The sequence below is a fragment of the Thermobia domestica genome, chromosome 11, assembly GCF_964235325.1.
Source record: "Thermobia domestica chromosome 11, izTheDome1.hap1.1, whole genome shotgun sequence".
NCBI classification, from domain to species: domain Eukaryota; kingdom Metazoa; phylum Arthropoda; class Insecta; order Zygentoma; family Lepismatidae; genus Thermobia; species Thermobia domestica.
In genome coordinates, this window is record NC_137464.1 from 262053496 (window position 1) to 262125584 (window position 72089).

General features: G+C 35.6%; 3 protein-coding genes across 5 annotated transcripts; all 3 read right to left on the bottom strand.

Annotated features, from left to right (window-relative positions):
- Positions 1-8403: 8403 nt before the first annotated feature.
- LOC145665019 (uncharacterized) lies at positions 8404-25389 on the bottom strand. 3 transcript variants are annotated; one of them, XM_081732216.1, is made up of 4 exons: positions 25252-25389; positions 19507-19617; positions 14317-14504; positions 8404-8897 (listed from the first exon to the last, which is right to left on the bottom strand). In XM_081732216.1, the coding sequence occupies exons 2-4, from the start codon at positions 19589-19591 to the stop codon at positions 8679-8681; spliced, it is 492 nt and encodes a 163-aa protein (XP_081588342.1). In that variant the 5' UTR covers positions 19592-19617; positions 25252-25389; the 3' UTR covers positions 8404-8678. The 3 variants fall into 3 exon arrangements, with proteins under 3 accessions (XP_081588342.1, XP_081588344.1, XP_081588343.1); XM_081732218.1 differs by having other exon boundaries at positions 25243-25379; XM_081732217.1 differs by lacking the exon at positions 25252-25389 and adding an exon at positions 22043-22173.
- On the bottom strand, positions 25252-53375 carry LOC145665016 (uncharacterized). Its single transcript, XM_081732214.1, has 2 exons — positions 53316-53375; positions 25252-26786 (listed from the first exon to the last, which is right to left on the bottom strand). Exon 2 carries the CDS (start codon positions 26662-26664, stop codon positions 25465-25467), a length of 1200 nt encoding a protein of 399 aa, XP_081588340.1. The 5' UTR covers positions 26665-26786; positions 53316-53375; the 3' UTR covers positions 25252-25464.
- Nse1 (SMC5-SMC6 complex component Non-SMC element 1) lies at positions 48721-53372 on the bottom strand. Its single transcript, XM_081732215.1, has one exon. The coding sequence runs from the start codon at positions 53193-53195 to the stop codon at positions 52446-52448; it is 750 nt and encodes a 249-aa protein (XP_081588341.1). The 5' UTR covers positions 53196-53372; the 3' UTR covers positions 48721-52445.
- Positions 53376-72089: the final 18714 nt, after the last annotated feature.

Below are 72089 nucleotides of genomic sequence, written 5' to 3' on the forward strand. Positions count from 1 at the left end.
CCGATACAAATATCCACGTATCAGCAATAAGTAACGACTCAAGTGCAAATGCAAAAAATAAAGATTCATGTGCAAAGGTTATAAGCGACCCAAGTGCAAACTTTGGGGAAGGAGAAAGAGAGAAACCAATGAGAAACAAAAAGCTTCCAAAAAACTTATCAGATGATTTTTTAGTCATGATAAGCACAAACAAAGCAAACCAAACATAATACCAATAAAAGTCTATCACCAAAATGTGCAGAGGTGGAACACTCAAAAAAGGCTTATGTTAGAAATAGCGATGTTAGATGATTTACGTGATGTAGATATTATATGCTTAATTGAACACTGGCACAAGGTAAATGAAATAGAGTACCTACATGTAAAAGGTTTCAAATTACTAGCAAATTCAAGTAGATGTAACATAAACAGAGGGGGTCGTGCATATTGGTTAAAGCAGGCTTGGATGCAAACGAAAATACGAAATTTGAAAATTTTAATGTAGATAAACATTTTGAAAGTAGCATAGTAGAATTATTGCAATTAAATTTAGCTATAGTATGTGTATATAGAACACCTGACGGTAACTTAGACTTTTTCACAAACAAACTGGAAACAATTGTTAGATATTACCAAGAAAGAAGAAAAAACGTAGCAGTAATAGGGGATATAAATGTTGATTTTATGAAAACCGAAAAGATTGATTTTAAATTTAATGCTATGTTAGAAACGTATGGCCTGAAAACAATCGTACGAACACCTACTAGAATAACCGAAAATAGCAAAACAGCAATAGATCAACTTCTGATAAATGACTTAATATTAAATAGTCATGCTAGGGTAGTAAACACTGGGTTTTCTGACCATCTCGGTCAACTCTTCACTATTAATGTACCAATAAATAAAAGTACGTCTTTAAAACGGGAACAAGAAAAAATACACGCATATAGGCGGAATTTTAATACAAATAACATTATGCACTTTAAAATGTTAATTAAAGATGAAAATTGGGAAGAAGTACTTTTGCACAATGACGTATGAGGGCCATCCGGAAAGTGGTACCCGTTTGTGCAATAAAGACACAGTAGTACATATTAACAAATATACACATTTTTATTGGAAAGAGCATACTTTACACTACTTCTCCACATAATCACCAAGCAAATTGAGGCACTTGTCATACCGTGTGACGAGTTTTTGTATTCCAGCGTCACAGTCCTCCGCCGCCAGCGTATTGAGATACGTAGTCACGCCTCGTTTAAGTTCTTCATCGCTGTCAAATCTTTTTCCCGCCAGAAAGTCTTTAATCTTCGTAAAGAGATGAAAATTCGAAGGGGCCAAGTCCGGGCTATACGGTGGATGGTCGAAGGTTTCCCACTTGAATTGCTGCAGAAGTTGTGTTTTCGCTCGGGGGGCCTGGTATTGTCATGAAGGAGAATGACGCCTGTAGACAACAGACCTCGCCGTCGATTTTGTATTGTCCGCCGTAATTTCTTTAATGTTTCACAATACGCATTAGCATATTATCTCTCCACGGGCCATAAAATCAATGAGCAGTACACCTCGTCGATCCCAGAATATGGTTGCCATGAGTTTCCTGGTGGACGGAACTTTCTTGAATTTTTTTGGTTTGGTTGGTGAATGAGCGTGATGCCACTCCATGGACTGCCATTTACTCTCAGGTGATGCATAACAAACCCATGTTTCGTCCCCTGTAATGATGCGATTCAGGAAAGAGTCTCTTTCATCGGAATAACGTCCCAGAAACGTCAGTGCTGCAGCCATACGCTTTCTTTTGTGCTCATCTGTGAGCATGCGAGGGACCCACCTTGCACAGATTTTTGAATAATGCAGATGGTCTTTGACAATTTCATGAACAATTTTTCGAGACACATTAGGAAAATGTTCACAGAGTTCATCAATTGTGACGCGCCGATCGTTCCTCACGCATTCGTCTACTGACCTCATTAGTTCGTCTGTAATGACATATGGTCCTCCTGAACGCTCCTCGTCGTGTGTACTCCCCCTCCCCAGGTTGAAGTTGCGACATCAGCGCCGAACAGACGACTTGTCCATCACATTGTCTCCATACACCTCCTTTAATTGGCGATGAATTTCACAAGGTCGAATGTTTCGTGCATTAAGAAATTTAATCACGGCCCTCACTTCACAACTGGCGGGGTTCTCAATTCGTTTAATCATTATAAACGAGTACAGACACAACACAGGCACTGCTAGCGTCACGCAACCTCGCACAGAGCAGGCAGACAAGCCACTGACACGGTCTGACCTTGCCCAGCAGCTCCCCGAGTCGTCAGCGCTTCATGCGGCGCAAACGGGCACCACTTTCCGGATGGCCCTCGTAAATGAAGCCTGGAACGTTTTTCTTGATAACTTTAGTTACTATTTCAATGTAGCTTTTCCCAAAAAGAGTGTTACTTTACAAACAAAACCTTCCAAACAATGGTGTACTCAGGGTATTAAAATTTCCAGTCAAAAAATGAAAACACTAAACTTGTTAAGGAAGGAAGGAAATACTGCAGCATTCGAAAAATATTACAAGAAATATAAAAATATATATAAACATGTAATTATAGCAGCAAAACAAATGCACAGCGAAACTATAGTACAGCATTCGTCTAATAAGACCAAAGCGTTGTGGTCATTAGTAAATAATGAACTAAAAATAAATCAAACAAGAGAAAATATTACTGAAATAAAACGCAATGATGAAGTAATTCATAACCCACAAATGATTTCAGACACATTCAATTCTTATTACACAAATTTAAGTAGAATATATGACAAACACAAAAATAGCAACCAATTTGGGAAAGTTAACATAAGAAATAATCTAAATTCAATGTATATATATCCTGTAAATGTGACCGACGTAATTAAAATTATCAATCAAATGAAAAATAAATGGTCAGCAGGCTTTGATGAAGTACCGCCTGCGCTTATCAAAAAAAGTTGTAAACAGTTCTCTAGCTGAAGTTTTATGCTATTTAATAAACCTTTCTTTCCAAACAGGAGTATTTCCTGATAAAATAAAAGTTACCAAAGTTAAACCAATTTATAAAAAGGGGGATAAAGTGCATATCAGGAACTATAGACCGATTTCGATTTCTCTTATTACAACATTTGCGAAAATATTAGAATTAGCAATGAACAAACAGGTTACACTATATTTACAAAGTACTGGAACAATTTCAAAAGATCAACATGGATTTATTCAGGAAAAATCAACGAAAACCGCTATTTATTAATATCTGAATTACGTAAGCGAACTACTAGATAAAAGAAATAAGTGCATAGGATTGTTTTTAGACCTTACTAAAGCGTTTGACTTAGTGCCTCATAGAGAACTTTAGAGAAATGTGGAATAAGAGGAGTAATAAGAAACTGGTTTCGTTCATATTTGACAGATAGAATGCAGGTGGTGGAAATAACCAAGAGTAGATGGGAGAAACTCAAAAGTAACTACTTTCACATCTACTGTACAATGAATAAAATAAAATGCGGCGTACCACAAAGATCAATTCTTGGGCCATTACTGTTTTTGATATATATAAACAATCTTCCGGATAATTTAAACTTTGCAAAAGCCACATTAAAAACCTTGTCAATAAGCTTTAAATTAACAAACAACAATCTAGATAAAGGAAGTATAAAAATAGGAGAAAACGAAATAAAACTAGTTAGTTCCGTAAAATTTTTAGGTGTACATATATATCAGCAAATTTAAAATGGGATTATCATATAGAAAAATTGCGAATAGGTTAAGAAAAATGTGTTTCGCCGTACAAACCATTAAAAATACTATACACCGAAATGCAGCAAAAATATGATATTACTGATGATATAATCTATATTAAGATATGGATTAATATTTTGGGGAAATACTGTAAAAAGTAAAGATATTTTTGTTCTTCAAAAAAGAATTGTACGAATCCTAGCTGGTGTAGGACCCCGAGAGTCCTGTAGGAAATATTTTAAAGAACTAGCTATACTACCTTTACCATGTTTGTATATATATTGCTTAATAGAATTTGTAAGATCCAATATAAATGAGTACACAACAAACCGTGACGTCCATGGTTATAACACAAGAAAAAAGACTAATTTTCATCCACCAAACCATAGAACAGCAATGTACGAAAAGGGAGTAAAGTATGATGGTATTATGCTATACAATAAGTTACCAAACAAATTGAAGGTAATCAAGTGTAATGTTACATTCAAAAGAAAATTAAAAGAATACCTATTGTCACACTGCTTCTATACAATAGATGAATATAATCAGTTAGTCACAATGTAAATAGTAGTAACAAAGTAACAAGATAGGTCCATTTATATATAAGGTATGCTGTAGTATTGGTATAATGATATTTCAAATTACTATAATGTATAAATTATGTTTAACAAATGTGTCTAATATATGTACTGCTTCAATTAACCATGACGAATCCCATGTACTATCGGAAAATTATTTCCAAGTTTGTACAGAATGGAGGATAAATAAAATGAAATGAAATACCCTTACCCAGTATTGATCCACGGGCAAGTATCTGACATCATCACACTCAGTTTTTTCCATAAACCAAGAATCTTCGATAAGTGGCTCCACAAAAGAGAGTTTCCTGTCGTTCACGAAAACATCGATGTTCTTGCAATCTGCAAATACATGCTTCAATTCTTTTGCCTAATACCGTAAAAAGGATAAACGAGTAATCTCCTTTCTGAATAGTGGATGTAGACACTGCACGTACTTCAACAATGATTACGATGTTGATAATTTCTTAAGCAGTTGTGAAACTACACAAATGTAAAATCGCTTTACATTCTCCCTGAATTCCCTGTATATTGTTTGGTGTAATTATCTTTAGACAATAAGCAGGAAAGGATGAAACACAGTAAAGCCTTCATTCAACCACCCTACTGTGGAGACAAAAGGCGTTCCAACTACTCACACCTTATTTCCTTACGTTATTTTCACAAGTGGAAGTAGCAATGCCACAAAAATATAGGAGGTTTCGTTAAAATATAGGAAATATAGGAGTTTATAGGAAGAGTCGCAAATATATAGGAAAAATAGGAAATATAGGAGCATTAGAAAGCCTGCCACATGTTCTTACTTTATACGGAAGCCTAACCGCACTCTTTTTACATTAATTCAATATTCGAAATCAAGACGGAACTCGTCTTACTGATTAATGTACGTGTACCATTTATCAAGTTTTAATCAAAAGTTTCCGTGTAATTGTTCTAAATAATGAAGTCAATTCAATGTTGTAGGGTGAGCTTCCCATATATCTTGTTTTACTGATTAATATGGGAAGTATTCTGAGACACTAGGCCAAGGAGCACGAGAGCGCTATCACTTGAGAGTTTTAGTGTCCCCTAGAGAACAGGTATTTGGCATCATTCACTTCGTTATAAAGCTATACTAGTGTGAAGGGCCTATCAGGTTTGCCATAAGGACCAGACTGTGTCCCGTGATCAGGTCAAAAGTGACGTTGCGTGCTAAATCGAGTCCGGAGATTCCAAATCCAGATGTGAGATATTTCAACAGGATGTCCACACAATTTGGCGAAAAAAAAATCCTAACTTTCCATGACGGAAGTTCCAGATTTCCCTGACTACTGAATAATTTAAAAATATAGAAAAAAGAAAGAAACCCTAGCCCCTACCCTCCCCATAGTTGGCCTTGTTCTATCTCCGCTTCTGTTTCTTTCTTTTTTCAATTTTCTTTAATCTAAAAGAATGTAAATTTACAAATATATGCATTACGCCGATATTGCTTACATATTACACAAAATGTAGTTACAAACGAAAGTACGTAAGTATGCAGAGTACTTAAGATATGAAAAAAAAACTACACATTATAATATTAATTACACAGTATTATAATATTGTTTATATTAATAAAGTTGTACATGATTTTACTGATCACAAACAAAGACATTATGTAACACATACCTTTGCCGGTGCAGTTGTTAAATGCACCCCATTTAACAACTTGTTTTCCTTTCTCGCATAGTTTTCTTCTCATTTATCTGAATATCCTTCTTGTTCTCTCCGCAGTTTAATTTTCTTCTTCCTCCAGCTCCTTTAGTTGTTGCTGAATCTTCAATTTCTCTCTCCTCTTCTCCTCTCCAGCATTCATTTCTCTTTTCTTTTCCAAATACACCTGATATTGTCTCATTGAACTTCTCACTGAATTTATCATACCTCTTGTAATTATTAATCCTGATGATCCACCTATTCTAATCACAAAATCATATATGATCCGTTGAGCCACCAGAGATTCTTCTTGTAAGTTCTCAACAATGAGATTTTTGTTTATTGAAAAATCACTTTCAACAAATGCGTTTCCGTGAGAGAAGATAAAATACAGCTTCATAATAGACCATATGTTAATGAGATCTTTCTCATTTCCTAAGAGTAAGTAAAAAAAATCATCAAATCCAATACCATCTCCGTACTTGGCTATGAAATCGTTGGAATGTTCTTTAAATCTTTCAATCTGAACTTTCACTGTGAGCTGGAGATGGTATTGTTCTCGTGTTCTCAGCCACTTGTCCAGATATCCTCTTGGCACCATGCAATTCTTCTAGAACAGCGTCTACTCTGAGCAACTATGCCAGAACGCAGTTAGATGTGTTTTTTCTCGCAGAAAATTAGTTTTAACAACTATTTCAGAGAACACTGTCTCCCTCAATATCATCATTGGGAACACCATATTTTGCATCCAGTAATCCAGTAACAATAAAGAAATTAACACTATTTCATAAATTCAATAACTAAACAATGGACCTAAATCGATTTTTCCCTGACCAATCTGCCATTTCCCTGAAACATTTTTACTTTCCTGACCTTTTCCTGATTTTCCAGAATGTGGACACTCTGTTCAAGCACGTAACCTCCGCGTGGAGCGCACTGGGTAATTCGCAGAAGATGCATATACTTTATCATTATTATTGATTTTACTGAAACAACTCGACTTTTGATAATATTCTATTCACATTTACCTTACGTGCTATACATCGTTTTTAAACTCTTCATTATGTCTTTGCAATAAGCTTTTAATTAGCGATCTCCTTATTATACCTTCTGAGATATGTAGACGAATTCATATATCATTGATTTTCCATTGACTCTAATGTTAATGTTTCGTGCTTTTTGACTATGTTCCATCGATTTTAGAACAATTTGCATTTGGAATATAGACTCTAGTAGTCTCTTCTACATTTGAGCTGAATTTCAGTCATTTTCCCCAAAGTCTGTTCACATCATTGCAACCAAATAGGTCCTTTCCCTATTGTGAAAAAAAAAAAAAAAAAAAAAATTCTTTATTGATTTTTCAAGCAAATCTTTCTTAAGATTGTTTTGTGAAAATTTCACAAAGTCCAACCTCCAAATGTGTTTGGCATAACTCAGGAACCAAACACTAGTACATCATAATTTTCACACTTCTGTATAACAGATCATAGTATATCGCCGTGCCAAATTTGACCTACATCAGTTAAGTTTGGATACAACTCGTCCGATCAAACCCCAAGGTTGATACCCTATAATTTGGGGACCAAACGCCTGTACACCATATTTCGTATGTGTACTAAGCTTATCAAGATTACCACCATGCCAAGTTTGATCGATATCGGATGAACTTGTACATATATACGAGGGAGGATAAGAAACTAAGGTTACAGGGCCGATATTTTTGGAGTTCCATCTATTATAGAGGAATGAGGAGTTGTGGTAATTTTAATACATGGAGTTGGCAACTGTACAGAGCTTCAGGCACCCGCCACAAATGGCGACTCGTTTGGAAAACTGGTCTCACGAAGAAGTCTGCACAGTTATTTGGATGAAATTCACCGACAGCTGGTAAAGGTTTACAAAGAAACTGTAATGTCTCGTTAGCATGTCACAGAATGTTGTCAAAAGTTTGCCGCTGGTAGAGAAAACGTCACCGTCGAGAAGCGGAATGGCCGACCCAGCACGGCACCAACAGATTTGAACACAGCTGACGTGGTGGAGCTAATTCAAGACAACTGGAGGATCACGTTACGCTCTAAGCGACTTTCACCTGTTCCCCCACTTGATGCTGCATCTCAGAGGCCGTCGCTTCGCTTCAGACGAGGAGGTGAAATACTTCGTGACAACGTGGCTGAACACGCAAGGGCAGGATTTTACTACGAGGGAATCTTCAAACTCATCCCACGATGCAATAAATGTCTCAAACGATATGAAGGCTATGTCGAAAAGTAATCTAATGTATGTACTATCTGTTGCTGTATTGGTTGTATGAAATAATATGTACAAGTTTCACTGCAGGCTTTGTAACCTTACTTTCTGAACAGCCCTCATGCATATAATATCCTTGATTTTCAGAGAAAATCAATGGAGGAATGAAAATAGAGTAGTTGAAATGTAATTTTAATGTTAAGAAAATCTTTTCTTAGCTGCACATATGCATGTTATACCCTTTAATTCATCTAAATGAAATGCACAACCTCTTTCTACAAATAGATATAAAAAATCTGAAAATAAATTGGTATCAAGAGTTGAATAATATATCCAATAACATTACTGAAGAGAAGAAATACTATTTTAAATCAGCACAGATTTCGTTAGTCCTTTTCCATTTATGTACAACAAAGATATAAAATAGTTTCTCGCCCTCCACGGCGTCAAACAGCGTCTCGCTGCTCAGCTGGAATGTCCCACCCATAAGAAGGATCAGTAGCCACTGCCATATAGACGAGGGCTCCACGACCAGGGATGGGCTTGGAAGCTACGTAAGTGCGGCCATCTTGAGACCAATGGGAGAAGAAACCTCTGTTCTCCAATCCAGCTTTCAGCCATTCCACTGCACCTGCCTCTGGCGCCAAGTCCAGCATCCATTCTTCCTGTAACAGAAAAGGTTCTCTGCTAAATATTTGTTTCACATGGGACAATGGGTATGTTCCCATCCATTTTATAATGTAATTTTAAAATATCTACGAGGTTTCTCTAACATCTTGGGTCAAATTTATACAGAAGGTAAAGGAGTCCACTATAAATTTTTGAGGTGGGGAACCTAAGGTCGGAAACACCTATTGCAAGCGCCGCGCCATCTGAAACGAGTAAGAGCTTGCTGTAATTACTTTATTTATTCTCTCGATGTAACCTGCTTTATTAGGTATAACATTACATCTGATTGCTTAACTTTTATTACAAATAAACCACAACTTCATTTTACGTACAAACAGCTCACAATAACTAAAGTGGTGACCACCAACCTCGATACATGTAGTACAACGCTACATGAAGTTTTGCCGCACTCTCTGATATATCACTAATGCCTGTTGCGCAATCAAGCAGACAGTTAGGACCCTAGAAAGTAGGTCCTTCTGGATTTCATATACTAATAACTTGATGTGTCCCCAAAGAAAAATCGAAAGGAGTGAGATCCGGCGCGCACGTTGGCCAATGGATGGAACCTTCCCTTCCAATCCAACGATCAGGGAAGTTGGTACCCAAATGATGGGGAACATCAAGATTGAAGTGGGCAAGTGAGTTATCGTGTTGCATCCACATTTTCAGTGCATCTCGAAGGAACAGTACATACCGTTGTTGTTCATCCAAACAAGGAAGCAAGATACAAGGTTCTATTAGTTGGTCACGTAAAATTCCAGCCTATAAGCTGTAATACAGAATCGCTGCTGATGACACGACAGTATGTGGATTGTCATCACTTCACGAAGACTATTAGTGCCATCTCTTGTTGGCCTCATAGATCCACCACTCTCTCAAGTTCCTATCTACGATGAGAAATGTCTTCCAATTGGAACGGCATCTGTTCGGAAACTTTTGTCTGTACAGTCTTTCAGCTTTTCGAGCACTACAATCTGCTTCACTGTACATTTAATGCATGTCTGCAAGCTCGTGTGGAGCGTAATTCTCCATTTTCGTTTACTAGGAGTGTACTTAACACGCAAAACAAATGTCACTGTGGAAACACAATTCGATCGTATATATTTAAACCAGCTAGCGCCACCAAACGTTGGGAAACAGCTGTTTCTTGTATGAAAAATTAAGCAATCAGATGTAATAAATAATTCGATAATGTGATGCAAAATAAAGCAACTTACATATAGAATAATTACTGCAGTTTGTACTTGTTCAAGATGGCGTGGTGCTCGAAAAACAGGCGTTTCCGACCTATCTTATTAGACCTCTCTATCACCTGTACATATAATTGACTCAAGAGGTTAGAAACACCCTGTGTGTTTGACAGTTCGGAAATAGATATCCCAGCATTTAACTAGCTGCTAACTAACTAACTTTGTACTTTGATATCCCTACAATCTTAGATTTACTTATACTTTACTTCAGTGCTTAGAGTTTGAACGTTTCAGAACTACCGAATTGTTTTGTTTTGTTCACCGCTTGTAAATCGAGAGCAGAAAGACTAACGAAGTCACAATTTTGTATAACAAAGGACATTAATAAGGGAAAAACAATTTTGATTGTATAGAAAAACGTCTTCATTTTGCTTCACAAAAAAATCTCCACTTATTTATGGGACATTCCATGTGAAATCAACCAAGAAATGGCAAAATCTGACCTGACGATCTTAGATTTTTGTAAAAATTGGTACACAGCTTTATTACAGTGGGAGATGAAAAAAATCCCAAATATTACCTCTCTCCTCCTGAAAGGTCCCAATACAGAGTGTTCAAAAATGCCAAAAAACGACATTTTTTCAGTTGCAGTGATTATTAAAAATTGTTATAAAATGGTTAATATGTGCACTAGAGACGTGGAACAAATACCATTGGAAAGCTTAAAGATTGTTCTACAAGTTGTACTATATTGAAAAAACCTGTAAAATAAAAAATAACACTTCAAAAATTCAAACTAAGATTTGAATTTTGAATTTCGCATAGAAATGTCCCTTTGAATTTGTTCAAAATTGTCCAGATTGTAGTCTCATATGTGTACTAAAACATCACACAGTTGCATTTTGGGCACTCAATGGGATCCGATTCAAAATTCAACGTAAACCAAGCATTGCACGATATTGACCATGTGAATATCTGGGTTCAGATCGATAACCATTTGCCTGGTGCTATTTACCTGCAGCATCAAAGGAACTTATATTCAATTTCATTTGTTTCTTGATGTATTCATTTGAATTTACACAATTATCCACCTTTTGAGTAATTTAGAGAGGTATTACGTTTACAGTACTTAATACAGGTCATTATTCTTGTTAGTCAGTATGGATGTTTCTAAATTTATGTTGGCTACACTGATACATGTTATTTTCATTCCTTTGTTTCATGATTGCTATTACAGAACATATTATGAAAGGGAGGGATATACTTTCCTCCCTTTCACAATATTTATGTTAAATGTGTTATGAAACACAGTGACACTGCTCACAATTATTTCACACACTTTCAGCACAAACAATTAGTCAATAAATTCTTTTTCCTATTTCAATTATCCACTTCCACATATCTGTGACAGTTTATATACTTCCAACAATAGATATAAACAGCAATAAACAGGCATATCGCTTTCTGTATTTTTGGACAAGTCATTACAATGGACAAGTTGTCCCCCTTGGGTTTACTTACGTTCCGGAACGTAGCAATACATGATAAGAAAAAAAAATCTAAGAAATTAAAATGTTTAGTTTATCACTTTAGGTATCCAACATACAGATGTGAGCTTAACACTAAGAACATATGAATGGCATTACTTCAATGCGCCCAAGTTTTAGGATTGGTAGAGGCAAACTTACAGATTAATAATTGAAACTTCTTCAAACTTGGTAGTATAGCCTTTGCTGCGATTTCTATCTTATAGAAACTATAAGAACATAAGTGCTGACAGCCAATAAAAGTTTACATCTACAATGTATATATATAACAACGTTCTATAACCTTACTTTAATCTTTCATTCATCCTTCCGATGCTTAACAAGAATATTATATGATATAGATACATTCAATCATCATATTATTTCTTCTGTCTCCAACACATACAATACGACAATAACATTACATAGAATTCAACACTTATACCACTTGTTACTTTCTTCTACTACTAGGGCCGCGGTGGCTCAGTGGTAGAGCGTTCACCTCTGGTGCTTGGGGTCCCGGGTTCGATCCCAGCCCCCGCCAAGTGAACTTTGTGGTGGACAAACACCGTGTGCGTGGGTTTTCTCGGGGTTCTCCCATTTCCTCCCACTTTCTTCATTCCACCATTTCATTCATTATTCATCATCACCGTCTCCTTTAGCCTAACCGGCATAACCGTGGGATGTCAAAGATTTCATTTCATTTTTTAATTCTACTACTGGCACCATTATGAAACTTCAACACCTTTCTATGCCAATCAAACTATCTCTACATTACCTAATGCATGTGTTTTGACAAAATAAGGTCTTGTGGAAAAATTAGGCAGGATTCCTACTGATCTGGAGAAATCTATTTACCTGATTTCTCCCTGACCTTTGACAGGAAATTCCCTGATTTTCATGACAGGTGTTGGATGACGTTGACATATAAATAAGGAATAAACAACGGTGAACATTTATGTATGAGAACATTTATTCTATACAGACAAATAATAATCAATTGCGCATACTTACATCCCACTTACCTCCCATAAAAATCTGAACAACGTCCCATACTGTGATTAATATCTACCCACAAACGTCTGACAATCAATCACTCTGGAGATACGATACTTCTTATACATTCATTTAATAATGACAAGGCTCTTTTAAAATACCCATATCCAGTTTCAATAAAGATATGTTACTTATCTAATACTGCAATTATTATACAGGGTGGTACATATGTCACGCATAGGTTTTAGTGCCTCATATTTTGTTTGGTAAGTTATTAATGGAAGTTTTTCTTTTTCAGGATTGTAAAGGAATCCTGGGAGATTCATCATGGAGAGATTGAGTCCTGAACAAAGCACGAAACTGATTGAACTGTATTTTGAAAATCAAAGATCAATCATACTCACCCAGGGAGCATACTGTCGGCACTTCAATGTCCGCCTGACTTAACTGCTCCAGATTATTTCCTTTGGGAATATCTCAAAGAACATGTATATGTCAACAAACCAACAACCATCGAGCAACTCAAAAACAACATAAAGGCAGAGATCCGTGCGTTACAGCCAGCAATTCTTAGTAAAGTTATGGACAATGTACTGAAAAGAGCCAACCTTTGTGAGGCTGCAAATGGCGGACATTTGAAGGACATAATGTTTCACACATAGTTTTTTCAAATCTCCCAAGTATGTACTTCTTTCCTGTGACAAGAATAATTACTTGCATTTACAAACTCAAACGTTATACACTGTTTTAACCCATGCGTGACATATGTGCCACCCTGTATTACCTACGAACATCTGACACTGAAACACACACTATATATGAGACATCTCATACATTCATTAATGAAGTAACAAGACTACACTAAAATATCCACATTTTGTTTCAAATAGGTATTATAATGATTGGCTAAACTAAAATTGGTGTATAATTAATGTTAGAAAAAATATATTTTATAAAATTTCCCAGACTTTCCCTGATTTCCAGTCTTTTTACCTGAGTCTTCCCTGACCAGTAGGAACCCTGTAAGATTAACATTTTTATTGTATTACTTTGTATATATATACAAAGTAATACAGTAAAATTCACGCAAGATTTGAATTTTGCGCCATTTGTGAGGTCAGGTTTCGCCAACGAAAATGAAGACAGCGTGACAGCTGACAGTCCAGGGTTATTAAAAATGGAATGCTACACGAAAGAACAACGCGTTTTCATTGCTGAGTAATATTTTAAAAATAACGAACGTATAGAGCTGAAGTTCACAATTTCTGTACAAAATATGTTCAGAATAGTGATTCAACTTCATCAAGTAGTTCATAAGAGTGTTGCTGAGAGTCCATGAACATCAATTCGGCAACCTGATCAAGAATTGATCATTTCGAGAAGCTCTCTACAGCGTATTCTCTCGAAATATTTGCATCTTAATGCATACAAAGTTCACTTAACTTAAGAACTGAAGCCTGCTGAGCACGCACAATGAAAAGAGTTCGTTGAACAGATTCTGGAACAACAAGTGGATGCTGATTTTGCCAGTGCGTATGTGGCAGCAAAGCCATGGAGGCCATTTGCCCGATATGCTATTCCATACATAACCCTATACTGTATACTTTATGAATCAATAAAAAACTTACAATTTTTAATTTTAAATATTTTACACATAAGGAATGGATTAATAGAAAATATGAAAAAACCTAACTGCATACCACAGCATCTTGTGGGGGCTCTTCAAGTTGATCTGATGGAGGCTCTTGGGCGAAAATTCCCATCAGACTACCAACACGCAGAACACTTAGAAAGAACTTGAAATATCGGTTGCGGTTCTTTTTCACTGTGAAGTCATCCGAATCCATTGCACACAACTTTCTAATCCAATTACAAGCAATTCTTCTATCTGAAAATATAAAATAATACAAATGAGCTTCATATTTCATTTTGTAAACATTAGTTGTTCTCATTAAGAACCTATTTAGCATCACAAGGAATTTACTTCTTTCTTCTAAACCTTTCTAGGTTATAACTTTGTTTTGAGGCAGAAACTTAGAACAAGTCTTCTATAAAGGTAACCAAGAAAGTTATGTCGCTTTTTCACCCATCACTTTCGAACATCGATATGTCACCTAAGACGTATCTGGAAGATCAAAAATAGTCCCCATCAGCATCGAAGACCTTCTACCAACGTTCTGGAAGGCCATCGATTCCATCGCGGTAGAACTTGGTGGGTCGTGAAGCAAATAAAGTATCAAGTGCATTTTGGACCTCTACTAGGGATTTGACCTGGCATCCTCTAAGCTGATTGTCCAAGAAACACAACAGATAAAAATCGGACGGTGTGATGCCCGGGGAGTATGGCGGATGCAATAGTGTTTCCCATCCAAAACATAGATTGGTGTCCCGAGTCATCCTAGTCACGTGGGGCTTAACAATGACCTGTAACAGCAGGCCCCTTTGCGATTCAGAAGTGCTGGCTCCAGAGTTTTGGGTTTTTCTTGAACATGGCTCAACTGCTGACAGTACATAGTTGCATTGATGCTCTGACCAACTGGCAGCAGTTTCCGATGCACGATGCCACAAGCAGTCCACCAAACACACAGGACCTTCTTCTGGTGCAGTGCTGGTTTCGGCTGTGTTGGAACCGGATCATGGGATGCTAATCAATGTGATGACGACGCCGTGGAGCTTCCAATTCTCATCGTATGTCAACACCTTGTCCAGAATTGGCTCCTTCCTCAGACGAGACAGCAAAGAAACACAGGTGTCTGCTCGCGTTGCCTTCTGGCCCGGAATCAAATCATGTGGGGCACATCGACCCAACTTGTAGTGCTTTCCAAGTTGATGAAAGTGCTGCCGAATGGTTTCTCCACTCACACTGAATTGTAGTTTCATTTCCTCACATGTCTGGCCACTGTTCGCCTCAATTGCTGCCTGATCTTCATTTTGTACATGTGTTAGTCTTCCGGCACGTGGTGTGTCTTCGAATGTTTCGTCACCGTCCTTAAACTTGTTAAACCACTGCTGCTCTGTTCACGAAGACACGACACCCTCACCAAAGGCCTGGCATATCTTCCGCCCCGCTGCAGCGGCGTTTGATCCCAGTTTGAACTCATACAGCATACACGCCCTTATGACGCTCTGTGGAGGTCCCATGTTCACTCTGTCTTTACGCAAGTTCACGGTGTAACTGAACTGCCACAACCAGGTAGTATGTTGGATATACCCGCACCAAAACTGCCCTTCGCCTTATTTCCATTCACATTCAACTCACGGTGTGAGGGCCAATGGAACACAGATCTCCACAGAAAGTGACAGAACTTTCTTGGTTACCTTTATACATTACTAAATTTGTAAGGAAGTAGAATTATAATAGATAAAAATTATAATTATAGCATATGCTGCAACGAAGATGGCACAGACAGGAGTCTGAATCTGTATGTTAAAGAGTAGTAGATTAAATTACGTATCTTAATAATTTACAATAATTGTCAGTAACAGCACTAAATACATTCTAGTTAAACTAATATTTTATAAGGAATCAATGAATAAAAATGGTCTAAACTGTAAAACGTAATTGGTAGAAAAATAAATTGAGAGTTTAAAAATTCCTGAACTTGATGGGCACCATATGGCGTGAACCTCCTTCAGAAAAATGAAATGAAATGAAATCTTTGAGTTTAACGCCCCACAATTATGCCTGCTAGTCTAAGGAAGACGATGATTAAAGCAAGCATAGGCGCCGATTGGGGGGGGGAGGCAGGACACTTTTGGCCCCCCAATATTTAAAGGTAGGGTCCTCGCCGCCCCAATATAATCCAGTCAAGGAAGAATTAGGAAAGAGGGGCAATAATTTCTGCCGTAAATTTAGTCGTGCTTTTAATTCAATATTAGGAATAACCTTCTTATTCGATAGAAAACGTTCTTTTCAAAACGGTGTTTTTAATAGAGCATTAAGATTTCAACCAACTCTGGCAGCACTGATATGAAAAGTAAAGATCAATGTGGTGCGCAAAGTTGCAGTGAAGTTCCAAATTTTGACCTTGAATTTGTTTTAATGCCTTTACGAAAGTTTCACTTACGTCATGAATTTCGCAGCGGAGTAGCGGACCGAGATATGGGGCCTTCATCAAGCAGTTAATAGAAAACAGCTGAATATGATGATATATTTACTCATTGTTTGCGCCTCTCCAATATTTTATTCAAGTCGGCGTCTATGAAAGCAAGTGAATGATAATGGAAGAATTGGCGGGAATGATATAGCGGGAGGAAACGGGAGTACCCCGAGAAGACCCACGAGCACGATGTCCAGCACAAACTTACTTGGCCGGGATTCGAACCAGGAATTCCACGGACCAGGCTCTACCACTGAGCCACCGTGTCCCTACAAACCTCCTTCAGGAATCTCGCCAATAATGTAGACAGTAGAACAACGTTTGTAAAAATAAAAATGAAATAAAATTTTTAAAAAATCACGTTCATAGTTTCCAGAAGTTATTTATTTCTGTCCCAAATTTTATTTATTTCGTTAGGTCTATTTCTATAATATTTTACTTTGATTGTCCTAAACATTAATTTAATATGTCCTGTTGCGATCTATACAGGTAAGTCAAAAGTCTTTGGACACACGTGACCAAAGGACTGAAAGGGAAATGTGAAATCCGTTAATGAGAGGTGGTAACAGAGGGGAGGGAGACACAACTTGTAGGGTACATGGGAAATTCCAAATGAGAAGAGACGAATGTCGTATATCAATTAATACCGGCGTGAGTTCAGAAACTCAAAGGTGTAACTGCTTCTTTCATATCTTGTATGGTTTGCACGTTGTGACCACTAAACGTTTGAAAATCACGTAATAACGGCACGCTACAGCACCAGTGATTGCAGAATACTCGCGATGACACATATCTCCTGAATCAGAAAATGAACGATATTCCACACATACATGCTTATGAATTCCATAGGATACATGTTGGATAAATTAATTAAATTTCTTTACTTAGCATCCAGTTCAGTAATGGATTTTATTAAATGATTTCGCAACACTCTAAAATCTTCCTCGATAATCTATAAATTTAGTAACCTATAACCTGACTCATTACAGGATCTTCTACATGATGAACTGGCCTAGAATATCTAATGAGCTGTCAATCATAAGAACAAATTTACACAGAAAATTCAGAACTAATTACCACTTCCTGCATTTAAGTAACTTTTTCTTAAGAAATTATCTGCACTGGGTTTCATTAAACCAGAAGAATAGGTATTTCAATGTTCAATAAAAATCCAAGAAAAAGTATTGCTAATTTCCTGTACTTAAACCACTTATTCTTTTAAAAAGTTCTCTCCTCATAAGCCTTACTAACTAAACTAAGTAACTTTATGGCCTATGGAACTCGAAGGTTCAATGTCGCACTCACAAACGCTCCTTACTGAGTTCTATCCTTAGCCGACTGGATCCTGTTTCTACTTTGTATTTCTACTCTCTGAGATCCATTTTAATGTTGCCCTCTCATCTGCGCCTAGGTCTTCTTACTGCTCTTTTTCCGATAGGGTTTTCAGTTAAAATTTTGAAAGCGTTTCTTCTTTCTTTCTCTCTGGGTACATGACCTGGCCACTTGAGCCTCGTAGAGTTAATGACTCTAACAATGTTAGATAAGCGGTATAAAATATGCAGTTTCTTGCTATGAAGTTTCCGTCATTCCCCATTCCCGTCTCTGTGGTCTGAATATTCGCCTCAAGATTTTATTTTCAAATACTCTCAGTTCTTCTCTCACAGTAAGCGACCATGTTTCCCAACCCCACAGCACAACAAGCATAATTATCCTCCGGCTCACTAATCTAAATAAATTGTAATGTGTACTTGAATGTTGACATACTGTCTTTAGAACATGTGAAAGCCTGAAGTAGAATTAAAGGAAAGATTAAACTATATACATACTCTAACAGAAATCCACTAACCACAGTATTTCTTAAAAAGTATGTAGGAACAAGACATCAGAGTTTGTTGAAGTAATTTAATGTAAGTCGTTACTGAGCTGAATACTAAGCTAAGAAATTTAATTCACTTATTCCACACCATGAAATTCTGAACAAAATAAATGCATTACAAATTATGGGGGAAGTCAAAAACTAAAGGGACTTGAGAAAAGGTACATTTATTCTAATGATAGAAAAGGTACATTTATTCTAATGATGGAAAAGGTACATTTATTCTAATAATAGAAAAGGTGCATTTATTCCAATGATAGAAAAGATACATTTATTCTAATGATAGAAAAGGTACATTTATTCTAATGATAGAAAACTCTCACTCCAACGACTAACGCGGGAATAAAAGTGACACGTTGCATATACAACAGTACGTTGTATATTTTTACTACTTGTAAATCCTTATTTTATTTGGGCGTAAAATATTTTAAAATATGTACTAGGCTGATTATGTAATTCGAAGAAGAAAAAGAAAAATGTTAATTATAATATCGATATAAAAAGATATTCATATGTTTTATGTTTTAAATAATAGGATTTTGGAAGGTCATTGTCAGGACAACAAAAATATAAATAAATGGATTTTTATTCAGCGGAGTTTGACATTTTAATGGCTCAATAATCTTAAAAGAACCGTTCTACATAGATGTGTTGCAGACGACACTAATTCAGCGCTGAATACGAGCAGTGTTACCAAACCCTAGTGTGAGAGATGGCAAATCATTTACTTTTTGACTTTCCCTCGTATTTTATATTCCTACTAATATAAAACACGCAACAGCAAGAAAGAAATTATTTTAAGACAAGCAGGGATAACAAAATTGATGTGTGGTCTTACAATTATTCTATTATATTGTAGAGTTCAGTAAACTACCATATACATCAATGTTTCTTTCTTAAGACACAATATTTACCTTCTATGGAGTCCAGTTTTTCTATGTAATATTTAGCCAGGTCCAAATACCTCTCGAATTCAAAATCGTAGACATCCAATTCCATGCTTTCAATAGAACTGAGATATTTTTCTGGAAAAAGAACAGATGATAATTACAGGGTCAGACACAAAGAATTATGAATTCTCAGTAGGATGATTGGTTGGGAGTTCAAGTATCGTTTCAGTACCGAGCTATATGAGGTCGAACATTGTGTCCGACGATAAATAAAATCCGAAATAGCACGACGAGAAAACAAATCCAGGTCTTCCATTGATACGGCAGAAACGTTAACCGTCTATCCACGAGGAAACCGAAAACCTTCAGTGGCAAAAATATTTTAAAGTAAGTGACTACAAGCAACGGAGTAATGTGTACTACATTACTAGCGTGATAACCCTATTAAACCAAGAAGTCTGGTGTTCGTAGGACTGAAGCAGTGGATACTGCAAACTCGTTAGAATGATATTACTTTCGAGCTATTGGCAAATGCACTTGAACGTAATTGTAACTTTATTATATTTGCACAAATAGATTTGAACTGACTAGTAAAAATATAAAATAAGTTTATGGGAAGAAGACAAGCGATTCCTTCAAACGAGTTGCTAATTCGGAAGTTAAATACGGCAGCATTGAAATCCTTACTAGTACTTACAGTAATTTCTCGACTTACGTAAGGAATGCATTTCGTAAACTTTTAACTTGAGATTTAGATGTAAATCGGATTTGTAACTTTGCTTAAGTGTAACTTTATAAGAAGCTGAAATTATTATTATTATTATTATTATTATTACATATATGATCATGTATTACTTACACAATATGTATATTATAAACGAAATACTATGCAAGAGTATTTAATGGATCTAAACTACAAAAGTTTGTAAATATATAATTATATTAATGTAGTATTTGACAAACAGCTATATTTTAACTTTCGATTTTTATTACGTAAGTGCAAATTGACGTCAGTCACGTATTACGTACGTCGAGGGTTAGGTACTATGGTGCTGTGAACGTAGGAAGTAAAAATGAAAATCAATTTTTTAATTTTATCGACATCTTTATGTTTATTTCACGCACGTGGATTTCTTAGGTTATTATTATTATTATTATTTTTATATCAGCTTGTTAAATTGTTCAGACAAGGCGGAGAAGAATAGTGTTATGTCTACATATGTAAATTATATTGTTTGTCGCCACTGTATAACTTGCGTGTCATGTAAAACTGTGTATGCAGCAAATTGTAACAAACCGTAAGTCCTGGTTACTTACACTAAAGAACGTATTTATCCTCAAACTGACATAATTCTGCACACGTCGAAATTTTAAATTTGGAACACCACAGGTAGTACTTTTCCACGTTTCAATACTGCTCTTCCGTGGTGTATAAACTGAGGACTTCTTAGTTTTATTCAATTTGGTCTCTAGTATTATCACCCGTAACTAGCAGACCAACACGTTAACCTTTCAGAGATAAACAGCCGAGTCCGTAACGCTAACTCTGAACTGAACCTTTCTTATGAAAAATAACATTCTCAGTTATCATCTATCTTAATCCTCTGTTGCACTGGATAAGTAGTGAATCCAGTGGACTTCCCGTCTAGCCTCATTCATCGGTCTACACGGACGAGCCGTTTTCAGGTTCATAAGAAGGAAGTCTTCTACATCATCAGCAGGTTAGTGAGAGAGAAATGTGTTCCTTGCATACACAAATTCACTACATTACATTAATAAGTGGGCTCTCTCGTTGCTATATATATGCCATCGACGTTGGAGCAGGAAGCCCGTTTTGAGATCCCGATGGGAGTTCATACGATTGGGATTGGACGTTAAACTATTTTAAGTCTACGATTCAAGCAGCTTCGGTCCTGATAAGGGACATTAAACTCTACACAACAAATAAATGGTTTTAGAAAATGTATAGCGATCTCTATTTGAGATGCTGGTCGATATCAATACACATAGTTTTTAAGTGTAAAGAACCAACATGAAAACCATTAAAAAATATTCACTCCCATTTCTTGAACTAATTCAAGTTATGCTGCAATCATTACTGGAACATTTATTTATAAAATATGAACAAAATTCACAGAAAAGTCACCTTTCAACAGTAAACTATCCTTTGTGGATTTTTTTTCAGGAGGAATGGCATATGCCACATTATGAAATATGAACAAACTTGCGTGTGTCGTATTAGAGAAAATTATCCTAAAAAAAAAAGAAAAGAAAAAGAAAGAAAGAAAAAAGAGTAAACTACCCTTGCGAGATTTTCCATGAAAAACAATTTATACTGCATTGTAGTGTTAGTAATTATATATATATCGTTGCTCAAAAGTAATAATAAATAGACAAATGTATAACTTTGCTTTTGTTTCAGAAGTTCTTTGTAAGCACTCTGATTCGTAACTAAGTACTCATGAATGCCTTAAAAATTACTTTTAAAAAATAGTATAAGAACGAATAATTATGAAACTACGTGAGATTCTCTAATCGTTATGTAACCTAACAGTCTTACCGATATGAAAAATAAAGGATTTAAACACACACGAACAGCAAAACCATATTCAAAGTATAAAATTCAGAACCTAATTTTACCTACTTAATAAAAAGAATCGCTACATACAATGTGATTGTCATAGTGCTTAACAATACATTATTAATAATCTTCACTACAAATAATGATGGATAAACCATCATGTTCTAAATTAAAAGACACGTGAAAATAAATGAGCACACATATAGATGAACTGAACACTTCCAAAGACCCTCGAGGGATCAAAAGTAGTCAAATAAATCTGGTGTTAAACACTTACTTTTAATCCTAAACTATATATATATATTGGGGGTGGGGTGGGGGATGTTAATGTTGGATTTTTAAATTTGTATAAGTCTAAGATTCTTAGCTTTCTATCTTTTTATAAAAACAATAGTATGTAAACAGGTATCAAAAAGAAGCATTACGTATTTTCTTCTGACAATAAATAAATAAAATACGGTAAAATAAAATACTTCAGAAACCTCTTCCTTATTCTAATTTGTACGATTCACGAATTTTTATACAATAGCTGAGATCATGTTGAATCTGTAACTTAATATTAGCGCAAAGACACACGATAATGGACGCATGACAAAACCAAAAGGCAAACAGATTAATAAATATATATTTTAATGATAAATGCTAACCTAGTTGTCCATGTAGCATAGTTTTCAAGTTTGCATTTAATTATTTAGCGACACACAACTATTAATGACCAAAACATTAATTTTTGACCCAAAAAAGAAGTACATCCTACTAGGTAATAAGATCAAGTGAAGCATTCGGGAAAATTGCATGGCAGGCCAGCAATTTCTCATCATGTTTCAACTGGAAACACATTATAACAAAATTCCTAGCTATAAGAATTACGAATACAAGATAATTACTAAACCAAAACCATAGAGCAATAATAATAATGGATTTCTGAATATATTATAATATATACTAGGTGACTGGTTATTCGATGCATTCCTAGCATGTGGATTATCTACAAGTACTTTGGAAACTTTTCACTTATATGAACCAAGAGTCATAAATCAATAGTTTCTGAGTAATCTGCATGTGTGTGATTTCTTTGAAATTTGCCGGCTAACGAGGGGTGCGAGAGAAAGTTTTACCCTGACCCACTTGCAAAGATCGTAGAGCGATGAAATTTTACATGTGTAATCCTGCATACCTATGTAGGTCATATGGTAATGTACAGCTCGTAACTCTGCACCGTTGCTGTGTTATACGTCCGAACGTGAAGTAAGGTGTAGTGGTCCAAAATCTATTACTGCATCTCAGAAAGCAACGTGTCAACACCGCAGAAGTACTTGCTCTTATGAAATGACTGCATGGTTGGGAAGAAGTGGAACGAAGATGGTGCGCGGTAAAGAGAAAACGCGAACTATGACGGATTTCATAGCCAGAATCGTGCATCTCTCTGGGCAACATTCGAGCAGAGAACGGGTGCGTTGTTTTCTTGGAGGCAGACACCTTTTGTCAGCATGCCACACTTTGGGATTTCACAGAATCCCACAACGCACACAGTAGTGAAGCATAATATATCCTGATAATTGCAGTGCCCTTTGCCTGGAAAGCAAGTAATAATACCCTATGCTGATCCCAAATGAACGTGATCATCACTTTGGTTGCTCAATGTTAAACACGGACTACCTGCCGGTGGTGGTACATCGGCAGCTGTCATTGGTTTGACTAGGTTTTCCCTGGTTTTCTTCACTCCCACCAGGCGAAGTCCGGGATGGTACTTTCTAGAAGGCCGGGGCCATTCCTTCCTAAATCCTAGACCCACTTAAAAGACTGATGTGACCCCGGAGTTGGAAGTCTGAACTCCTCCTTGAGTCACTCTCTTGCATAAATACACAAATAAATAAAGAAATAGCAATCGAATACAACGACGTACAACTACCAAAGGAAGTCCGTGTTCAACTTTGAGCAACCAAAATGATGATCACGTTTATTTGGGATCAGCATGGCGTATTACTACTTGCTTTCCAAACAAAGGGTACCACAATTACCAGGATATACTATGTCTCACTGCTGTGTGCGTTGTGGGATTCTGTGAAATCCCAGAGTGTGGCATGCTGACAAAAGGTGTCCGCCTCCTAGGAAACAACGCACCCGTTCACTGCTCGAATGTTGACCAGACAGATGCAAGACTTTGGGTATGAAATCCGTCATAGTTCGCGTTTTCTCTTTACAGCACACCATCTTTGTTCCACTTCTTCCCAACCATGCAGTCATTTCCTAAGGGCAAGTGCTTCTGCGATGTTGCCACGTTGCTTTCTGAGATGCAGTAATAGATTTTGGACCACTACACTTTACTTCACGTTCGGACATATAACACAGCAACATTACCATATGACCTACGTAAGTATGCAGGATTACACAGCGCTCTACGATGTGTAGAACTGGGTCAGGCTAAAACTTTCTCGCGCACCTCTCGTTAGCCGGAAAATTTCAAAGAAATCACACACACGCAAATTACTCAGAAACTATTAATTTGCGATCCCCGGTTCATATAAGTGAAAATGTTCCAACATACTTGTAGAATATCCTCTTGCAAGGAATTGCATCGAATTACCAGTCACCCTGTAGTATATACCATGTAAGTCAAAATGACGTTCCCGATTTCGTTAATTTATTATTCGAACAGTAATGAGCTACCCTTGCCAATATATATATAAAAAAATTCCAGTATATCATCAAAAAGGTTTTTCTCTTTCTATTGCAGAGGCGTAGTTATGTAGACGTCCACCAGGATGCAGTTTAGTCGAACAATATGCCTTCTACAGGGCCACAGAGCGTTCTGTGTGCTTGGTTTTTATGCGACTAAGTCTGTTGTGGAAGTCCAATGGCATTTCTGTAAAAAAAATTAGGATATTTGTGCCACCACTTGCAACAACTATGGTTGGATTGCGTGAGCGCATCACTGCAGCTGTGGCCGATATCGTCCCTGTCATGCTAGGAGGAGTTCGGGAGGACTCTATTATATAGACTATCATAGACATTTATTATAGACTAGATGTGTGTCGTGTAACTCGTGGATTACATACGTGTTATTAAAAACAAAAAAAATAATCACTGAAATCGGGCACATCATTTTGACTCACATTGTATAATAAAATGCATAAATGAACAGATACTTTTCTTATAATGCTCAGAGATGTACTTACATTACTTACATTTTAGTAATCACGAAGTTGGATATTTGTATTCAAAGTTTCCATAGAAATTCCCATACTTCGTTGAGAAATGTGGAAAGAAATCAATCAATCAACAGAATCAAACGCAGCAGTTACGGATTGATGTCTCTTTTCAAGTCTCATTTTCTCTAACAACTGTCACACTCTCTACACTCAGTTGAGCATATGATAAATACATTCTCTAATGGACTATCATACAAACATGTCATTTTTCTCCATTCCTCCATCGCTTGTAACAATGTCTACAGAATCAATGCAAGTCGTAAGGTGAGAAGAAAGACTGGTTGTGTCTAACAAGAATACGTGGTCCGTAGTTATGAATGCTACAGGTTCAACTGGATCGTTGCTGTTAACTTTCTGTGAATTATGCACTCGACGCATATGATTTAAATAAACGTGACGCACCGAAAAGCTTTTACCACAATGAGAGCAAACATGTACTTTAGTGCCATTATGTCGCCTTCTGTGTCTGTTCAAAGTATTTGCACTAGCAAACTGCTTACCGCATTCTTTGCAGATAAAGGAACGTTCTGCAGAATGATAACTCAAGTGTTCTGTTAAATAATTCTTAGATACAAAGCCTTTCTCACATATGTCGCACGTAAAAGGACGTTCTTGCGTATGTTTCTGCATTTTATGTTGAGTATAATTTCGTTTTGTATTAAATCCTATGCCACAGTCTTCACACATCCATGGCTTTTGTTGTTCGTGTATTACTTGGTGCTTCTTCAAATTGCCCCGTGAGCTTAACACTTTTCCACATGTTGCACAAGTATGAGGGTCTTTGCTAGTTAATCCTGATTTCTTTTTGCGTTTCACTTTTCTTTCCTCTTTAGACGACTTTTGTACAGCTTCACAATTTTCTACATCATTATTTGATGTCTCACAAGATGATTCATTCTGTTGGATTCCTTTTTCAATGTCGCTGTTCTCTTCAACTTTTACTTTGCCAGTGGAGAACGTCTTCTGTACATTGCCACTGCGACTACGATTCAAACCATCCATGTTCACTTCGCGGTTTCTGCAGCCACTCCCAGAAGACTTCACTCTGAACTGAAGATCAGTAAGCGTAGATGCTAGTTCCTGACTACTGTGGGTGACGTAATGCTTTTCTAGACACTCGCGAGAGCGAAGCATTGTACGACATATCAGACAAGGAAATTTGTTACTTTTATTGTCAACAGTTTTATCCTTACAGACGTTCAACTGTTCCGTTCTATTATCGTTCACTGGGTCTGTGGCGATTTTTCGAACTGAATGATGTCTTCTTGACTTTTGCTCATTTTCTTTTGACTTCACACATTCATTTTTGTAGTTTTTCTTTAACAAGGTCTTGTTATTAATGGTTGTTTTCGTAACAGCATCTGTTTCCATTTCCAATCCCACTTCCATGTTAATTAGTTCTTCGACATTCTTTTCATTTACTGAAGAAACAATGGCGAAGATGTTACAATCGTTTACAAATAAAGATGGTAAATGTTAGTTCGGGATCCTAGACGATTCACAAAATTGATCTGTAAAGAAATACAACATAATTTAATTAAAACTACGTTTTCCATTATTCACAACACATCACATGTTAAAATTTAATCTATATTTGAGAACATATTTGTATGTAACACTGCAGATAAAAATCACTACACGTCATTTGATACAACTTGTCCCTTCTGACGGTCGCTTTCCTGTTTTTTTTCTTCCTGCACGTGGTCATAATAATCAGATAAGAAGAACTGTTTCTATAGCAACAGCACGTTCAGCCAATTATAGTGGCTCATTTCTCTCGCTCTGCAATGGTAAACAATCCACCCTTTCCACATGCTGCCAATTTGAATATAAATAAATTGGCACATTGTTTTAGTCGAACGTCAACTTGAGTACTGGACCTGCTGGTTATTGAGAGGATTCTTTTTAGTTCTCTTTTGTTTCATTTAATTTTATAAAAGTGAGATTTACTTGCAGTGAATTATTTCGTGTTTCAATACCCGACGCAAAAGCTGGCCACGCAGCATTGAGCACTACGTGTGTGCAGCGAGCGGTCAGAAAACACAAGTAGTATCAATTGCAGTATAGTACGGTTCTATGGCACACGTTAAGTTAACTTATGTAATTTTGTGACAAATAAGCTATTTTGTCGATTAATTACTAATTGAGCCGATCAGATGCCTATCTACTAACTGAAAAAAAAAAAAAAATCAAAGGCATAAAATCTGCGTATAGTTTCGAGTCTCTCTTCATTTCTTCCTCGGCACATTTGAAGAGAGTTGAGTTGACTTTAAGTTTAACGTTCCGTTCATCAGCGAGGCTATATAAGACGTGGACCTACTGAATAACGTGGAATTCAAACCACATGAGCTCCCACCGGGAATCGAACCCGTCTCTCCCACGCCAAAGGCGCGTACGCTAATCGCTTAGCCACAAAGGAGCTCAGGCACATTTGAAGAGAATTTGTTGCTACATAAAACAGATATATAGAAACCTTGTCAGTTTTGAAGCAGAGCTTCTTAACCTTTAGAAAGGTTATATTGGGTTCCAACCAATTTGTATATTTACAAATTAAAATTTAAGCAGCATCTATGTAGCAGCAAGGTTTCTTCAAATGTATCAAAGAAGAGGTGAGGACTGCCAGATTTAATGTCTTTTGGTTTTAAGGTACGCGAATTTTATTTACGGTTAGCTAGCTTATCGGCTACCATGGAACCAGTAAGGTTGATAAGATTCTAGTTCCATTTAACGTTTTTCTTCTTTCAAGTTCACATTTTTTAAAATCAAACTTGACAATATATATTTTAAGGGTTAGCAATGAATCCCATACTGAAGTAAGAAACAGGAGCATGTAAATTTAGAAATCGATGTTCAAGGATGAAGAACCGCTTTTCCTCGAAATATTATTATTATTATGTATTCTGACTTTCGGCTTGTCCTCTGGAAATGTTCCTTCCACGTTTCTGGATCTTCATCTTCCTCTTTTAACTCCCAATATTTTCTTCTATTTTTCAAATCATCGATCAGTTGTGTTCTTCTTCTTCCTATTCCTCGCTTTCCTTCCATCTTTCCTTCTATGGCGGTATGAAGAAAACAATTTCTTCGCAAAGAGTGTCCAGTCCGATTGGCCTTTCTATGAAGGATGGTGGCTAGAAGCATCCTCTTCTCTCCTATCCCTTTTAAAACATCTTCGTTTGTTACTCTTTCTGTTCATTTTATCTTTTCCATCTTCCTCAACACCATATATAATACTTCTTCTCTAACTTCCGTAATGTCCAAGTCTCTGAACCATACAGTCCAATGCTCCATATATAGCACATGACCACATGACCACATGACTATCTTCTTCCTTAGTTGAATATTAAGCCTGCTAATTTAGAGTGATCATTTCCTGTTCAATGTTTCTTTGGCTATGAAAATTCTTGATTTTGAAATATAGCAAATGAGAATTCACTAAAAACATCTCTTAATAGGGAAGTACATGGGTGACTACTGAAAATATAATTGTACTCCTTACGCTCTAAAATATAAGAAATGAATTTAAGTATTATGGACGCTGAAAATTTTACAGGTTAAACTATATATGCTACGAAGAAAACTATCACTACTAATACTCCAAATACATTAACCATAGTTACCTGTAGTTAATAAATCATCGGAAAATTATAGTGCTCTTATATAGCAATCGGTAAGTATATATATAAAAAATATAGTATAACGCAAATAACTAAAAATATACATCTCACGCCACCAGTGGCGTACGTAGAATTTCGTCAAGAGATAATCAGGTTCCATGTTCATACAATTTCACGTATTTGTATGCATATCTTAATAACAGTGTTCCCACTTATTTGGCGAGCACGAATTGCGACTTTCCCAGGGTTTCCAGATCACGATTTACAAATTTCCAGGTTTATATATAATGTAAAAAAGCAACTATATTTTGTCCGACTAGGAGGTTCATCTACTATGCATGTACACTCATGTCCAAAATTATTGTCGCATGTCTATAAATATGTTGTTGTAAGAATATAATTTGATAACGAATTCGCCCGGTATTTCTTATAATGTTAGTATGTGTAATAATCGGCAAAGACATGTATATGGCAAGTTTCATGTCAAAAGAGTAGTAAATAAGGACAATAAAAAGAAAATAAAATTTTCTTGTCCATTTAGCAACATTTTATTTTACTCATTCTAATTTTCGTATTTGTAATTCTTTTCCTATGAAATTTACCACAAATATACATTTCCCGATTATACACATAGTATCAGTATTAAAAGTACCCTGCAAAATCATTATCAAATTATATTCTTGCAAGAAGACAGTTATAGATATGCGACAATCATTTTGGACATGAGTGTACATGTATATAGTGTGTGTACGTAGAGGAGTTTTGAGGAACAACTAATTTAGTTTATAAAATATCCCGTACCAAATAGAGAGATAAGGCAAAAAGAGAAATGGGTTCTGAGGAGTAAAAATCCGTACTTAAAATTCTCTGGCTTCAGGATTTTACATCTTTTCATGAAATTTCGTGACTTTTGCAGGACTTTCTACGACTAACTTGAATTCCCTTACTTTCTCAGGTCGGCGGGAATCCTGTAATATGGTAAATGTTTATTTTTGCATAATATATTGCTCAAGGTAGAGTGTTAAAACCCCGAAATCCCTCTTGAATACTCCACTGAAGAACACTAATGCGACTAATCGTATGTGAATGCTGACTAATCGAATGTGTGGAGGGCAATTTGAGGAATAAATGAAATCTTTGAGTTTTACGTCCCACAGTTATATCAGCTAGGCTACAGGAAACGCCGATGATGAGAAATGAAGGAATAAAGAAAGTGGGAGGAAACGGGAGAACCCTCCCCACACAGTATTTGTCCACAGTATTGTCACTTGGCGCGAGCTTGGATCGAACCAAGGGACCCATGCACCTGAGGTGAACGCTCTACCACTGAGCAACCGCGGCCCTTTCTTTATTCTTATTCATTGGTTACATCACCAGATGCAACAATAATGGCGAGAACATTAGTTCAAGCTACTTGTAATAAACCCTAAATTGAATCAAGCTGAATTGTATTAAATCAATTGTTATTTTGGCTCCAGGTGTGTTCCACATGATCTCCATATAACACTATCCATTACACCTTTGAAATTTATTCGACGATTTTTTTTTTTTTTTTTTTTTGGGGTCAGAGTAATATATTTATTTCCGAAAACAAAATTTATGTTTATTTCTTTAAAAAAAAAACAAAAAACAAAAGTAAAACAGTTTTAGCAACTTCATGTTCTTCTTTCTCTGACATTGAATGAAAGAATTATTGAGTGACAAAGATAACGTGAAGTTGTTGAAACTGTTATACATTATTTCAGTTTTGAGAAACAAATACATTCATCTGGTCAGAAAGGCTTTTTACTCTACGATCTACATATTATTAATATATATATATATATATATATATATATATATATATATATCAGTGTTGGGTAAGTTACTTGTAAAAATGTAACGCGTTACAAGTTACTTTACTTTCTCTTAAAATGTATCGCGTTAGTAACGCGTTACTTGCTTCAAAAAAGTAACTGTTACTTTACTTCGAAAGTAACGCGTTACTAACGCGTTACTTTTAGGTCCGAAACTTTGAATATGTGGAAAAAATCTTATTGCTTCAGTTTTCCGTACTGCTATTACTACCGCTATTATATTATTAATTATTATTATTATTATTATTATTGTACATTCTGAATCGATTTATGTAAATGCAAGGACAAATTTTTACTTGACAACTATATGAACATTTTAATGTAATGTAACATTGACTAATATGCCATACTGCGTTACTCGTAGGGATGGGCACGAGTGAATTCGAGCAAGTTTTCTTTGAAACTCGATTCGACTAGAAACAGACATCTTTGAGCTCGACCCGAGAACTCGGCTTGAAAAATTTCCTCCAACTCGACTCGAATTCGGGTCGAGTTTCGAGTCGAGTCGAGTCAAATCTGGTGTATAGTTTCGAGTACTCTCTTCAAGTATCTTACATAGACAATATAATTATTATCAATGGTACTACTACTACTACAACTTCTTCTATTATTATTATTATTATTATTATTATTATTATTATTATTATTACTATTATTATTATTATTATTATTATTATTATTATTATTATAACAACACTGTGTATAAACATGAAAGATAGGCGGTTTATATATGAATACTAAAAAAGTAGTTGATTGCCAAGCTTGGTAGTCGTGAAGTCTAGGAGTAAAGGACATTGTTCACGAGCTTCTGAATTTGGGTTGAGGGTCTAGGTTGAGTATTCGGGCTCGAGCCAAACGTTGTGAAAAGTTATGGGGCATTGGCCAAATATCTACAAAACTGCTCGGCCCGGGTTTAGAATTGTCAACGACTCGAGCAGCTCGGCTCACAGCTCATTCATTATCGACTCAAACCGAGATGTGAGCTGAGCCAACAACTGACCCAACCGAGTCGGCTAGACCCCTTCGCTCAGTTGAGTCGAACCGAGCAGATGGCTTATCCCAACCAAGCCAGCTCGAGCCGATGGTTCACCCCAAGCGAGACGACTCGAGCCATCGGCTTAGTTAAGCCGAGCCGAGCTAAGCTTGTTATAAAAAATATCTTGTAGTCTCGCTATCGAAACGAGATGAGATGCGAGCAGTGTCCTCTCTCGTGAGCAACACTAAAAGTATTCCATATTACTGCTTAGCTTACATTTCTCATGGCTTTCGCTTTTCAATGTAATCAGCCCATGATTTCAAAACGAGTTAAAACAAGCGAGCCACTTATCAAAATCGACTCGACTTGAAACTCGACGCCAAAAACAGTGAATCGGTTCGGAACTCGTCCCGAGAATATTACTTTTGACTCGACTCGGAACTCGACTTGGATTCGAGTCGAGTTTTAGCTTGACACGTGCCCATCCCTATGCGTTAGAAAAAATGGTTGCTTATTATTATTCTGCTGAACTAATTATATAATAATAACAATGTTGCTCTGTAAAATTAAAAATACAGAATATAGAGAAACATTACACTACAACTGACGAAATGAGAACACATGAACTGGGGGTGAATCAAAATTGCCAATAACTCTAAAATCGATACATGCTTTTTAAAGCTAGTTGTTCCAAACTCTATGATCAACGGGACTTTAGGATATGCAAACTGATCTAAAAGAACCCTAATATTACATACAATCAACATTACATCAATAAAGTAGGCCTGCTCATTAGAACAACGTTTATTCATATTAAACCCTTACTGAATGTCCTTCATTATGGCACCCTAATTGTTGATAAACATTTCCCGCTGGGGCACCACTTTACTTTTAAATTCTGTTCAGCAGTGGCGTACTTACGATTTTGTTTCGGTGGGGCTTTGCCTGAAAATGTAAAAATTCTGCAAGATATTTTATATATTTTACTATGGTAAGTAAGATTTCGGAGGGGGGGGGGCTTAAGCCGAGAAGCCCCACCCCTAAATACGCCACTGCTGTTCTCCATCATCTTCAACTTTTAAGAAAATCTTTCAAATGTTCGAACGATAAAATATTTTCGTTCTCCATCTTTATAAAAACAACACCATTCAAAGTAAAATAGACTACCAGTACCACTGCACTCGTAGTTCACTCACTGAATGTATTGATTTGGAGCTGTCAAAATCTAAGACAAAATCTTCCAGGTGCCAGTGTTGGGAAGTAACGTAACGCAAGTAACGCGTTACTTTTTAAGTAACGCTTCCTAGTAATGCGTTACATTTTTTTCCAAAGTAACTGTAACGGTAACGCGTTACAAATTTTTAAGTAACGTACCTAGTTTGTGTTACTTTTTTCGCGTTACATTTCGGATGAGTAACTACAATATATGTATATTATTTTTCGGAAACAAACGTTTCTTTCTTGTAAGTGAATTTCTCGGAATGGAGCAATGGAGCATGAACGATGTCACTGGCCGACAGTCAGTCACCGGCACTCAAAGAATCAGATAAGATCATAGTACCATTTGCTGTTTTTGGAAGATGAGGACAGCCTCAGGGAAATCACGTGTACTCGTTGCAAGCACCTGGAAAGTTTTGTCATAGATTTTGACAGCTCCAATCCATTCACTGAGTGAACTACGAGTCCAATTGTACCGATAGTCTATTTTACTTTGATTGGTGTTGTTTTTATAAAGATGGAGAACGAAAATATTTTACCGTTCGAACATTTGAAAGATACTTCTTCTTAAAAGCTGAAAATGATGGTGGACAGAATTTAAAAGTAAAGTGGTGTCCCGGCAGGAAATTTTGTCAACGACTAGGGTGCCATAATTTAACGATATAGAGTAAGGGGTTAATGTAAATAAACTCTGTTCTGATGAGCAGGCCTACTTTATTACTAGAAAATGGTTTGTTGATGGTTTGTAATATTGGAGTTCTTTCAGATCAGTTTGCGGATCCTAGAGTCCCGTGGATTATAGAGTTTGGAACAACTAGCTTTAAAAAGCATGTATCGATTTTTGAATTACTGGCAAGTTTTGATTCACGTTCAGTTAATGTGTTCTCATTTTATTAGTTGTAGTGTAATGTTTCTCAATATTCTGTATTTTCAATATTACATAACAACATTGTTATTATTATATAATTAGTTTAGCAAAAGAATAATAAGCAATCATTTTTTCTAACGCATATTGATGGGCAAGAGTCGATCTAAAAGTCGACTCAGATTCAAGTCGAGTTTTGAGTTGAGTCGAAGGTAGTATTGTCGAGTCTAGTTCCGAGCCGACCCACTGTTTTTGGCGTCTAGTTTCGAGTCAAGTTGAGTTTGATAATGGTTCACTCATTTTAACTCGTTTTGAAATCATGGCCTGATTACACTGGAAAGCGAAAGCCATGAGAAATGTAAGCTAAGCAGTAATATGGAATATTTTTAGTGTTGCTCATGAGAGGGGACACTGCTCGCATCTCTTCTCGTCTCAATATCGAGACCGGCTCGGCTCAACTGAGCCGATAGCTCGAGCCAGCTCTCTTGGGGTGAACCATCGACTCGAGCTGCTCAAGTCGTTGACAATTCTAAACCTGGGCCGAGCAGTTTTGAAGATATTTGGCCAGTGCCCTATAACTTTTAACAATGTTTGACTCGAGGCCGAATACTCAACCTAGACCCTCAACCCAAATTCAGAAGCTCGTGAACAATGTCCTTGACTCCTAGACTTCACGACTACTGAGGTTGGCAATCAACTAGTTTAGAACTCAAATACAAACCGCCTACCTTTCATGTTTAAACACAGTGTTGTTATAATTAATAATAATAATAATAATAATAATAATAATAATAATAGTAGTAGTAGTATCATTAATAACCTATATTGTCTATGCAAGATACTTGAAGAGAGTACTCGAAACTACACACCCGATTTGGCTCGATTCCACTTGAAACTCGACCCGAATTCGAGTCGAGCTGGAGGAAATTTCTCGAGCCGAGTTCTCGAGTCGAGCTCAAAGATGTCTGTTTCTAGTCGAATTGAGTTTCAAAACAACTCGTCCATCCTAGAATGACCAGATTCTAACAAACGAAAAGTAGGACACAGGTATAATAGTATATGGTAGTTTACTGTGTCGGCAATACGCATATCCTTATTTTATTTAATGTTAACCTTAAGTTAATCAACATTTTTTAAAAAGAAGAAGCACTGAACTAAAGTATTCCAGGAATTCAACACAACTCCAAATGCTTTGATGAATGACAAAATGGTTTATTTTTATGAACATACAGTGAAACTTCGTGTTGGGCTAAAAAAAAAAAAAAATTTTCGAAGCGTGGTATTATTTTAAGAAATGAGAGAAAATTTAGACCGGCACGAGGAAACTTCTACAGGTACTTAACTTGATCATCACTAACATAAGTTGAAAAGTAAACTTTTTCCTACCTTACCGATATCTCAACAAGCCCTTCTCAGTAAAAGCAATGAATGTATTGTGTAAAAAAAAAAAAAAAAAAAAAAAAAAAAAAAAAAAAAAAAAACTTGGTTTGTTGATTATTCTCCATCCCTAGTCTTTTGAGGAGTGTTACAAAACACAGCGGTTCATCATTCAGGAAAAAAATGCCTTTGATTCAAAATGTGAATAAAGAATGAAACATTAAGATATTGCAAATAAATTAACTTTGGACATTTCGCAGAACATTTAAAAGGAGGATATTTCTCCACTTTCTAGGCGTCTTCGCAACACGCAGGACAGCTCTTTGAAAAACAGTACTGTACTGTGAAAATCAGTACGTCTCATCACCGTAGCCCATCCCTATGAGTAACGCAGTAGGTCATTTTGGTCAATGTTACATTATATGAAAATATTCATATAGCTGTCAAGTAAAAACTTCTTGCATTTACATAAAGCAATTCAGAACGTGCAATTACAATAATAATAATAATAATAATAATAATAATAATAATAATAATAATAATAATAATAGGGTAGTAATAGTAGTACGGAAAATTGAAGTAATAAGATTTTTTCACATATTCAGTTTTCGACCTAAAAGTAACGCGTTACTTTCAAAGTAAAGTAACAGTTACTTTTTTGGGGCAAGTAACGCGTTACATTTTAAGAGAAAGTAAAGTAACTTGTAACGCGTTACATTTTTACAAGTAACTTACCCAACACTGCCAGGTGCTTGAAATCAGTACATGTGATTTCCCTGAGGCTGTCCTCATCTTCCAAAAGCAGCAAGTGGCACTATATTTTATGTAAATAAACAAATCAAATTGTATCTATGAATGTATTTGCAAGCCTACCAACGTAAAGTTCGTAAGGCGAAACGGGAAAATGACATCGAGATTCCCGTTCCGCCTTGCATTAAGATGAAAAGTGATAACAGGTTTTACATGCTAATTTCATTGCTAGAGGTCATAAGGCGAAACGGGGAAAGGCGAACAGTGCAGGAACTGACATCGGTCACTGACATCGCTCATGCTCCATTGTTCCATTCTGAGAAATTCACTTACAGGAAATAACATTTGTTTCCGAAAAAAAAATACATATATTGTAGTTACTCATCCGAAATGTAACGCGGAAAAGTAACGCAAACTAGGTACGTTACTTAAAAATTTGTAACGCGTTACCGTTACAGTTACTTTGGAAAAAATGTAACGCGTTACTAGGAAACGTTACTTAAAAAGTAACGCGTTACTTGCGTTACGTTACTTCCCAAGACTGATATATATATATATATATATATATATATATATATATATATATATATATATATATATATATTAAGATTATAAGTTATCCATATTTTACAGTGTATTAAAGATTAAAAGGATGTATTAAGAGTAAGTTTAAATTCTTGTATTTATTTGATCGCCATTTTCACTTTTTTCTTCATGAAAACGTTAATTTGAGAGTTGTTAAAATTCATAAAGAGTATAATGAATTGATTGTGTAATAACTATAAAGAACCTTTCGTAAGTACAAAAGTTTGACAAATTAGAAACACGCAACGGAAAATACCAACTAATAAAGATCTCAGATATAAGTAAAATTCTATATATAAAACAGCAACAAGCTTACAGACTTTCCTTTGACAGAAAAATGACTCACTTGGCGAGGAAATGAGAAGATCCTGAAGGAAGTGTTTCTCCTTCAAAAATTATCTGTTCACAATATTAAATGTATTCAATTACCTGTCACGAAAAGTCTTTGAATACGAAATTGTTCTTCCCCACCTTCACAGCCGACTGAGGAAAACAGACTTGTGTGTTGAAACCTACCAGCGAATTATTTATTTATTTTTAATTTAACGTTCCACGCTCAAGGTCCGAAGCTAAATGATGATGAAAGAAATGATGGAATGAAGAAAGTGGAAGACGGAGAACCCCGAGAAAACCCACCTACATGGTCCTTGTACACCACAAAGCGTAGCGGCAGGCCCCAAACTGCTCGGAATGCAGCTGTTGTTGAGCGGGTGCGAAATTTGGTGATGGCAGATCGCCGTTTGACAGTGCGGGAGATTGCAGAAGATGTTGGAGTGAGTAAAGATTCTGCACATGCAATTTTGCGTGACGATTTGAACATGAAGCGAGTGGCTGCTAAATTTGTACCCAAGTTGTTGTCTCAGGAACAAAAAGACACCCGTTACGCGGCTCACTCTCGACTGATGTGCGGTCATCTTTGAATCGGTTGAACCATTCTTTAATTTGTGTTACACCCATCGCATCTTCTCCAAACATCTGCTGAATCTTACGAATTGTTTGGCTTTGAGAATCACCCAGCCTTTGACAGAATTTGATGCAGTATCTTTGCTCAATTCGTTCAGTCATCTTGCGAGAAACACTAAATCCGAGGAACACTATCAACAGCACCTCGCTTCGCGACCACCAGCTCACGACTGGCACACGCGAACGCGGTGAAAAAATTCAAGCATGCGCATTAAGGTTCCTCCTTCCACCGTGCACAGTGGCGCCGCCTGAGAATCACTACTTTGCGTGGAAAAAATTAAGGTCGGATACTTTTTAGACAGGCCTCGTATACCGAAACAATTTACCAGAAGAAACACCGACAAATAGAAGAAGATCACTCAGTTAGTGCAGCGAAATATTCATTTTCATGCCAATTAATACTTCTCTAACACAAGTCGTTCTGGCTCTTACAACGATAACATGAACTTATTACTTTTATTTTATTTAACATGTTGGGCAAAAATGTTATTTTATCTTGTGACAGCTACGATTTAGAAGAAGGAATATTATATAAAAATGTCATTAATAATTTCGATTTGTAAATGTGTTTAATTTTGCTATCGCTAAAGGTGAAATGTTTGTTAATGCAATAGGAGTGTAAGAGATCGTTTCCTTAAATGTACTTTTAACGTTTTCTCTTTAATAAGTTTCTGCCTCTCAGGTCGTATGTTCTTCCTCTTTGTTGAGTTAATTTCACATCTTAATGTTGTGTATATTTAGATTTTCATTTTGTTATTCACAGCTACAAATAGATTAAATTTCTGAGTAATTGCATATCGTTTATTTCTTTATAACGTCCATAATATTTATATTAAAAGTATTATTAATTATTTGAATCAACCAATATGGTGCATCTTATGACATTTTATGATACACCATGAATATTTGTTCTCTATGATACTCAGTTTTTAGAAAATAGATTAACCAAACAGTGTGTACAACAATCCATTTTAAAACCCTCTTTCCTGATGAAGACATTTTATTTTATGTGAAATATTCCTCTTTCAACCTACGAATTGGAAACTTGTGCTTCGACTTACCCTTGAGGTTTTCTTTTAACAAACTTATATTTGTAGCCTATCCACCCCCTTCCTCCTCCATTATCACAGATAATAGTGTCAAGAAGAGAAGATTAACCAAATTACTTTTTTTTTTTTTTTTTTTTTTTTTTTTACAGCAAATAGGACCGAAATTTAAAGTGTTTTATTATCAGCTGCACGGTGTGTAGATCAGGTACATTAGGAATGATATTTTTGTATTTCAAATCTACACACTCATTAATCTGATAGTTATTGGAACATATGTGGAAGACCTTACCTTGCTCAATACACACTTTAGTTCTCATTTGGGTAAATCCCTTATGTGAAATCACTACACCGTTTCGCAAGTCAACTACAGAAACATTAACTATGTAAGTACAACTGCTATTTAATATTGCAGGGTTCTTACTGATCTGGAGAAATCTATTTCCCTGAGTTTCATGACTAGTATTGGATGACGTTGTCATATAAATAAGGAATAAATAACGGTAAATATTTATGTACGAGAACATTTATTCTACAGGGACAAATAGTAATCAATTGCTCATATGTACAGCAATAAAAAAAAATAAATAGGTATTATAATGGTTGGTTAAGCTGAAATTGGTGTACAATTAGTTAGAAAAAATATATTTTATGAAATTTCTCTGATTTCCAGTATTTTTCCCTGAGCTTCCCTGACCTGCACGAACCCTATATTGGTAGTACGGTCGCGGTGATTCAGCGGTTGAGCATTTACCTCTGGTGTGTGGCCTCCTTGGTTCGATTCAAGCTCCGCCAAGTAGACTTTGTGGTGGACAAACACCCTATGTAGGGATTTTCTCCTGTTTCCTTCCATCTTTATCATTAAACTCATTGTCTTTCTCAGCCTCGGTGTATAATTGTAGGTCGTTAAACTCAAATTAATTAAATGTTAATTATTGGTAGAACGTTTAGGAAGGACTAGTGACGATGTGTATGCGTTGAGGTGAACATATTGATATGAATGGATATGTATGGTCGGGTACATTTAAGTTGATTTCATGGTAAATAGTAAGACAGAAATGTCCTAAACTATTTAATAATGTAATTAAATCACAGATAGGTATCTACAAAAGATAACGATAATATGTCGCTTTCTTTTATACAATGGATAAATAGTGATGCTAATCCATTTTAATGATTTACCTCTAATGTTCGCACAAGAATACTCTTACAAAGAGTGTGGCTACCCTCTGGCGAAAATATGTGTGCTATTCTTACTTCTTTTTATGTCTGCTTGTGCGTTCATGTGCTCTCAAACTTTTTTTTTTTTTTTTGCTATGTACGTATCAATTCCTTATACTTACCTTTATTGTACATAAATCTACCAAATATTTCTTGTTATTCTTCGATGTAACGTATTCCACTTTCCATTTACTGTAAAGCACGTCTATTTACTCAAAGTATCAACATGAAATAAGGACTTTAATGGAAACAAGATACTGTGATCTGTAATACCAGCACCTTTTTTCCAAAGATGATTACTACAAGTAATGATATTGGAATAAGTTGTAGCACTTCGAGTTGCTCTATCCAAGTGGTATGTTATTCGTCTAAATCAGCGTTTCTCAAACTTTTTCATTCATGGAGCTCTTTCACGTCCAAAATAAAATGGTGGAACTCACGAAAATAGTATTAAATTATTACACAATTTATAATAGTAATGCCAATCTTTTGACGATAATACTAAGTACTCATCTAAATTCTAACCCACTTCTAGATGAGTTAGAGACTTCCGTTTTTATATTCGCTTCCTTGATATTGGTTTGTACATCGATAAAAGCTCAAAAAGTTGAAATTTATCACTCGAAAAAGGAAGGAAAAGCTCTCCCAAAAGTTTCTTTTCTTTTTAATTTCGAAACCTTTTCCGTTACGGTTCGAAAAAAAGTGTCGGAAAGAAGCTTTTGTCATTTTCGATTTTTTTCAAAATTTATGTTAATTATTCCGGTTCAAACTCCCAAAAAGAAATTCGGAAGGACTTGGAATTCAAACCAACTTTTAGATTAGATTAGATTTGCGAACTTTTTATTCGATTCCTTCGGGTCAGTTTACATTGAACCCCTAGGAACTCTTTGTGAAACCCTGGGTTCCGCGGAACTCACTTTGAGAAACGCTGGTCTACAGGAAACGATAGCATCTACCAGGAGCAGGAATTTCTGCGTTGATTCTAAAAACTACATTATAACTTGAAACGACCTTCCAGATTCTAATGCGACGAAGGGCAGTCTTCAGTCTCAAAGTAAGTAAAAGCATTGTTAATTGTAAAAAGTGATTTTTTTTAAAACGAAATCCTTGACAGTGGGAAATAAATTTATTTACGTTATAATAACTGTCACACTAATTCTTCAGTGTTTATGAGTTGGTAAAAAATTCACTATTTCTTGTGAAGAGAATTTATAAGTTATTTTACAGGGAATGCATCCTGAAAAGGAACTTTTAAATGTATTACCAAGGTGCGATCTTCTGCATATCGCGCTAGTACATTATCTCAGTTCTTCCCTATTCACGTATTCTCAGTCTTGAAAGCAACAGTTAACATCTCACACGAAAAGAGTTGTACCACAACCAACATCTGTTGTGCCTGGCGAAACCTGGTGATTATTTTTGAATAAACACTTCAGCGCTTGAATTATATGTTAGGTTGCCTAAAAAGTACCTAGCCTTTGGAGGTCAATGTTGAGAATATATTTATTATGGTTTGAAAATAACATTATGAAACCCATATGCACCATTTTGTTCGATGGTCTTCTTCCATTTTTCCGGCAATACCGTAGTTCCGTTTTATCGAACTGTGGTTTCTGGTATTATAAAAAAAAGTGACACGTGGTTTCCACAGGCCACTTTTTAAACTAACCACCATTCAGGGAGTTCTATAGATACCAAAACAAATTATTCTCTGGTGGTGTCAGAACCGGGCTATACGCTGGATACATTAAACTCTCTCAGCCAAGTTCTCTCAATTTGTGACAGGTCGTTACAGACGTACGCAATCTGGCGTTGTCAGCGTGGTATATGACGTCTTTTCTGTTGACCGGTTCCAGCAGTTTCTTTCGAATTGCTAGGTTCATTCGTGTTAATTGTCGATAGAACAGGTCAGAGTGTATTATTCTGCCCGACTGCAGCCACTCGTGATGCATGATGCCTTTCCAATTCGACCAAACGCATAGCGTAACTTTCCTGGGCGACAGTGGGGGCTGCCTTTCCAATTCGACCAAACGCAAAGCATAACTTTCCTGTGCGTCAGTGAGGGCTGCCTTTCCAATTCGACCAAACGCACAGCATAACTTTCCTGTGCGTCAGTGGAGGCTGCCTTTCAAATTCGACCAAACGTACAGCATAACTTTAAAGGCCGTCAGTGGAGGCTGCCTTTCAAATTCGACCAAACGCATACCATAACTTTCCTGTGCGTCAGTGGAGGCTGCCTTTCAAATTCGACCAAACGTACAGCATAACTTTAAAGGCCGTCAGTGAGGGCTGCCTTTCCAATTCGACCAAACGCACACCATAACTTTCCTGTGCGTCAGTGAGGGCTGCCTTTCAAATTCGACCAAACGTACAGCATAACTTTCCTGGGCGTCAGTGAGGGCTGCCTTTCCAATTCGACCAAACGCATACCATAACTTTCCTGTGCGTCAGTGGAGGCTGCCTTTCAAATTCGACCAAACGCACACATAACTTTCCTGTGCGTCAGTGGAGGCTGCCTTTCAAATTCGACCAAACGTACAGCATAACTTTCCTGGGCGTCAGTGAGGGCTGCCTTTACAATTCGATCAAACGCAAACTAGTCAGTCACGTGAAAACACGATGTGACGGTCACATGTCCAGAAAACTCCTGATGCGCCTGTTAGAAACATTGCGTTGAAGCGCGCTGACTACGTGCTCGCCACTGGACTGAACGTAGTTCAGCCGATCGCTAGCGGATGGCGCTGGAACAGGCTTAGGCTTACAAATGGGCCGTTACGCCAAGTGGTTTGTGGTTTTGGTATGTATATTTGATATTCACTATACTAAGAGGTAGGCGCCATTCAATTGGATGGATACGTATATCAATAATTAGAAACCATTATCCGAAATAATAATAATAATAAATCTGGGGGGCGCGGTGGCTCAGTGGTAGAGCGTTCACCTCCGGCGCTTGGGGTCCCTGGTTCGATCCCAGCTCGCGCCGTGTGGACTTTGTGGTGGACAAACACCGTGCTCGTGGGTTTTCTCGGGGTTCTCCCGTTTCCTCCTACTTTCTTCATTTCACCATTTCACTCATTTCCCATTATCACCGTCTCCTTTAGCCTAATCGGCATAACCGTGGGACGTTAAACTTAAAGATTTCATTTTTTTTTCAATAATAAATCTGGAACTTTAATAAAATTCGAACCTCTTCTATATTTGGACGAAACGGGTATCACGTAACATGTATCGGAGCGACTGTTAATAATCAGAGCCATTCTCCTCAGAGAATAATTTCAACCTGGAAATTCAGCAAATATCCAGAAATTTGGGCAATGAGACCAAGAGATTTCGATCTTTACATCGTGAGTTTCCGCCACCTTTCGTAAGGACTTAACCCTGCGGGCAAAAAATGCACGTACTCATGCCTGCCTATTGTAATATAATCACTTCGCTGTCTGCTCCCTACAAAATATACTTTGTTTGCACCTGAAAACTTATTTTCATTGAAAGGTTCATAAAGGAACTCTTGCATTCAAGAAGAAAGTATTGACCTCAAAATTACTAGAAATTATGCAACTATCAACGTTTCAGCATTAGGTTACTGTCTTTCTCAGTACATATTGTTTCAGAAAAGCCTGCATCTTCTTGTTCTAAATATCATACTAAAAGTAATTAGAAGACATAATCTACGAGATGTAGTTTCACAATGTCAGTTTCCAGAAAGAAATGTGCTGAGGAAGACAATAACATTTTGCTGAAACGACTATGGTTGTGTAATTCCGGGTGCTCTTGCGATAAGTACTTTTCTTTAATTAATGCTGAACATACATCCTACTACATCAAATAACAATTTCGAGAATTAATACATATTTCTTCCGAATATATGCAAGGCAAATGAAAGTAAATTTGTTAATGTCATCGAAAATTCACAGATCAAGTGAAAAGTCACTTTTGGATTTACTATTAAACATCCTACAGCGGACTCTCGTTAATTCGAACAAAAATCTATTCCCTTCGGAAAATGTATTGAAAACAACGATATAAAAACAACGTCAGTAAATAGAATCTCCTTTTTGGATAATTCGAAATAACAGAGTACAAGTTTTTAGTGTTCGACAGATTACAAACAGAAGTTGAAGTTTTAACTGTTTTTCAGTATCTAGCCAGAGGCAGACTGAGCGTATCTAGTCAGACGTCCCGGCCGGTTTCGTGTCGTGTCCCGGTCAGACGGAGTAATTTAGTTTCTAGTCCCAAAGTTATTTAATAATTTCCAGCGATTTATCCATACACAAGTTTAATGGAAGAGCCAACAGTGAGGACTAATGCTCTGCAAAATGAACTTTGCAATGATTTGCAGTGAATTCTTTGATAAAATAAAGATTATATATATATATATCAGCAGAAACAAGTCTTGAAAGAAATCAGAACACCAAGTTTGATCCACTTTATAGGAAATGAGACTAAAATACCTCATACTGATTTCTGTATTATTATTATTATTATTATTTGATATTACAAATCAAAATATTGTCTTTGCGTATACTTATGCAGTGTAAATTTGTTTGAATTGTGAGTGGTATGTAGGAACAAATCTTATATTAGAATTTTGGAAAACGTGCACTTGAATTTTCATTGTAAATGTGTCCTGTTAAGTTAAGAATTTATCACGAGAATTTTTGGTAAAATTCTGGCATCCCGGTTTGAAGCTCCAGAAACATGTCGTGTCTAAGACTGTCACAAAAACACAATCCATCTGGTGATGGTTAAGATGAAACATACCATTAAGTAAAGGAGGAGTGTGTGCAAGACTCATATCTAAAGTTTTAGAAATGGTTGAAAATGTAGAGTAATTGTAAAGTATAAACTAAATATCAAAATTACGTGTTTCGCGCACTCAATTAAATTGAAAGTTTTGTTGACTATGTTGAATCAAAGGAAATGAAAAAAGAAGAAAACCAACTCCTCACGGTTCAAACTTATTTAGCGAGCACAAATTCCCTGACTTTTTCTGGTCACAATTTACAAATTTTCAGGTCTATATACAACGCCAAAGCAGAACATTTTCCAACTTTCTGCGATGACTTACGAAAAACTTTCTGCAAGCATTCTAGTAATGGCGTAGTAAAATTACATGAAATTTTCAAGTGCATAAAACAAAACAAAACAAAACAAAACAAAACAAAAAAAAAAAAAAGTTTTTACAATTCTACTTTCTTAAACTTTCTTACTTATACGCTTTGTATTTATGGAGAAATACACAGGGAGAGTATAGGACTGTATAATAACTGAATAAGTAACCAATCAAGAAATTCCCACACATATATACAACAAACAAACAAACAAACAAAAAAAATTACAGGCACTTCCTTTCCTTTCCTTTTGTAATCTTAAAACATGGCAATGAATCATTTAACTTTTCTTAAAATCCTTCTTATAACTTTAAATGTCACATCTTTATATATATCTCCAGAAATAGGCTTGAAATGGTGTAGTATTGACTACCATATTTCTGACAAAGCCATTTGCAAAAATTTCCTGTTTCTCTTGTAACCAGTAGATTGCCCATTTATTTGGATGTAAGCCAACATATCACTTGTGCCAATTTCGTTAACCAAAAAATTACTGACCGCACGGAGGTTATTTATAATATTACTAATTAGAGAATCCCAGCTTTCACAAATCGTCATTTTCTAAGTATCATAATCAAGTTATAACCCGGACGCACAGTGGTCGAAATAGCAAAAATGCTGGACAAAACTCCAAAAATGAAATCACTGGAACGAACGTATAGTAGTAGGGGAATGTCCACTCTATATAGAACAGCTGCTTTTCATTCTGGCATCACTCGTTTATGAGCAAAACGCCTGTCGAAAGTGGAAAAGTAGCCGCGCTTGTAAAAATGCTTTTCATGTTTGGTAGTATGACCGACCTATTACTCTTAAATACGTTGATAGTTATGAGATCTTAAATATTGGTTTTGTTGACCAGAACAATAGCAATCCTTTAAGGCCAATGGCAGGCCACTGAGGCACATCATATGAGCACTAGGGGCATTCTTACAACACTATATTCAAAATCAATGCTTTGCTATATATTTGTAGACTTTTAAACTTTTCCTAGCAAGTGCAAAGTTTCGTTTTCATTATAATAGTTTCTGTGGTTTCTCAATTAATTATTTTTGTTAGAATTAGCTGCTACTACCTGCTACCTTGCAAACGAAGCACGCTTCAATGAGTCTGGGCGCGCGCTAAATGCTCACAGAGACTGATTGCTAGTCCCGTTGCGTCGTGTCGTCTTGGCACCTAGACAAGTCTTCGCGCACATTGTAAATTGCTCGAGGATTTACTATATTCGTAGCTCCTCTGCCAATAAAGATGCCAAGTGAGGAAGTTCAAAACTCTCGAAACAGACTTCCACAGTTATCACGAGAAATGGTGTCGGAAAAACTTTAGGAAAGATAGAAACCTACATTTCCTACACAAATTTTGTCATCGTCTGACCCGATAATTGCATCGCTCAAACCCAGAATGCCCAATATCCAGAAAGAAATGCTACAATTTTTAAACAGCCATCGCCAATCTCATGTTTGGGCAACAGAGACTTTTGAAAGTTATTAATTTCACGTCGAATTCTGTGTTTGTTTTTTTATTGTCCTTGATTGGACAACTCCCACTGTTTTGTTTTCAAATATGCGTGTTGCGAGACAGTTTTGTTTCTATAACTATCTCTTACACGGACTGGCTTTTGGTTAAGTTCAGTGTTCTCGTTTATGTGTAGTTTTTTGTTAGTGTCCGAACACATGTTTACTTTGTTCATAATGAGATTCTGCAATTTTAATAAAAAGAACGTTGCCACAAGTTCTAAATTATTTTTTTTTTTTTCATAACGACCCAAGATGTTATTTGTAAACATGATTTTGAAAATGCACTTTTTTTCGCCACCTACATATGCAACCTGCATCACTGTCCATAAACTTTAAATTACTGTGCACATTATGGCAGACCAATTGAAAATAGCCTAATGTGCCTTCAAAAAATGCCATATCGACAAAAACACGCTTTCAATACGCCCGCAAATTTTATCGACATTCCGACCACTGTGCGACGGCAGCGTTACCAAACAATGCGCATTGGCTCAGTAAGATCCCGGCTCCGGACAGCTGTCTGCTACCTGCAGTTTCGACTCGGCTGCATACACTGTAGCTATCGCTTACTCTTCCCTTTCGCACCTCTCAAATTTATCGGTATGACTATCAAATGGTGAATTCTTCTGAATTATGGATAAAAAGAACCTTACTTCAACTGTAATTTTTTACTTATAGTCTAGACAATCTTTCTGAGACAGTAATTTTCGTCTAGAGGTAACCAATTTTTCTACAGCCCGTATTTTCTTTCTGCGACATTGTCGCACCGTCGTCTATTGTTCTGCTTTGAGGATACAATAATTTTGTAGTTGTTTGTTTCGTATATGAGATATAAGCTAATTTCATGCAACAAAAATCAGAGTGAGTACATATACATAAGAAAAGTAATGTGAACTGGTAGAGCACTAATACGCGTAATCTTAACCATCTAAAAATGAATGGTTTTCCTACGTTGTGCAGAAATACAGCGCCGATGGATATTAACATTTTACAAGTGCAGACAATCATTTTCGCAGTAAAAATATCAATATTACTATTTGACACTGCACATCCAACCTTAAATCACTAAGCATTAATGGATGGGATAAATGTTTTTCAACATGAAGTAGTCACGTTTACTGTATATCATTCATAATCAAGTTTCCTTAATCTTATTTACCATGTACTTAATTTTAGATTCTACATAAAAGAATTAAAATCTACGTTGAATCGTATAACTGTTTGCAATAGTAATTGCAAAATAGTCATCTGATCGTAAAAGCGTGGGTGTAGATTTACTGTACGAATCCACAGATTTGTAAGAACAAAGTTGTAATAATATTTTAATAGAGTAGTGTGTAAACAATCTAAATGTGTTGTATTCTTACATGGAGATGCGTATCTATGTACAAATACATTACTGAAAGTCGAACCTGGGTTTTACCTTATTTTTGGCACACCACATTTTAGAAGATTCACCGGTAAAATTCAATACTTTGTATGAAAAGAAGAATTTCCACGAATTTCTAAGTCCAAACGCCTTCAAAGAACAAATTCCGGCAGGCGACAGAATAAAATACAATGTAATACAGCTGTATTTGTTTTACAAGTGTAAGGTTACCAGTGTAAAGTGCTTTAAGAGGGATAAAATGATTGTATTAGATATTATTTTCTACCGGCGATATATTTCTGCATAGTGTACAGCTGTATTTTATGTTTACAAATGGAGGGCTACTAATATGAAACCATGAAAAGTCATTAAAACTCGTATCATTGCAAAAACCCACTTCTTGCCACCACCCTTGCTTACGCGAACACCTACCGTTACTGAAGTGTCTTCTCGCTTCGAATACACCACGCGTTATTGCGCAGGCTTACCAACTTCGCCCTGCACTACTCGGTTACATAGCATTCATGCCTTTTAGTGGCAACCTAGCACAGGTTTGTTTTGTTTTCTGCTCTAGTTTTTGTGACAACCATCCGGACGCCCCATTTATATGCAAATCGTAAAAGAATTGTAATTTTTCAACGATTACTTTTGATGCTTCCCTTGAATTTTATCTACGCCAAGTAAGATATTTTCATGTCGCCCAGCGCAAACCATTTAGGAGACAATAAAAAGGAAATTAGTGCAAGAATTTTATTTTTTCAACAATTATTTCGAGTGGTTGTGTTAAAAGTAAACCTGCATACGAACGTGTTATGCACGTGTTTGCTTGTAAGTAGCTAGTAATCACAGTATACAAATTATAAGAGAAATATCTGAAGCCAATGTGCTAATTCATGACACGTACCTATATATGTCCAGCAGTTAAAAGATACACACATAATTGTGAAATTCAAGCTAATAACGTGCCATGTTACTTCGGAACACAGATAATAATAAATTTTATTGCAGAATCATCTGAGAACATCAGATGTATTACAATCGTCAGAAATAGACGTTAAAAATTTTAAGGTTACATATATAACATACCATAATATATACGCAAGCTATGAAAAATATGAGAATATTATCCATAGTAATGTACAAATACATAATTCAACACGTAGGGTAAGTAATTTTATGCCAACCACCATGTTTTGCGTATCCTCGTTTACATGCATACCCACCTTCGCTAACGCTTGCCCTTATCCTACTGTTATATAGCATTCCTGCTTTCTATTGGGTACCTAGTATAACCTGATTACTCTTTCGCACAATAGTTCTTATCGTTTACGAACAGTGAAACCAGGGTTTGCCCAAGAACCCCCCCCCCCAAAAAAAAAAAACGGTGTTTTTTTCGGGTTGGACCCACCTGGGTTTTTGAGCTTTTTGTTAGTGTATTATTGGTACAACTAAGGTGATCACATTGAAAGTGATTTTTATCCGATCTTAGACTTTCCTTGGGAGAATCAGGTGCTTTCACGTTAAGGCATGCAACAACATTCAACATGAGATCTTTATAAAGTTGTGAATGAATTAAAAAAAAAAAAAAAAAAAAGCTTAGCCTGAGATAGTTATAGAACAAATTAATGTATGGATTATGCTTATACCCTATTCGAAGTAAAATATGCAGTTTTGTACTTTAGAAAATACTTTCCGCAAATAGTGTTCTTGTAGTCTCGGCGGCACCGAGGGACGTTATCACTCATACGTTTGACGGGTTTAAGGCCATAGGTGCCGGTACTAATAGTAAATATATAAATACATTAGTAAAACTATTAGTATTATTTCTTACGTTTGATGTAAAAAAGAAGTATTCTTCAGTAAAATTTAATTTTCCAACAACAGCAGTTTAGTTCAGTCATTTCCTGCTACTCCCCAAATAAGCATCCTGTATAGAGTCAACACAAGCAACAGCGTAAAAATTCTTCTCAAATTTAAGAAGCTTAATGTTCGGAGTTCCGAAGACCATGTAACGCTTACTATTTCAAGTGCTGAATTTAAACTTCCGTACTAGTGGAAGTTTCGATGTTCAGTAAAGAAACCTGTATTTTCGAAAAAAAATCTGCCTGGTGAAAGAAGCGCTCGGGAAATTCCCGCGATTGAACGCAGAAGCATCGGAAATGAATACTTCAACAATAAAACTATTTGTTTTACGCTGGAAGATATTTACTTTCATTTAAGACATTTTGGAACAATTACTTTATAAAATATGAATTATATCTTAGTTGTTTTAAATTAATATTCAGGAAAGAACCGTCTTGCAACAAGTGCTCGGCAAATTTCCGTAATTGAACGCACAAATTATCGGAAGTGAACTTCAATAGTAAAGCCATTTATTTTACACTGGAAGATGTTTATTTCATGTAAGACATTTTGAAATTTTTATTTATCTTATACATGAATTGTATCTTTGTTTTAAATTAAGATATTCATATTTGGGGAACGTTAGTCAGGCTTCTGGATGACTTGATCTACTTTTGTTCGTTTGTCTGCCAAGCTCCTTCATGGCTAAGCGGTTAGCGCACGCGTCTTCGGTGTGGGCGACCCGGGTTCGATTCCCGGCGGGAGCTCATGTGGTTCAGATTACGTTATTCAGTAGGTCCCGTCTCATATAGCCTCGCTGCTGAAAGAAACGTTAAACACAAAATTAACTCAACTCGTTTGTCTGCCTCTGCTACACATACTACAGGGTGCAACTATCGGTCTTTCAAGTTAAAATTTCCAGAGTACAAGCACGAGACACTCTAAATTTTTCTGTATAGATTTTGGCAGTATACCAACGTAAAATTTCAAAATGGTGGCAATTTTTTCAAGAGAGCAAGCATCCACGCTACAAAGAGCAATTTTCAGTCATTTAAGTTGAAATTTAGACTGTGGAAGCATGAGACATGGTAAATTTGCTGTATACATGTTCTCGGCGATCCAACGTAAAATTTCAAAATGGCGGTTACTTTTCCAAAACAGCAGTGAATAGAATATTGTTGCAAGTTGTGACTCTTCAAATATAAATCACATTGTAACACTTTTACTCCAGACATTGAAATGTTTCAACAACAACAACAACAACAACAACAACAACAACAAACAAAAAAAAAAAAAGCATATGGGCCCAGGTGGGTTGGGCTTTTTCAAACCCTGAGTGAAACCCCTAAAGTAAATATGAACAGAGGAATGGATATCCACACCCCAAACACAATTATTTAAGACACAAAAAGTTAACTTACTGAAAAAGAACTATATATACACAATGGGGTTTACTCGAGCAGATGGTTCTACCTAGAAAATCCATAGGTAATATACGATGTGAAACATTTTTCGTAAAGGAACGAGTGTGAATATAAGTAACGTGCTTTTCATTGGCCATATAGCACAGGTCTGTTTGAGTATTATGTCAAACGTTCACACTGTATACTGAGCCCCCTTGAAGTCAATCTAGGGTTAAGTTTAGAGTTACCCTTCCGCTTTTTATAAAAACCAGGAAAATCTACAGGAGAAATGAGGTAAGAAATTATAATTTGAAGTTTTTATTTGATGTTTAGGAATGTAAGTTCGGCATGAGAGTTATGTTTAATACGAGAAAAGATATGTGGAAGTTAGTACTATTTGCCGGATGCGTAAGCATTCGCGGAAGGTTTCAGCAGCATGGTAGTTGTAAAATATGGCGAACAGGTGTAACGGATGCTCAAAAATAATGAAGAAAACATTTTAAATTTTTGTGAAGCCCACGGAGTACTAAAGTTAAGTGAAATGTAACAATTTTTAATACTTTAAGCACTGTTTTTTGTATGTTGCAAAGTCCAAGGGCACCTTCACACTAAAGGGTCAACTCTAAACTTAAGCCTCAATCTGCAAGTAGTAATGGAGCTTCTCATTTAGTGCATGACCTGCTAGAATACAAAGCTCTAATCTAACCTGAAATGTAAGAAATGTCAAAATTTGGTAGAACCGTCTGCTCGAGTAATGCCATGCAATGTGTTTATGTATGGAAGCATACAATAAATCTATACCCAGGTGTGAATATGATATATTACATGAAGCTTCAATCATATACAACAATTGCTTATAAATATAAAATTTTCAAGGAATATTTATTCTTTGAATCAAGAATTACTATCATTTCAAAGAATCACTATTTTTCTGCATCCTCATACATGCATATACTAACATGTTTCTCTAAGCATTATAGAAAATATTTGATGTAACACAAACGAACAAAAAGTAACAGTAACACTGTTAACATCTAAGAAATAGGCCTATTTTCTCTTTAATTTGAAGTATCTTGACTTCTTAAACTTTTTTCTGTGGACAATGAACACGAGGAAACTCAGAGGAAATAATGGCAACTCAGCAATATTGCCTTTTCCCAAATTCATCACGTGTTTAGAACTTCCAAAAATGACAACTGGAATCGAAAATCTTTGGTTTATTCCTCCCAATTTATTTATTTATTTAAAAAAAAAAAATGCACCTGATGTTCAACAAATAAATTCGTAAGTTGTTCTTGAACAACAGAATATAAATTGTTTGCAACTACATGTGAGTTGTTTACTGTATTCCATATGTAATATTATGATCTAAATCACTGAAACCTACAACTGAACTCCAATGATAAGGGTTTGACTGATGACCCCTCAATCATTTGTACCGTTACATACAAAGTATATGATTATTTCCTGAGTCTTCTTCGAGGTACAACTTCCTGTTCGTCAGCTGGTGTCAGAATTTGCTCTGCGTTTGGCCATGTTTCCCGACATAGTGGGCACTTGGGTTCTTGATGGTTCTGAAAATAACGCACCAGGCAATGTTTATGAATCTGCCCACCACAATTTACACAACACTGCCCTCTAAAAAGAAGCTGTTTGCATAACGAGCAGGCCTTAAGATCTTCCTCATAACATTCCCGTAGGTAACTCTCTAATTCCAATATAGTTCTTACACTAAGATATAAATTTCCACTGTTCTCTAGAAACCATCCATCTTGTATAAATTTACGAATCACTTTCTCCCCGTCGGCTTTATCCATTTCTTTGGACAGTGTCGAACACAGATTCAAACATAATGTTGTCGAAACTTCACTCTCACTAGAAGTAACTATTTCACCAACTATTTTGTTGAATAATTCCAGCTCATTTGGTGCATATGATGGTGAAGATTCCGTTACGCTATTTCTTGCTGTGACAGCCATGACGTAAAAAGTTTTGCCTGTTAATTCACATATTCCACGTTTAATTTCCATTTTAAATTCTCGGAGGCTTGTATTTAGTCTTTGGATGAACGCGTCCACATCTGATGGTCGTGAGCTGCGTTCATCAAGCGTCAAACAATCTTCAAGTAACTTCTCTATCTCATTACTTGATACCACCCCACGACTCATCATCGCTTGCACAAATTTTATGCTGGCATTGTTATCCATCATTTTACAAGTACTCTCTTTTCCCTTCGTTAAGATGCTGCAAGAAGTAGATCTTTGTGCAGTACAAGTTGTTAAATCAGTACTAGCTACACGACAAATACATATAAACTAAACATGAAGTACCTTAGCTAACAGAACTTGAATTTCATCCTAGGAATTGCACCAAAAACGATCCAGTGTTGCCAAACTTCTGAAGTAAATACGCTAAATAGTCTTCAGAAATAAGCTCTTTTGCGCAAAAGTTGCTAAATTTTGAACTGCTAACCTATAACCAACATTGTAGATTTTAAACCCCCTTTTTGTGTGTAGGATTATAAGTGTTATTGTAAAATATGAAATGTTGAATTTTATTCGCAGAAGATTAACAGCAACATACAGGATTAAATTACAATAAAATCCATCAACTCATCTGATTTATGAAAATCAACAGCCATATTATCAGTTCAATTGAAATAAGTCATCATCGATGACATCGCAGCTAGCCGAGGCGCTGGAACTGGATGCATCATCGTTGCATTGTGCAGGGACGCAACTAGGGGGGGGCGATGGGGCACGTGCCCCGGGCGCGTGGTTGGAGGGGGCGCCAGAAAGAAGATAGTATATCAATTGTTTTAAAAATCGCACCCTTTCCCTTGAGGAACTTATTCTAGAGGTTAAAAGAAATCAAAAGTTTACTTGGCCTTTTCCATGGGACCTCTTTTAGAGAGAGAGAAAGAGTCTCATCTAAATAGGTGTAATGTCATACATTAAAAACCTAATATTGCATGCATTTGTTCCCTTGGGCGACCACAGAGAATCCGCCCCCCTTTCCTTTTCCTACCACAAGGAGCTGTTTGTCTGTATAATATTATTGAGTTGAGTTGATTTTGAGTTTAACGTCCCTTTCAGCAGCAAGGCTATATGAGACGTGGACTTACTGATTAACGTGGAATCCAAACCACATGAGCTCCCGCCAGGAATCGAACCCGGGTCTCCCACGCCAAAGGCGCGTACGCTAACCGCTTAGCCACGAAGAAGCTCTATAATTGCATTGAGAACAGCTCTGAAGTTTAAAACGCTGTTATCAATAGGGGTGGGGGCGAAAAGTTACCGATATTTGTTGCTTGCTGGTGGTTGAAGAGTTTAGCTCAGACGCGCCCCCTGTAATGTTACGCAATTGCTGTAATGTTTTTAAACTAGAGGGCAGTTTTGTGGCGGAAAAGATAAGTTACACGCCTCGGTGTATTTAATTGTTTCTTGTACGCCTACCAAGGAATTTTGCGAGTGAAGGCTGTATGAAGTTTTATCTATTAGTTTTGCTTGAGAGCTTTTCGAGGCATTTTGAATTGTTATCTATCAGTCCAACTTATGTTTTATTATGCTTTATTGTTAATTACAATCATTGTTTTACATTAATCGTGCATAATGTATAATATTTACTATACATTAAATAATCTAAATATCTTGATCTATTTATTAATATTTTATGAAGCAATTTCTTCCATATTTACTGAACTTTCTACTTAATGCACTTTAAAGAGATATGCTTTGCTCGAATCAGTTTTTTCTATCACTTGTGTGCACCTTAGAGGTGCATATATACAGAAAGAGAAAGTATACAGAAAGGTGCACAAAAAGTACAGAAAGTGCTCAAGTTCGAGAGGTACACATAACAATATAGTGTGGAGTTCTTGTGTGCTTCATTGTTGATGGAAAGTTTTCTTCTTTTCTTTTCTTCTTTTCTCCACATCAAAGGATTACACCGAAAAATTTACAGAAATAAAAATAAGCTTTTCATTGTTGCATTGTTATGTTCTCAATGATTTTGCATTGTAAATATTTTTTTAAAAAATATAAATATAGTATATGTTAAACTTGCAGTTAAATACAATTTCCAAGAATTATGCTATATAATTTAAATTATGCTTTATTTTCTAAAATTATGCTTTATTATTCTTTAAAATTAGTTTCTTCTGGATCCTTAGACAACCACACCCATGTTCAAGGTACCAATTATATGTCTAAATTGCTATTATGCTTTTGGGTTGCTCTATTTATAATATACCAGATATTTTCAAGTTTATTTTGTATTGTTTTTATATTTGTAAATGAAAGCTTATGTACAAAATTATTTTTGGGTTTACTAGAACTAAATGTTATTTCAATTATAATTTTATGATGTACTAGATATTTTCTAGTTTATTTTGTATTAGTTTCTTATTTTAATATGAAAGCGTATGTTCATAATTATTCTTCGGGTTATTAAAACTAAATGTATTATTTCAATTAATAACTGTATAATGTGGCAGATATTTTCTAGTTCATTTTGTTTTGATTTCTTCATACAACATTAAAACAAAATGTATGTACAAAATTATTCTTAAAACTTGTGAGCACATAACGAATGTAATATATTTTTGTGGTTTAAGTTTGATTAAAGTATTTAAAAATCGATATAACTGGTTTCATTAAGAATGTTATTTACAGTTGCAATCCATAAGTAAGTGATATTTTTCGACTAAACCTTGGGGGGGGGGGCGCCAAATTGTGTGTTTGCCCCGGGTGACAGAAACCCTAGTTGCGGGCCTGGCATTGTGGATTGGTTGTGTTTATGTAGCCTGCCATTATCCGAATTTTCAGTAGTACTTCTCTCGGCAGGTCATAGTTCTTACAAACACTTCTTATTTATCCGTACATCCACATGAATCATCATGATTGCATTGAGAGTTTTGAAGCTAATTAGATATCCTATTTGTTTCCTTAGTAAACAAAAACCATCTTTATAGCTTAGGGAAACGAACAGCTTACTAAATTTGTATTAGAAAACTTCTATTCTTGTAATGAAATGTGAAAACTAAAATAATTTTTAAAAAAGTAGCAAATAATGGAGCCATTACGAGAGCGACATTGAAATTCTGAGTCGATAAGTATTATGAAATAGTTGTAAATCTGTGAGTGGGGGGAGAGAACAGGGGCGTCATATAGGAAGCAGGAGGGGGCAATTGCCTCCTAAAGAATTTACGGAATACATATACTTTAATCGACTGTCTACTAATATACTAGCACAAAATGTGGATCTCATGTCGGTGGTAGTCTTGCCAGGCCCGTATCCAGGGGGGTCTAGGGGGGCCAATTTTTGCTGGCCCCCTAAAAGTTTTAGAGTAGGCTTGCAAAAGAACTATAATATGGTGATGAACTATCATATGGTTGGATCGGGCCCCCCCTAACTTCAGCCGGGCCCCTCCTACATTTTGGGGTTGGCTACGGGTCTGGGTCTTGCCCCCCTCAAGCAAAGTCTGAAATGACGCCATTGGAGAAGAATGAAAAAAAGTTTGTTGCGTAATAAAATACCCTCTCTTTAGAGAAATCAATTAATACGATAATATAGAATAACAAATACGGTACGCTATTTTTTCAAAAATAATACTTTATTTTGAAAGAAAAAGAATTTTTACAATTAATTTAACGGCTAATAAAAAAGACAAAAACTTCATAAAATAAGCTATATTTGAAGCTATAAGCATTTCGTAAATTTGTATGGTTAAATGCCTCTCCAAATAGGCTAGATTTAGCCAAAAATAGTCTAAATTGGCATCACTGTACCAATCGCGGGAATACATAACATACAACAGTGATGCCAGCTCTGCCAGTTCCTTAAAAAAAAATTATCTACGACTGAGAGTCGGGGGTCGAGATTACATGCAGTGTTGCCAAAGCTACTGATTTTGCAGGAGATCTCCTGCTTTTTCTACGTTCTAGTGATCTCTGCGAACGAAAATAAAAAGTTAACGCTCTCCTGCTTTTCCCTTACTTCGAGAAGTTAAAGAAATATATTATTGTTAATATTGAATTTTCATTTTTCTTGTCATAAAAAGAGAAAATTTCTCTGTATGCATACACAAACCTCTATAGAGCGTATAGTTATAGAGCTTTGCTGTATATAATATGAATACAGGGATACAACTGTACGCCATCTTCTGTATGCATGATGGTTGGTGATCTTTATGACTTACTGTAAAATTTACGAGTACGTGTTGTTTAGATTGGGATTTGGGATGCAAGACTAGCTTAGATCACATACCCACGATCATTAGCGAAAAATCGTCTTACATCACGATCACATGTGATTGTATCATAAAGCTATACTATCGCAAGTTGCATGATAAGACATTTTCCCACTCTACTTCGCTCTTTCACTACGTCTTACTTCACACAAGTGTGTATCAAACATTATTAATATAAAGGGGGCATGAGGGTCTTTCTACCTCCAAAAGATTACTTAATCATCGGAAAATATGAAACTTAAAATTCAAATTTATGTTTTGTATGTATTGTTTTATTTTGAAATGAAAGTAATAATGAATTTTGTACTGCTTGTTTTGACCACTGTCCCCTTAATATTGGCAAATTTTTTGCTGTCCTTGGATTTGCACTCAAATACCGCTAGGTATATGAATTAGTTTAACATGGACGATTTCGGACAACATGTCTGTGCCATTTTGGTTTAATAACTCCGGTTATTACCAAGACAATATATAGTGTATATCAATTCGTTTAGTTCAATTTTTCTACTTATTATCAATTTAAAGTGTAACAGTCGACATGGCTAATATAATTTAATATATATATGATCACAAATGTAGTTGTAGAAACAGGGGCGGACTGGCAACCATAGGGCCCACCCTACTAACTGAAATGAGGATCCACTGTATGAACATGTAAAAAATGTACTTGGCATTCTTCATATGTATTACATATAAAAGTCCATCTTCGAACCCATAAATAGTATTCCATATATTCATACAAAAGCAAAACATTAATTACATAAAATCTGAAGTAGGAACATTTTAATAGTAACTCATATGGTGTGTAATTGGCATTATCACACACAATACCGGAATTGGTGCTTCCAGTTATTTATATAGTGCTATTGTTTTTTTTATGTAATGAATTTAAACCATTTATTTAAACAAACGAGTGTCATGTTTTAGAAAACCCAAAATATATACATGTGAAATAAGTAAAAACTAATCTCAGGTCAACTTTGAAACACTAAATAATTAAAGCACTGACAAAATAATGTAAGTTTCTTTCCTCATAAATCAGTTCTAATATCAAATTGGTTGAAATTTTCTACTGAATTGCATACTGTAACCTAATAAAATATAATATTAATATGAATGCCAGATCTTCATTATGCCCCAGTTACACTCACAATTTCAAATATCTACCTAATTCTTTGGAGCTAGATACAAGATCGTCAATCACTTTGTCGTAATCAAACGTATATGATCTTTCCATGTATAAAAGAATAAAGGCTTCCAACAAATCTTGCCCAAGCGATGAACGCAACCGATTTTTGATCACTTTCATAATCGAGAAAATTCTTTCACATGATACTTGGGTACACGATAGAGTTAGTACATATTTATACGCTTTATACGACAATGGATATAATGGACCATAAAGATTTAATTCGTGAAGCAGGTGCAGTGCACAAACTAGACACACTTTACACTGTCTTGCAGGTTTGCATTTCCATTAATCTTCCTCCTCACTCTCAGTTTCATTATCTCCCTCTTCACTCTCAGTTTCATTATCTTCCTCTTCTTCATTTCCCTCTTTTTCACTACTATGAGCATATTGCTCGCTGCCATGCTCATTTCTTAAAATATCCTGCTTTTTACATATTGGTGGATTATAGTCCCTATAATGACGAGCAAATGGGAACAGTTCCTCTTGAATTTGTTCTCTTTCCACTTTGCAATAATGTGGTAGAGTATTGAGAGCTGAATCAGGTAGTTCTTCTAAAGTACTTATCTCATGGAAACGGGTAGGATCCAGCCATGCAATGTCCTTCATGAGACTGTCATTGCAAATAAACCGAGAATGTAATTGCTCAATTACAGTATCGAAAATAACATTGAAAACGTTTATCTGATACACTTTTGATGGAGAATCTAAAATTCTTGCCTCATCATGAGAAAGCTCGTCTGCTTGAAGAGTTGCTGCTGGTATTCTCTTTGCAAGGAGAGAAGTTTCAACTGCAACATTGTATCCTGCATCCTTCAATTGTCTTTTCAAGTCCTTTGCAAACTCCATAGCTTTAGTTTCAATAGAACAAAACACGTTCCGTTTTTCCTTTAAGTCTGATTGTAACGTACAAATCATTTTTGTAGCCGTTAGACAATCCAAACGAGATTTTTGCAAATACTGCGAAGTAGATGTACATAGGTGAAAAAGTTGGCTGAAAACAAAAGCCACAAGAATGTTTTCAAATGTACACCAGTTCTGAACCAAACACTTGGAATTGAATGTGACTTCTGCTTGAAAATCACTCATACTTGCAATAGTGAGTAGACATTGAAGCAGCGTCATGAACCTCTTCCGATCTTGCAAAGGTGTCGAAAAATCATCAAAGATACTCTTTAGAACTCGATCTTTACTCCACCACCTTGTCAGATTTATTTTTTGTAATCGGCAAAGTATTTGTCTACCACTTGAGTAGGGATGCACGCGAGACGAGACGAGACGAGATTTGGAAAAGTCTCGTCTCGTCTCGCAGCCTTAAATGTTGGTCTCCTCTCGCAAATGTGAGTCTCGTCTCGCGTCTCGCATAAAATTTTGAGTCTCATCTCGCGTCTCGCGCGAGACTTTCTCGCATATATTCTGGGTCAAAATTTTGCAATGTGTTATTCTATGGCTGTTAATGAATAATGATCTGATATTCTGTCCGAAGGCAGGTATTTGACCTAAAAGTACCTTGGCAAGGTGAATCCATGGTGGTTTGCCATTGCTTTCCATGAGATGGATGTTCATAACATCCTAAGGAGACGGAACCTAGAGTTCAACATGGTATCCGAACTTGTGTCCCCTCCGCTCCAAATTAAAAGAAAAGTTATGCTGGAATTTGATTGCTGGATCATTAATTTTCATCAAATTAATAGCATAATTTACAGCAAAACCAGCATAAATTGTTGCTGGATCCAACATTGTTTTCCAGCTTAGAGGTCTCCACCAATATTTGGCTCTTCTAAAATATCGTCGCCACTATCAGCATTTACACGTTTTGGTCGTTTCCTTGAAGGGTGATTTTCCATTATAAAGATGTTTTTATACCACCAAAAGCGCTTGTAGACAACAAAAGAACTCCTCACAACACAATACGACCCAATTCTTTCAGTTCATTCGCGCTTGTAGCAATGTTGCATTATCGCATTTTATCAACTTTCGCTTTCAACTTATATAGTGTTGCCAGATCTAGAAAATAAAATTACTGACAGATATAGAGCCATTCCTACCATCTCGCACAAAACCTATAGGGCCATCCTACCAAACCAGTGTTTGAATTAAACTTCCGAACTAGAGGGGGATGTTTTTGATAAATATATAGAAAGAAAATACTTATTCCATGTAAAAATATCATGTTATTTCTGCGACCCGGGCCGGGGATAAATTTTGATGAGAGGGGATTTCCCCGCCACCCCAACATTAATCGCTAGTAGTAATGTGAAAAAGCCAGAAACAACAGAAATATCACATTTCGCAGCAATAGGGAGTCTTATTCGCTTTTCAGACCAAAAACAGAAGTTCATGTATTCGTGCGCGCCCGTGTGTATGTGTTTGTGTCGCAAAATAAAGTCCTAAATCGATGCTGTAATAAATTTCCAATTTACAAAGCTTTTCTTTTTTAATGATGTTTAGAAACTAAAGAAGGCTTTAATTCTAAAAATCAACCTTGAATAATGATAAATCTCATAAAATGTCTATTGCCCCAATCACTTTTTTATTCCTGGAGGCATTAACGCTCAACTTAGAAAACTCAATAAATGTAAAATCACTAAATATACAATTACATGTAATTCATAAATGTTGCGAGACTGCGAGAAGTCTCGCGAGACTTCTCGTGCGAGACTTAACAGTCTCGTCTAGCGCATCGTCTCGCATGGTTTAGTCTCGTCTCGCATAAAATTTTCACTCTTGTCTCGCGTGCATCCCTACACTTGAGTTTTCTTCATTGTACTTAATCCACACTTGCATTCTTTATATGAATCGGAGATGAAAGTAACTGTCATTTGAAGTAACCCAAGAAAGTCTTTTGCGACTTTGCAACATTGTGTTGCATTTATCATTACCAAATTTAGAACATGCGCGAGACAATGCACATTCGGATTAAGTTTTTTGAGCTGTGCTTGGACACCGTTATACTGGCCACTCATGTTAGCTGCACCATTAAAAGAACAGCCTACAATATGCGACGTTGACAGTTTCAGTTTACTAAGTTCATCCTCAATCTGTTTGTAAAGACCGAGTCCAGTAGCTTTGTCGACAGGAATTAGTTTCAGAAGTTTCACTCTTACTTCACCATGGAGCACGTACCGAACACACAATGCTAACTGTTCAATAACAGTAATGTCCTGGGTACAATCAACTTCAACGCTAAATGCACCAGCCTGCTTTATCTCGTTAACCTATTAGTTTGAATCTGAAGAACAAGATAGGTTACTAACTTCTTGACAAATGTCTTCGACAAAAAAGTTACTAATGAGCCTCTTCCTTGTGAACTTCCTTCACCACACTTGTCTTGGCGCAATCTTCTGTTTTGACTCTTCATAATCGCCTCTGAAACATGATTCTTTAAAATATCATCATACTTGCATACCAATAAAACAAATTCTAAGAAATTTCCATGATTAACTTTTTTGTTGTTGAAATCAGCGGCTGCTTCTTCGCGCTTCCCTCGAAACGCTAGTCCTTGTCGTCCAAGAAAAACAACTATATCCAATATACGTTTCAAAATGTTTCTCCACAGTTCAACTTGAGCTTTTCTTCTGTCCATGAGACCTTTATCTACAAGTGTATTTATATCTGCACTTCTATTGGCCATTACATAAGCTGCGGAAGCATTGATATGTACTTTTGAATTTTCATGAACTGTAAGGTCTTTATAGAAATGTTTCTTAATTATTTTCTGGCCTGTTACAAATGGACTTTCGCTGTCAATTGCAAAAGTCATGCAAATAGAACAGAAACACAAGTTTCTTTCCATACAATACGAAAACCACATTCTCTTTTCAGTAGTGTTATCTGAAGTAATACGATAATACGTTTTCATAGGATTGAATGGAAGAATCACATCAGGACTTTCCGTGGGTTCAGTTGGATGTTGCTTAAGGAAATTGAGTTTCTCTAAAACCGAAGAATGTCGGGAAGGGGGTACAAACTTTGACAAATTTGTAACTCCCATGCTATCAGTTTCATTCGACTTTCCTTGACGAAACACATCTTCAGTATCACTATCCAATAGTTCATCTCCAAACTGATCTTCTGCTAATTCTGACTGAAGCTGATCAGGTATTGAATCGTTTGGACGCAATTCTTGGTTCACTTTTTCACAATTTCCGACTTCAGCTGATTCCAATGTATCCATAGGCCTACTGATCCCAATTGAATGCACTAGTGCAAATGTTAAGGTAAATAGATGTAATCATTGCCACAGTAAATACATAGATATAAATTCACTTTCGAAAAATATTACACCAGTGATGGACGTGAATTTAATTAGGAAGTGACAGCTTCATCTGCTGTTAATATGTGGCACTTTATATATCGACAAGTTACATTACATTTTACACATAAAATCTCCACATGTAAAAGGTGTTTAGTATATATATATATATATATATATATATATATATATATATATATATATATATATATATATATATATATATATATAGGTGTCCGGAAAATGGCGGACAAAAAGTATACCACTGTGTGAGAGACATCAAAACAAGAAAAAAAAACTCCTCTTCAACTTTGGTCAAATCCCACTAATTTCGGAGGTATAAGGCGCCGAAGCCGTGGGAAAAAGAACTTTGGAACCCCATAGCTCCGCTACTATGAGTGATAGAGTGGATGTTCTTTGTCTCTTGTAACAAGTTGAATAAGGTCTATTCAAAATGCTATATTTCATAATTGTGCACTGACACATAACGAAGATACGAACGGAAGCGGCATGTAACCACAAAGGCCTTTGTGAGCAAATGCCACCACCATTAAGATCTCCGTTATGCGTCAGTGCACAATTATGAAATATAGCAATTTGAATAGACCTTATTCAACTTGTTACAAAAGACAAAGAACATCTACTCTATCAGTGGCGGAGCTATAGAGGTACAAAGTTCATTTTCCCACGGCTTCGGCGCCTTATACCTCCGAAACTAGTAGGATTTGATCAAAGTTGAAGAGGACTTTTTTCCTTGTTTTGATGTCCCCTACACGGTAGTATACTTTTTGTCCGCTATTTTCCAGACACTCTGTATATATATTCTGAGGCCTGGGCAGTTGCGCCTGCACAGACCTGACTAAAGCACTATTCAATATGGACTGGATGCATATTTTCTTTTCACGCCCAAAAATCCACATACCTACTTGTGCTGCAATCTACCAACAGATGTTTATTTCTCTAAAGTTAGGTTTTAATACCATCTTTCGCAGTTGCAATGATGGTGTAGTGCTAACGTGTGACAGAGCTATATTAGGGGTCGTAGGATCGATCTCAGGTGCTTCCTTTCTGTGCTTTTTTCTCTTCTTGAAATTATTAATTGTATTGTTTTTTTCATCTCCTACTAATGTTTTTTTTGGATAATATTTCAACGAAACTAGTATTTTAGTGTCATAATATGCCCTTGTACTCAACAATTTGATATTTCTTAGCCTCATAAGCCCGTAAAATTTAGGAAATGTGTTTCTGGCGTGAAAAAAAATGAGGACTGGATAGGTAATACATTTTTAGACTTTAAAGGATACTTTTAGTTTCACAGGAACCTGCATCTTCACCACTGATTTTGCAGACATCATCACCGGAATGAAGTAATGAAGGTCAATATACGGAGTTCGCTGCGACGGAAACTACTAATTTAAAATATTATTCAACGAGACTGAGGCAACCATCACTTACCAGTCCAATAATAATAATAATAATAATAATAATAATAATAATAATAATAATAATAATAATAATAATAATAATAATAATAATAATAATAATAATAATAATAATAATAAAGGAATTACGTGTTCTTTATATTTGTTATTGAAATTTGATAATTGTACGAGGGTCATTCGGAAAGTAAAGAACGTTTTTGTATAAACACTTTAATAACTGATATTCAAAGGCGAAATTTGTGTTACATACTATGTGATACTTAAGTTACTTTTCGACATAGTCGCCGTGTAAATTTAAACATTTGTCATACCGTGGTACAAGTTTTTCTATGCCTTCGGCATACATAGTTGCCGCCAAACTGTTGAACCAATCACTAACAGCTTCCTTAAGTACATCATCACTGCCGTAGTGGCTTCCACCCAAAAAGTCTTTCAACTTTGGGAATAGGTGGAAGTCACTGGGGGCTAAGTCTGGACTATAGGGTGGATGCTCTCAAACTTCCCACTTAAACTGCTGAAGCAAGTCCCTCGTCAATGCCGCGGGAGGAGGATGACGCCGCTGGTCAGCAATCCGCGCCTTTTGTTTTGAATCGCGCGGCGAAGTCGACGTAACTTCTGACAGTACGCAGCTGCATTTATGATCTCACCTCTCTGCATGTAGTCAACGAGCAAAACACCCTTACGATCCCAAAAGACCGTAGCCAAAACCTTTCTGGTACTCAAAATTTGTTTGGCTTTTTTCGGATTTTTCGGAGAATTTGAATGGTGCCATTCCATGGATTGGCGCTTTGTTTCTGGAGTGATGTGCGAAATCCACGTCTCATCTCCAGTAACAATACGATTTAAAAGTTCATCGCCATCCTTATGGTAACGGCTGAGAAAAGTCAATGCGGCTCCCATTCGCTTGGTTTTGTGTTCCTCCGATAACAGTCGAGGCACCCACCTTGCACTAATTTTTTTTGTAACCAAGTTCAAAACTGACAATTTCGTACAACACAGTTCTTGAAATTTCAGGAAAGAATTCGTGCAGCCCATCAATAGTGAATCGCCTATCCTCTTGAATTTTCCGCTCAATTCTTCCTTTGGGTTCGTTAGTCACAACAGAAGGCCGGCCCGAGCGTTCCTCATCGTGCACATTCGTCCGTCCGTCATTAAACATAATGCACCACTTACGAACTGATGCTTCATTCATTACATTTCCATACACCTCAGTGATTTGTCTATAAATTTCTATCGGACGCACTTTTCTTGCATTCAAAAATCTTATCACACCACGAACCTCACACTTGGCGGGATCAGTAATTGTATCGCACATTTTACAGTCGCACAGCGAAGCAATAACGGACCGTAGGGGATCGCAGCTGGTGCCAGACTGAGGCTAAAGCATGCCCAGGTCAATAACCCAGCGGCAGCGGAGGTGGGGGAACACGCGCACGCGCTAGCGCAAAACGTTCTTTACTTTCCGAATGACCCTCGTATTTCACTACTAAGTATTTTTTAAATTTATGTTCAGGAATGCGATGATTCATCGTTGCATAAGAAAAAGATATTGTATAAGAAAAAGACAAGAATGATGAAAAATAATTTTTTGTATATATTCTGCTGATTATGTTGCATATTATATAAGAAATTACGGACAACCATTCTTTTACTGTATGGTTAATTTACCTATCTGTCTGTAGTCTAAATAACAATATTATTACTACAGGTGCAGCATATAAAAACTCGTCAATTGTATGGAATTTAAGTGTTATAATATGCAGTATTTTAATCCGAGAAAACAAAAAATTATGTGTCAAATTTTTGTGTACATAAGTTCGATTTTTAAAGTTTCAATGTTCTGTTATTCTTGGACTTAACTAATTATGTAATTAATTCATAGAATGAAATTGGAAACCATTCAATTGTATGCTACATATGTCTAATAATGAATATATTTTTAGCAATTATTTAACAGAAAAAGTTGTTAACAAAGTATGTTAATAAAAATTATATTAATTGAGTTTTGTATATATTATATAATATTATGTGTATGTTTTTCCTATGTATATAAATATATATAAATATTATTTTTCTATTGTTGTGTATATTATTATGTTTGTATACTTGTATATATTATTTTTTCTATACTTGTATTATTGATTGTATATATTATTGTCTTTGTATATTTGCTTATATATGTATTGTCTGAAAATAAATATATACAAAAAATTCGTTTCTTGATTTTTATTTAATAAAAACTTTTCCTAAATAAAAAGCAACATTGGTATAACAATTTATATTTTACTTATAATATATAACTTTGTTTTATACTCTTAAACATGTAAGACACGATTTTTACAACTTTTATTTCTTTCCTAAGTTTGATATTTGATCAGTGTTCTTATTTTCTTGAAAATTTTACTATTACTTATTTAAAAGTTTGATGGGTTGAAAAATTTACTATTACTTTGAATTATTTAAAAGTTTCATGTTTTTTGTTTTCTTGAGAATTTTAGTATTTGAATTATTTAAAGTTTGATGTTTTTAATTTTCTTGAAAATTTCACATTAAATTATTTAAAAGTTTACAGTATACATTTGACAACTACTTTATTACTTCACAATTTTTTATTCCTCTGAGTTTTTTATAATGATAAAGAGTTTCTCCATGAATTTGACAATGTTCACAACCAAATTTAACAACGAGTATGCTTAGCATACGATCCAATACATAAGCAGAGTTTTCAGAATTGAAAACGAGCCAAATAAAATTGCACAGTAAACATTTAACACCGAGTAATATTTTTAAAATATTAGCAAATAATAAAAGATAGGAAGCGAACCAAATAAAATTGCACATGAAGCGATATAATAAATGAATTCACGTAGCAAACGAAACGTTTTAAAAAATTCATTGAAAACGAAACGTTTTCTAAAAAGATATGAAAGGAGATGGTAAAAATTGTCAAGCAAACAATTTTTTCTATGTTCACAGCCGTGCTGTTCTTAGGAGCTTTCATGGGTATTATTTAACGTAATTATAACATTTTAACAACGAGTTTGCGCAGCAAACGATCGAACTAAAGTTAACAGCGATTTCTGTATGAATTTTAAATTGTACACAGAACCCGATATAATAAATAATTTTAAAATTGTGTTATTGTTATAGTGTGATATTTATTTTATATACTTACTTTAAAAATGCAGTAATTCTTCATTTACTTACGTTATAAAATGCACAAAATCATTTTTCGTATACTCAGGTTATAAAATGCAGAAAATCATTCTTCATATACACATATTAAAGTTTTTAATTGCAAGAAATAATTTTAAGTACATTAATGTGAAACGTATTTATACATAAGACAATTTTAAAAACACATGTAAGCAAATAATGATAAAAACAAGTAATATAAAGTAATAAAAATTTATTTACAAATTTAAATATGATACAATTTTCTGGCAAATACAATTGCGATTTTAAAATGTTAACATTCTTTTAAATATTTTAAATAAATCAATATTTATTATATGTACAATTACATGTTGGTCAATTTAATGCTGAAGATCTTATCAGTTTTTTGTTAACTTACGTTGTTTTTAGTATTTTGTAATTGACTAACAGAAGAGTTTTTATTTTCCATTACTATTATTTACAACATTAAAATTACATATTATTGCAAATAATTTTGTAAGAATAACTCCGTAATTAATTGGATATAGTCTTTATTTAGGAATATGTTATATAGTACATTTATAAATGTTCAATCATCAACTTCAATATTACTATGCAGTGAAACAAATTCTTCATATAACGCATCAAAAGTGTGCACACTAACCATAGCACGCCATGTGTTGTAGCACATTTCATATTCTAAAGTAATGCATTCATGTTCATTTAAAATACTTCGATTTTCAAAACAACCATAACACAAGTTTATGTCAGGTTTCCATCTTGCAATACATAGTAACACACATTGTTTATTCACAGAAAAAGAAGTACACTGGTATTCGCAATGATCGTACACATTTACGGAAACACACTGATACTCACACTGATGATTGTTGTAACACATATTTATCTTGTTCAAGATACGATTCTCTTAAATCAGAAATATGAGTCATTAAATGTAATCTCTTGATATGTATAGTTAAATTTGTTTATATGATATGGAATAATATTTACATCTATATATTTTACATGAATTTTCAAATATTGTTTTGATATTTCATTTCGTTCGGAAATTCCACACAATAGTATTTAATTTTTAATCACTTTCACTTACACATTTGTGAGCACTTTTCTTATCACTACGTATCTCAAAATTTTCACAAATTATGGTTCAGAAATTTTATAATTTTCTAATAATTGTTTTCCATAAACTTCACTTACTTCATTAGGGGTTCAATCACACTTCAGTTCATTGAATATTAGAATGTAATTAGAAATTTTATTTTGAACTACTACTTTCTCTTCAAAGGATATTTCATTTGGATATCTGAAATCTCGTCTATAACATCGTCATGTATTATATCTTGTGTGGAATAGATAATCTTAAATGCGTCAACTTCTTCAGGAATATCAGGATCATTTGGATGCACTAGAATTATTTTCTTTTTTTTTTCAAGTTCAAAACATTTTTCACGTAGTGAAATATACTTAGAGTTTACATGTTTACTTTGCGATAAGGGAAGATTGAATTACACCTTTATTTTTCTTATTATGAGAAGAATATGTTCTTACATGTTTAACTTTATGTAAGCCTATTTACTTTTCGTTTTGCATCCGCTGACACAGCTAGCGTTTGATTGTACCTCTTAACAGCGTATAAATCACTTTATTTGTTCTAGTACAACCACACGCATTCGCAGAATTTATACTCAAAAGGATGCGCGAAAAGAATGCGCAAAAATATGTATGAATGTATTAAGTTTTATAACATAATAAGAATCGTACATAAGTTTTTTGTTTACGTATTTAATTACAATCTGTGGGTTTTAATAAAAGGCGAGATACACTTTTAAAAATTATTTTTTTTATTCTGATTGAATACGATAACTTAAGAACCACATTAATGATATACAAGACCTTATAATGATATAGTGTAAGGAAACACTTTTTTTATTCATACGAATGTAAAACTAATGTAATAAACCAGTATTTGGATGTTACAACTCTCTGTGTATATGAATAGCCTTATGAGACATTACTCATGGATAAACTAATGAAATATCAAAGAGAATAGTTCTGACATATACATGTAACAGTAGACTTGTATTTGCGTTATGTCATGGATGAAAGTAATGTTAACAATTGCAGACGTTGTGATGTCATCACTAACACTTATTGTATGCTCAAGTTTTACCGCGCTGTACAAAACGGTTATAAAATCCTCTACGTTCAAGATATATAGGATTTCGAACTGTTTGGATTTAAAGAGGATAGTCTTTTCCATACACATGTAAATTCTTTCCTTCAAATGAAGCAGGAATCTTCAGGTTTTCATGCTTACTGCGAAAGCGAAGGAGACAGAAAAATACATCACGCTCACGAAGGCATACAGCTAAATCAGGATAACATTGAATTGAACCCGGGAATGAAGTACATTGCAATAATATTCCGCAATTCATTGTATGCAAAATGGTTACAGCAAACAGAGTTACCGCAGACAAAAATTATTGACAATCCAGAGACATTTTTTTTGCATATTTATTGTCGGCGCAGTATGAATTTCAAAGTGTAACGTACCTTGGTGACGAACATTTGATTGTCACATACAAGGACATCGAGAATGAAAACAATCCGTGGAAATTTTAATATTTCAAGGGGGATTAAATTTTAATATAACTAAATTCTTGAATAATAGCGAATACCTTTTAAATTCAGTTAGTTATCACAATTTTGATATGATAACTAGTATTGTCTTTGTCGCAAACAAATTCCTTATCATTGAAGGTGGAAACAAATTTCATTTTTTAACAGAGGTAGAAGGAAAATCAAGAAATAAAGATAAAATAGCTAGTTGAACTGGAATTGCAAACTGATATATTGAGATTGAAGCTCGGTATTGAATTCTATAAAAAGGATTACTGTCTTTCGTCTGCAGATGTGTTTGCTTTATCTTTCACTAACATAATAGATTATTATTTAAAGAGAGAAAACAGACGAGATTGTAGTTATAGGTTTAGGCCTTTCTGAGTGCGAGTGCATTTTTCTTCCCGTTCGTTGTTCATCATGGAGTAGCATACTTAAAATCGTGGCTTTTAAGATTAATTTTTTGGAGAAAGGGGGCGGCAAATGAAGCCATTGTACGGGGCGGAAAGTTGCATAGGGCCGGCCCTGCCTAAAGTTGTTTTCAGGTTAGTCGCAGCAGCGAATGGGTTGATTGTGTTCTCTTCAATAATGGACACATTTTCGTCGTAAATTGTCACTTCCGGTCTACCAACTTTCTGTTTACTTTGTAATCCTCTGTTCTCCTGCTTCGAATAGTTCAATCCAATGTCTTAGTGGAGTCCCGTTGCTCGAGCAATTTGCTTTTTAGAAATTCCAGCTTCCCACACGCCAATTATTTTTCCTCTAGTTATAAGAGACGAATAGTCTTCCATCGTTGCTTTTTTTATTAAATCAATTTGTTGTACGCAACAAACGGTCTGTTCCGCAGTTAATGTGTGTTAAGAGTTGTAACAAATGAAGAGTTCAATAAGTCAAAAGGAGTAAAAGTAGTAATAAAATGAGTTACATGTAAGTGAATTTTTGGCAACAGCCCCGTTTAAACATATTGAGAGACACTGAGTTCACAGTTGAGAAGTTTGATGTAATATGGGCGTAAGCGAGTTTACGCCCTTTTTGCATCAAACGCATTTGTGGCTTTTGCCATGCTTGTTTAGCCTCCTGGTAACATTTTAATTCATTATCGGAATAAAATGCTGCATATTACCTTGTTTTATGTAAGATAAAAAAAAAACTACTGAAATTTTCAATATCGGTTTTCTCCAACTGCATGTTTCAGACTTACGCCCTTATTGCATCAAACTCCTCTATTGACTTTTCGCTTGCTTTTCCACTTGCATGTATCGTGTGATCATATACTAAGAATTATCAATAAATGGCACTACAGGTGCAGACGGATCCGGAAGAGAGACAAGTTACACCAAAGATAAAGTGAGTGTACAACATTACCCTGCTAGTCTAATGGTTAGCATATTTGATTTCTATGTTCCGGATTTCAGGTTCAAATCTCAGTCGAGGTAGTTTCTTTTTAGAAAAATGTTCTATTGCATTATTTTACATAATATATAAAGCTAATAACTCGTAAGTGACATGTTATGCTTTCAGACAAGAACAAGACGAACCCAGTATCTGTTTTATTATTCAACATTCCAATATCAGGTTTCCACTAAGTTGAGTTCGAATCACGCTGCAGAGTATATATTTTCTCGAAGAAATTCGGTGTTTTTAAGATCTCGTAACGCCAATTCGGATAGTAGTTTCGTTTTCATTATAAGATGTAGTATAAACTTAGAAAAAGCGCTGAATATTACTATGATAGTCCTGTTATTTTAGATTTTATTAATATGCTAAGTTTGTTCCTTTCATCAATTACTCCGTCATGATAATCAAAACCTTTAGGGTAGGCATACTTTCCGTAGATATGGAAAGCTAAAATATAGTTTGTAGGATTGGCTCAGCGTGCAAGTAACTTTTTTTTTCTTAAAAAAAAGGAACGTGATACTCCCCTCCTCGAACACCTCGTAGTTTCTACAGCAACAAAAACAAAGATAAAAAGCTACAAATAAAATAAAAGCTATTACAAATCTCATGTAAGAGATGTAGCCATATTGCGACACATTTTCACACTTAGAAAGTTAGATACAGTATCTTATGCCGAGCCAATTCTATCCCCTCTGAATGTTAACGTATTCGTCCTCGGAACACTACAAGGCTTTACAGCTGACTTGGCCAATACGCATTCTGACGCTGTAACGC

Excerpts from the sequence above, each read along its gene's own strand:
- LOC145665016 (XM_081732214.1), bottom strand. The coding sequence starts at position 26,664 with ATGGAAGTGGGATTGGAAATGGAAACAGATGCTGTTACGAAAACAACC.
- Nse1 (XM_081732215.1), bottom strand. The coding sequence starts at position 53,195 with ATGATGGATAACAATGCCAGCATAAAATTTGTGCAAGCGATGATGAGT.
- LOC145665019 (XM_081732216.1), bottom strand. The coding sequence starts at position 19,591 with ATGGAATTGGATGTCTACGATTTTGAATTCGAGAGGTATTTGGACCTG. Across the intron at positions 14,505-19,506 it reads AAAACTGGACTCCATAGAAG|ATAGAAGAATTGCTTGTAAT; the intron begins GTAAATATTGTG and ends TTATATTTTCAG. Across the intron at positions 8,898-14,316 it reads AGCCCCCACAAGATGCTGTG|GAAGAATGGATGCTGGACTT; the intron begins GTATGCAGTTAG and ends TTTCTGTTACAG.